The sequence below is a fragment of the Beta vulgaris genome, chromosome 3 (assembly GCF_026745355.1).
Source record: "Beta vulgaris subsp. vulgaris cultivar EL10 chromosome 3, EL10.2, whole genome shotgun sequence".
In the NCBI taxonomy this organism is placed as follows: Eukaryota; Viridiplantae; Streptophyta; class Magnoliopsida; order Caryophyllales; family Amaranthaceae; genus Beta; species Beta vulgaris.
In genome coordinates, this window is record NC_079204.1 from 26812199 (window position 1) to 26884287 (window position 72089).

The 72089-nt window shown below is 36.3% G+C and overlaps 3 protein-coding genes, 2 long non-coding RNA genes and 1 other non-coding gene across 12 annotated transcripts; 3 read left to right on the forward strand and 3 right to left on the reverse strand.

The window, feature by feature from the left end:
• Window positions 1-7935: 7935 nt before the first annotated feature.
• On the forward strand, window positions 7936-9249 carry LOC125495864 (uncharacterized). Its single transcript, XR_007272266.2, has 2 exons — window positions 7936-8448; window positions 8851-9249. It is a non-coding gene; the product is annotated as an uncharacterized LOC125495864 (long non-coding RNA).
• Window positions 9250-22089: 12840 nt separating this feature from the next.
• LOC125495574 (uncharacterized) lies at window positions 22090-22803 on the forward strand. The gene is made up of 2 exons (XM_048640333.1): window positions 22090-22267; window positions 22328-22803. Exons 1-2 carry the CDS (start codon window positions 22090-22092, stop codon window positions 22801-22803), a joined length of 654 nt encoding a protein of 217 aa, XP_048496290.1.
• A 1161-nt stretch (window positions 22804-23964) lies between these two features.
• On the reverse strand, window positions 23965-47648 carry LOC125496019 (uncharacterized). The gene is made up of 2 exons (XM_048641333.2): window positions 47073-47648; window positions 23965-24703 (listed from the first exon to the last, which is right to left on the reverse strand). Exons 1-2 carry the CDS (start codon window positions 47304-47306, stop codon window positions 24635-24637), a joined length of 303 nt encoding a protein of 100 aa, XP_048497290.1. The 5' UTR covers window positions 47307-47648; the 3' UTR covers window positions 23965-24634.
• Window positions 35761-35834, reverse strand: TRNAF-GAA (transfer RNA phenylalanine (anticodon GAA)). The gene has a single exon. It is a non-coding gene; the product is annotated as a tRNA-Phe (tRNA).
• Window positions 36428-37384, forward strand: LOC130590910 (uncharacterized). The gene is made up of 2 exons (XR_008968787.1): window positions 36428-36494; window positions 37241-37384. It is a non-coding gene; the product is annotated as an uncharacterized LOC130590910 (long non-coding RNA).
• A 14714-nt stretch (window positions 47649-62362) lies between the features above and the next one.
• LOC104907002 (uncharacterized) lies at window positions 62363-66916 on the reverse strand. Of its 7 annotated transcripts, none has more exons than XR_791973.4 (5): window positions 66416-66899; window positions 66088-66161; window positions 64779-64849; window positions 63516-63676; window positions 62363-62740 (listed from the first exon to the last, which is right to left on the reverse strand). XR_791973.4 is itself a non-coding variant. In XM_048641335.2 (3 exons), the coding sequence occupies exons 1-3, from the start codon at window positions 66089-66091 to the stop codon at window positions 62669-62671; spliced, it is 237 nt and encodes a 78-aa protein (XP_048497292.1). In that variant the 5' UTR covers window positions 66092-66903; the 3' UTR covers window positions 62363-62668. The 7 variants fall into 7 exon arrangements, 2 of the variants coding, with proteins under 2 accessions (XP_048497292.1, XP_048497291.1); XR_002041348.3 differs by having other exon boundaries at window positions 66327-66899; XR_791974.4 differs by having other exon boundaries at window positions 66723-66897.
• Between the last annotated feature and the right edge of the window lie 5173 nt (window positions 66917-72089).

Genomic DNA, 72089 nt, shown 5'->3' on the forward strand with positions numbered 1-72089 from the left:
TTACTCAATATATGATTTCGAAAATTTTATTTTTTAAAGGATAAAATTTTGGTTTGATAAAAAACGAGTTTCATAGAAAAATCTGATTTATTACTATTATATTTTACTTTTTCAGAATTTTATATTTATAAAATCTTATTATAACAAAATTAATTTCATAAAATAGTTATAAAAATTTGGAATATTACAACTGTGGTTAGGACCCTTGGAGAGTCCATGAGAGTTCCCGTATCCGGTTTGTATGGGACCATGATTGGGTTGACCGAGCACTCTCCCCAGCTCCTTCCCCCTGGTGAGCCCTCGTCATCTGGACTGACAAGAGTGTTGGAGGAGGGTGCATCAACTTCGTAGTTCGGGCTAATGAATGAGAAGGTGTCATCCCTTATGGGTTTTCGACCTAGCGGGCTTTGGTTTGTCTTTTGTGGCTTATTAGGATGCGATATGCATTAATTGAGCCAAGGTTTATTAGAGGTATGATTTGGCTTGTAAAGATTTTTGGTTGTTGTGGTCATGGCTGATTGGTTAAAGTTTTGGGATGAAGCTCAAAGGTTTTGAAGGAAACACATTTGACAAAGCTATTGATGGGCTTATTTGCAACACTTTTTCTTTTATGTATTTTCTATTACTTTTTGTTACTCGATATATATTTGCACTTCTTTTTATTCATATTTTTCTTTTGCTTCTTTTTTTTGTTTATTTTTTATATTACTTGCCTTTTACATCGAATTGTTGTCAAGTGTGCTTCCCATGAGGTAGGTTAAAGGGAGATGGGCGTTATTGAAGTGGATGGCAAGGATCGGGGAGATAGTTGTAGGGAAAGAGGAGGAATGCCTCTTTTATTATCCCAATTGCTCATTCCTTTATTAAAATAGTCATGAGAATTAGAAATTAATTTCCTTTAAGGTGACAATAGCGATTTCTATTTATACTCAGTAGTGCAAGGTTAGAAAAGAAATACTCATTTATTAATTGAAAATTATGAGTACATGTAATGAGAGGGAGAATCCTATATTAGACTAGGCAAAATAAGAGATATGAAATAGAAAATGAAATCCTAAGTTTAGACTCCTACATCATGTGACGAGACAGCTTCATTGTTTCGATCTTCATGAGGTCTCTTTCTAAATGAGAAGAAAAGAAGGGTATTTTTTTCGTGCTGACTGGACATAAGCGAGTCCGAATGTCTTAATGAACGATTCAGCTCGGAGTTGTGTCTACTTCTATGACATTGAGCTCATTATCTTCGGTAGCACTCATGATCGTCGGACGCATTTGCAGCAAAACCTCCACTTCTACCACCTTTATCACCAAAAGGAGCATGGCTATTATTGCTCCAAAGTGGGGTGCACCACTAGGGTCAGTGGGCTCGGGTACCTATGGTGTCTACCATGAAGGATGGTTGGCATCATGGGCAATGAGTCCCTACTAAAAATAATCATGATATATATGCGGTACATAGCACAGCGCATGTCGAATCACACGATTCTCAACAATGTATCCAAATAAGTCATATGCATCTGGATGGTAGCCTGACCAAAGCTCAGGGCATTCCATCAGAGAGGTAAGGGCATTCTCGCTTTGTTAAATATAGTAAAAATCTCGATTACAATAAGAAACGAGTGAGATATGACCTTTTAAAATGAGTTAACGCTCACGGCCACATGCAAGACGCTTTGTTAAATATAGTAACTTTTGATATATACTACTCCCTCTGTCCCATAAAATAGTGCTTGCATTCAATTTTGGGTGTCCCAAAATGTTGTGCCTTTTTTTTAATAATTAATTTGGACTAAATTCTCTTTCATTTGTTCATAAACTTTCCGAAAATACTCCTAACATTCTTTCAAAATATGTGCCCTTATTTATTGTTTTACATCATTCTAAGGAACATTTATTGTTTTTTTATGTTATTTTAAAGGAAAAAGAAAATAAAGAATTAGCTTGAACAAAAAAAGTACCGGACTAATTTATTTTTTGGGAAGTCCTTCTATTCTTTCCATTTTTCTGGATTCCCGTGAAAAAAGTCGTGAGCAATATAATATGGGGTGAAAGGAGTACAAAAAAAATACACAATCTCATTCTAATGGAATATAGATTGAGATTTTCATTCAAATAATAACCATTATTTAATAATATGATTATATTACAATAATATAATCATGATTTTTTATATTCCTCTACATGATATTAACTTCATAAAATTAGTGGTCGGCCATCCCCATATGTGTTTCCGACCCATATAAAAAGCCCACACGGACTCCTTTTTTCCTTCATGTTCAAAACCCCCTTTTTTATTTCCCTCCAAATGGAAGCCACTTTTGACTCTCTCTCACTCATCTGATCTGTAATAACGAAGAAAACACGATAGTACAAGTTACAAGACAATCTCACAAGTCACAATAATTTGTCGTATTTCATGATATCATAGTCATTGTGAAATATGATGTTTGTGTTGCCTCATAGTGAAATAACTATGAAGCGTAATTTGCCATTTTTCATGGATCTAATTCATCTTAGTGAATTCTTAAATATCCCATTTGGAGACTTGGTTTTCATTTCATATTTTGGCACTGGTTCCAAACAAGAAGAAATAGACATCATCTTCTTCGACCAAGATAACCCAGATGGAAATATTATCTTCGACCCCTGGAAAAATGGGAAACTTCCATCCCACCTCGCGCCATTAATAAGCTACCACTTGAGTTCGAAGATGAGATTACTCCATTGTTTGAAGATGAGGTTGCCATTTGAGTCCGAAGATGAGTCGCCATTAGAATCCCCATGCATATGGTTAGTGGTGTCAAGATGGGTTATCGAAAAAGGTTCTGGGTTGACACACGCCGAACCAGGTGAGACCCGAGACAAGTCAAGTTTATGGCAGCCAATGCCATGGGTCGGGATCAGTCAGTTTTGCTTCATCTAGGTCGGTCATATTCGAATCACCAAATGTTCGGGTGCCGAGTAGGTCTAGATCGGCTCATTTACAAGTCGATCCATTTCCGGGTTTCATCACATGTGAACAGGTTTTAGCCAGACTAGTGCAGGTCCTATTTGGATCAGGCCAAGTAATTCGCTCAGGTTGAATCGTTTATGACCTTGGTTCAATCATTGTGAAGCATCGAGTCCATTCGCTATTGAACGTCAATTCGGGTTCAGTTAAACTTTGGGTCAAGTTATTTTGATATCATGTTGTTAAATTCCTCATTAACTAGTTATCACTTATCAAATAGTTCAGGACCGAGTTACTATACATTGACTACTATAGAGGTATGATCAATTTCAATTTTGATTTTATAACGGAGTTTGTAAATGAATCAAATTATTAAAGTATTACGATCAACCATTAGTTTTAGTTTCGATTCAGTTAATTTTTGTTTCGGTTTATTTTCAGTTTATTAAATTGTTAAATTCCGATATATGCTTGTGTCTAATATCTAATCATGCCATCCATAGCAATTTCATACATATCGACAATTACTTTTGGTTTCGGTTCAGTTAGATACAATCACACATCAATATAATCAAAAAATTAATTGAGTAAGTAATAGTTGTATGAGTAAAATATTTCAAGAAGTATAGTTTCATAAGCATGACCATAGAACAATATAACTAGTATAACTATTTACCGATTTAACATTTCTACTCATTACCTTTAAAATATTCAGTATAAGTTTTCAAGTATATATTTATATGATTGATTTATCAATTTAATGATATGAATCTTTATTATTACATAATTAATTTACCGATAAATGAGACAATTATATATTAGACACAAGCATATATCGGTTAAAAATAAATGATATGAATAATGGAAATTTTAATTACTACTATAAATTATTATTATTATTTTTTAGGAAATGGGATTATAGGGTATGAGATTTGGGGTATAGATATTTGGAGCATGGGTTTTACTTGCTTTGGATAATAATTTGGCAGGATTATGTATTTTCTTAACGCAAAAATTAAAACCATCTAATAAGCAAAATATAAACCCTTAGCTCATCGCAATCAAGGGCACATAAGAAATCAACACAAAGCACACGAATCATAAATATTAACCATTAGATACAAGCCACAAAACAAATTGAACTGTTAGACCGTCCTTAGGGTGCGTTCTCTTCAACTTATTAGCCCTGAACTTATTGGACCTTATCTGAATTGAACTTATTGAACCTGAACTGAACTTATTGGAACTTATCAAACCCGATTGGACATGATTCAACTTATTGGACCTGATTGAACCTGATTGGAACTTATTGGACCTTATTGAAACTTATTGACCTTATTGAAACTTATTAGACCTTATTGGCCCTGATTGAAACTTATTAGACCTTATTGGACCTGATTGAAACTTATTAGACCTTAATGGACCTGATTGGAACTTATTTGATCTTATTAGACAAAAAAATTGACCATTAATAACATAAATATTACCCTTAACGTTAATACTACCCCTCAAAATTCATTATGAAGTAATAATTATAATAATTCGTCCTTTAAAATTATTATTATTATTATTAATTATCTCTTATGATAATTAATTTAACGAAAAAAATTTACTATTTATATAATTGCCTATACATAACTTTGACCACTTATATATCCTATACTCTTGTTTTGATTTTATAAAGCACTAGTGGAAAATCAAAAGCTGATTAACATTATTTATTGCTAACAAGTTAAAATTGGCACATATGAAAAATTCTCACCCCACTTTCATTTATGTGAAGGTAGTAGAATGCATTAACTCCTTATCTCTCACTCTACATTTAGGGTGCATTCTATTCAAATTATTGGCCCTAAACTTATTAGACCTTATCTGAACTGAACTTATTGGAACTTATTAAACCTGATTGGACCTGATTCAAATTATTGGACCTGATTAAAACCTGATTGGAATTTATTGGACCTTATTGGAACTTATTGACCTTATTGAAACTTATTAGACCTTATTGGCATTGATTGAAACTCATTAGACCTTATTGGACCTGATTGAAACTTATTAGACCTGATTGAAACTTATTTGACCTTATTAGACAAAAACATTGACCATGAATAACATAAATATTACCACTAACGTAAATACTACCCCTCAAAATTTTTTATGGAGTAATAATTATTATAATTCGTCCTTTAAAAAATAATAATTATCTTTTATGATAATTAATTTAACAAAAAAAAATTACTATTTATATATTTGCCTGTACATAACTTTCACCACTAATATATCTAATAGTCTTGTTTTGATTTTATAAAACACTAGTAAAAAATCAAAAATTAATTAACATTTATTGCTAACAAGTTAAAATTGGCACATATAAAAAATTCTCACTTCACTTTCATTAATGTGAAGGTAAGTAGATAGCATTAACTCCTTCCTTCATTTCTTCTCCTTTTCATTTATGTGAATGTACTAGAATATAAAAAGAAAACAAAAAGAAAGAGAAAAAAAATGCTCAAAATCACCGTAGCTTTGCGTGACATTGCTTCATTCATTTCTTCTCCTTTCTTCCTTCTGTTTTTTCTTTTTTTTTGCTTTTCTCCAATACTCCATTAGAGACACAAACACGAAGTCACCAATCATAATCACCCATCAATTTTCACTCATCCACCTTCATTGTTATTATTAGTAACGTAAACATGTTATGAATATTGTAATTATAATGATTATTATTGTTACCCTTAAGTATTTAACCATGTTATAATATTATTTAATAATAATATAATCACCTAATAGTATTATGAATAATCAAATAATAGACAACAATACAAGTATAATACTATACATTGTGGTACTTTAATAAAAAATTCTAATAATAACATAATCAACTAATAGTAATATGAATAATAAAATAATAGACAATAATACAAATATTTAATAAAATAATACACTAATACAAGTATATATAATATTATATAATCATTGTGGTACTTTAATTAAAATTCTAATAATAACATAATGGACAATAATACAAATGTTTATTGAACATTGACTATTTGGACCTTATTAGACCTTATTGGAACTTATTGGACCTTATGAGACCTGATTGGAACTTATTGCACCTGATTGGAACTTATTGGACCTCATTAGACCTGATTGGAACTTATTGCCCTTATTGTAACTTATCTGAACTTATTGGATCTGAAACTTAATTTTTTAAGTTAGTTGAGGAGAACGCACCCTTAATCTGTCACCTTTTTCCTCCTCCTCTCTCTCTCCTACAAACCCATATCCCCCCCCCCAGCCAAAAAACTCCCACTCTTTTCCTCTCTTCTCTTGCTGCTCCCGCCCTCCATCCTCCTTGCCGGAATTCAGCCCCCCACCACGCAGGCACGCCGCTAGCACGCATCCCTGCTTCCTTTCCTCCCATTATCGTTGTTCTCTTTATCTCTCCCCTCCACTACATCACACCACCACCACAGCCACTCATATAGCGCTCACACCCTGGAAACTTCGCTGGGAATAACGACATCATCGACGATGTCGCAAACTTCGTTGGGAATAGCGATCGGCGAATCACTGACAAGTACGTCTTCCTTCGTTTCAATGGGGTTGATGGAGATGAGAAATTCAGCCAACACTGATCTCCGTAAAAAAAAAAAAAACTTACAGTGGCGAGACTTATCTTGGGAATGATATTTATGTCATAATTTGTTTTAGAGAAACTTATGTTAAGATTCTAAGCTTAAACTGATTAGTAACCTCTTTATTTTGTTATATATGAGAGTATCCCCTTTGTTTATAAGAGTAACCCTCTTTTATTATTAAGAGTAACTCATCTCATTTTATTCATATAAGTAGGAGTAAAGTGATTAGTATCCTATTTTGATAGAAAAGTAAACCACGTTTGTTTTATAAGAGTAAGCTTAAGAATATTATTTGAGTAATCCCGTTTTGTCGTAAAAGTAATGTTGTTTAATGTATGAGTAATCTTGTTTAATCTTATGAGTAACCTCACTTATTCATACTCGTAGCCTCATTTATTTATATGAGTAACCTCATTTTAATCATACGAGTAACCTCAATTGTTCAAAAAGTAACCGCATTTATTCAAATGAGAATCTCATTCATTGATAAGAGTACATTGATTAGTTTCTGATTTTATTGTTTAGTCATACAAGTAACCTCGTTTCATCTCATGAGTAATTCCACTTATTCATACTAATAACCTCATTTATTTATACGAATAACCTAATTTTAATCATACGAAAAACCCTAATGGTTTACAAAAGTAACTGTAATTATTCAAACAAGTAACCACCCTCATTCATAATAGTAAACTGATTACTTTCTCATTTTATCGTTTGATTATACAAGTAATGTCATTTAATCTATTAGTAATCTCGTTTGAACTTATGAGTAACCCAATTTATTCATATTAGTAACCTCATTTATTTTTACGAGTAGACTCATTTAATCACACGAGTAACCTCATTTAGTCATACGAGTAGACCTAGAGGTTCACAAAAGTAATTACATTTATTCAAACGAGTATTTCCATTCATTCATAAGAGTAAACCGATCAATAACCCCATTTATTCAAACGAGTACCACATTCATTCACAAAAGTAACTCTATTTATTTATATGAGTAACCTCCACTACAACAAAATGCTTTATTGACGACCAAAAATTACGACCACACGCGTTTCTGGGCGTAAATAATGAGCAATAACGACCAGATCTGCTAACTGGTCGTAAATAGAATAAATTATCTACGACGAGGCGGAATTCTGGTCGTAAAAGCTAATACCTTGTCGCAAAAAACTGAACAATTACAACCACACGGATTTCTCGTCGTAAATAATAAGAAATAACAACCAGATTTGTTAAGTCGTCGTAATTATAACAAATTATTTGCGACGAGACGGGAATCTCGTCGTAAAAACAGAGAAACTTGAAAATTCGCTGAAAAACTTAAGCGGGATTTTTCCCGGGTTATACTTCAATTTTTCTATTTCTCTTATTCTCAAATTCACCAGCGACACTCATTTCTCTATTTCTTTTTTTTTCACCCAAAACAAAAACTACCTTATCTTTCTTTCTCCATCTGCACTCCCTATATTTTCACTTTATCCCTAATGTTCATCATCTTTCTCTCTCTTCTCATTCCTCTTCATTGTTCGTAGCATATTTCTTTGAAACCCAAAAATTTTCCCCAAATTTTCTATGCCTTTTTTTTCGTATCTCATTTGATTTTTTCTTCGAAAATTTCTTTTTTTTTTCTAGAATTTTGTGGGTTTGAATTTGAAATTGGACCCCTTATTTTTGGAATTCTTATTATGAATCTCAATGTTTTTAGTCGCAATTCAAAATTTTCAGGTTTAATCTCAAAGTTCCAAAACAAAAAAAATCGATTTTTGGGTTGGAAACTCAAGATTTGAAGATGTTGGTGTTCTTCCTTCAACAACGGCGATTTCCCTTTCAATCTTGCTTCACTTTGTTGTAAGTACTCCTTTCTCACTATTTTAATTTTGAGCGAATTTTTTTTTTTTTTTTCATTTTTTCATTTCTGGGTTTTTTTTGTTCAAGTTTTTCGTTTCATTTTTTTTCATTTCTGGGTAATTTTTGTTCGATTTCCTCTAATTCGGGTGAATTTCCGTTCGTTTTGGGTACAAATTTGTTCGATTTTTGGGTTTTTTGGGTCTGTTCTGGTTCTATTTTTGGGTCGATTTTGGGGTCGATTTGTGGGCTGATTTTGGGAGATTTGGGTCGATTTGTGGGTGATTTTTTTGTCATTTTTTTGGTGGATGTTGTGGTTTCTGAGAGATTTTGTTATCTTCCAGATTTTTTTTTTTTTTTTTCCAGATTTTGTTGTCCTAATTTTTCCTTTTTTTTAATTTGCAGATGAAGATGATAATGAAGTCGGAGACGAAGTTTGAACGATGAAGATGCTGATGATGAAGGCGAAGATGAGTGATGAGTGATGGAGATGTTGATGAACGATGATGATTGATGTTATTTTTTTGTAATTATTTACATATTATCAATAAATTTTTTTTGTTCTTTTTTTTTGTAATTATTTACCTATTATTAATAAAATTCAATTTTTTTATTAATTGGTAAAGTTGTGTAAGGATCTTTGTATATTTACTAAGTAAATGATTAAGGGATTTCCCTAATATATGGTCTCCTACAAATATTTGATGGTTTAAGTGTGAATTTTGGGTTTGAATTTAAGGGATTTGCCTTATTTTGACACAATAAAAACAGCAAGAAATCAAGTATTAAATCATCAATTTTTTTTTTTAAAAAAAACAATATTTACGACTAGAAATCTCGTAGTAAATCATCAATTTTTTTAAAAAAAAAACAATATTTACGACCACAAATCTAGTCGTAGATGATACCAATTGCGACGAGAAATAATCTGGTTGTAAAAGAGCAATTACGACGAGCCACTTAAACTGGTTGTAATATTATTTGCGACGAAGCCTTTTACGACGACTGACGACCATACACGTTTCTCGTCGTAAAAGGATTTTAACGACGAGAAGTGAACCTTTTACGACAAGAAATCCGGTCGTAAATGATAGTTTTTCTTGTAGTGCTCCTTCGTTCGTAAGAGTAATCTTATTTATTCATAATATGATGCTATTTAATCGTATGAGTAACCTCCATTATTCATAAGAGTAACCTCATTATTTCATATGAGTAACATCATCCGCTCATAAGCATAACCTCACCTAACTATTTCATAATACGAGTAACCCTATTTTTCACTAATTAAAGTAACATCCTTTTTTCATATGAGTAACATCACTTAATTGTACGATGACTTTATCTTATCATACTAGTATCCTCAATTGTTCACAAAAATAACTCATTTGTTCATACAAGTAACCTCATTAGTTTACAATAGTAATCTTTCGATGACCCTATATAGTCATATGAGTAACCCCAATTATTCACACAAGTAACCCCCTTTTCTTTATACGAGTAACCTCATTCGTTCATAAAATAACCAAATTTGTTTATAAGAGTACAACCTTTTATTGTTAAGCATATCCATATATTCATACAAGTAACTCCATTTGCTCATAAGAGTAACTCCATTTGTTCATAAGGGTTTATGCACAAGGGTCAACTTCAAAATGTTATATATCTCATATTACACTCAATATTTTTGAAAGATTCAAGTTGGACATGAAATTCGACTCCAGAGCTTTCTAACGACAGGTCAAATTTTTAATTCCGATGACAAACTAGTGAGATTTGACTATTTAAAAATGACCTGAGCCGAAAAAGTTCTCACGCGCGACCACACCTATATTTATAGGTGTGGCCGGCCGTATGCAATTAGACGCTTTTTTAAGAAACGAATTAGGGCACATAATGTGATGCTACATGCAAAATTGACAGTAAAAGGGCCATTATAATGGACAGAATTCATTTTTTTCATCTAATATCAAATTAACAATGCTTTTTATTCAATAGAAATAGGGGTAGAAAGTACATTTATAAAAACATATACTTCCTCCGTTTCTTAATAAGGGCAACATAGAGAAAGTGGGGGAATATCAAGGAATATAGAGAGAGAAAGTTGGGATCACGATAAAGCTGAGTAGTTCAAGTGATGAAACAAAATGGTTGTGTTCCCCTCTTGCTTTTTGGTGGCATATTTGAAATAAAATTGAACTTCGTATACCTTTTTTAGCTTTTTTTTTTTTGAAAATAACATTAATTCATTGATTCAAAGTCATACGACATCTACAATAGAAGTAGAAACTAAACAAATACATTTCAAAATGAAATAAATACAATTCTAATATGATAAAAACCATGATCGTTGAGTAGATCTAGCACTTCTGAACACCCTCGTCTTTTACATCGCTGTCTGATGCAGCCTTCTGCAAGGGGGTCTCTCGATCTTTTGTAGTTTCGAAGTAGAACTGGATTTAATTCAATTGATTGTAAATGAAGTCTTGACATCTGTTGCAACTCCGCACAAATTTCGATCAACAAATTAACATCTAAAATTACACAAAAACCCAAAAACAACGTCTCCAAACTCTCACATGGAGAGAGATAAAACCCAATATATGGGTAGATATAACCCAATATATGGGTAGAAAAACTCTCCATTAGAGAGAGACTAAAATTTATTAGAAACATAAACATAAAAAAACTAGTAACAAAAGGAGAAAGGGGGCTTACCACCGCCCAAAGGGTGATGGTAGCCCCTAGGTTGAAAATTAGGATTTTGTGGGAGAGGGGAGAGAAGAGAGGAACAAAGTTGAGGGAAGGCGGCAATGTTACCTTTTCTAGCTTAGTTGCACTTATCGTGACTATACCAAATAAGAAAAGTGTTGCACTTATTAAAAAAAACGGAGGTAAAATTACACAATAGATCAAAAAGAAGACATGTTGTTAGCGCAACTCCATCTGGCAACAGTGCCAAGAGTATGTTTGGCACTGAGTCAAGTTTTGTTTACCAAACGATAATTAATGATCACATGATTAGCTGGATGGCCCAATAAATTACATTCTCCTTTGTTTCTAATATACTCAATTATTTATTTTTATAGTATTTATAAAATTTATTTAATCATACTCTTTCCGTCCCAAAATATAGTTTACATTTCCCTTTTCTTACAGTAATTTATGCAAGTAGAATATAAGAGGGATAGTAAAGATTTTTTATTTATTTAAATAAATGTCGTATGGAAAAAGATGATTTTAGGAGAGAGAATGGAAAAAAAATTGGTGAAAGAACATTAATTGTAACTTTTTGGTTTAATAAACAAAAGAAAAAACAAAATTTAAGAAGTAAATAAATGATAGGACACAATTTTTTAGACAAATTATGGAAAAATGTGGAACTAAATTTGGAAATGTGAACTATATTTCGGGACACCCAAAATGAAAATGGGAACTATATTTTGAAACGGAGGGAGTATTTTTCTATATATATAAACCAATGTTAGCATTAAAAATATGATCGAATTTATGCTACATGTATATTGAAAATAACAAATTTTAAATGTTTTCTGTATAGGATAATTAGAGACATTAATTGGCAAAATTATGCATTAATAAATATACAAATTGAAATAGAGCATTTTTTTAAAATAACGGAAAAACATTAGTCTATAACTCTATTTATAAGCTCAAAGTCGTCGTTTACTCTATAAAAAAAAACCAACTTTTGTTTCTTTTAAAGATTTTTATTATTAAAAAAAGACCTAGAATACAACGACTTGAACTCCGGAACGCAAGACTGATGAAGGTCCAATCTCTATATAGGGAACTGTACTGTACTGCTTGTTGTGGATTCATTAAAAGCTTACCTTCCAAATTCGATTCAACAAAAAAAACAAAAAAGAGCTTACCTTCTAAAGAGTGAGGTGTATGTACGTTTCTAATGGTATTGGGAAAAACGTACCATGAAGACGATACAGAAAAGCGACCCTCGCAGAGCTACTGGGATGGGGCTAAGAAATATCTGAGCCGATCACTCACTTCATCTGCGATCGCAGGCGTAGGAGTTACCACGATGAACAGCATCTCAAAATCATTACAGTGAGATCGTAAAGGTAAATGCAAGCGAATGTAAAGGCAGAGACATAAAGTCTGGAAAATCACCAACGGCTTCTGATATCGAACCAAGAGTCGTCAGTGAGAGCGTCAACAGAGACTTCAAAAACACTGTTCACTCTCCAAGTCTCCACTCGATGGCTCTGCGATCACACTCTCTCCTGAAAAGAATGAAACAAAGAAAAATAGTAAATATAAAATCTTTTTTTGGAGAAAAGAGAGCAATTAATAAATGATATGGGATTTTTTTTTTCCTGTTTAATAATTGTCCTTAAGTTCTGTTGTTTTTGGACAGTTTAGTACCAAGTTTTTTTTTTTTTTGAAACGTACCAAGTTCTTATTTCATCGCACACAATTTGCAAAATCTACTTATTTCAGTTATTTGGTCTTACTTATCTGTTTTGTTCTTGATTTCAAGTTGTGCTTCTGTGAATAAAAGGATTATTCTTCCCATTTCTCTCGAAAAACTGATGCAACAATATATATGTTCACCATAAAAGAATTTATTTTACACTCTCGTAAGTGGTTCTCCACTATCTGATCTCCATACGTACTCTTGAGAATGTAAAAACAAAAAGAAAACATTTAAGTCAAATGAAAAAGAAACATCATAATCGCAATAGTGACATATTCAGAAATTGACCTATATCGATTCGACATTATTCGGAGACAAAAAAAAACAAGATGGGTTATTTAAAGTTGCAATAAACTAGTCTAAATTTGAAACTACAACCAAAAATTACATTTAAAAAGTAGTAAAATCAATTATGACTTATTAAAATTGTTAATCGTCCATCCGTTAAATGTTAAAAAAATTTCGCCAATTATTTAGTAATTAGTACTAACCCAACTTCTCAACTTTCAACCACTTTTTGAAATTAATATCAATTTTGTATTATTAAGGAACTTTCTCAACTTTTAGAGGGATTCCTCAAAATAATTCATGCCCTTACTTTATTTTCTTGCATCCGTTGACCATTTTGGATATGTTGTATATAGAAAAATAAAGGAGGAGTGACACGTTTCTACTATTATAAAGAAAGATATGAGGATATGAACCAAACAAACAGCCGCGCGGAACATAAATATAGTAATTTTGTTTTTCGGTCTTTCACCAGTTTTTCTCTTTTTTTCGGGATATTGGGTGGGTTTAGTTGAACCCAATGAACCCATGCTAGATCCGCCAATAGATCGCAGTACACGCAAAATGCTACTCCTATTTGTAGGAACATACGGATACATATATAGCGTAATTGCAGAAAACTATTTCCTAACATCTATTATAGGATCACCATATTAACATAAACATGATTCTCTCAATAGAGAATAGATAAATAACCTTTATAATGTGATTTCCTATTAGTATGCTAGATTGGAGATCCGACAGCATCAAACGTTTGTTCTCCATGTAGTCCACGAGCGTCCAATTGAACCTCACATCTATTAGAACGAAAGGAGATAAACTATTCACTCTCTTACTTTTAGGGGAAAGAGGCGCCGGTTAGGAAGGAGATTAGGGTTGAGTTTTCTCTCCTAAAGCCTTATATTATAGAAAAAAATATTTTTAATAAGTCAATATTTGGTTGATCTTCTCAAAATAAGTCAACCTTTTGGTTATCTTAGAATAAATTAACCTTGTATCTTCTTATGATGTAAATGAGTTAATGAGTTGAAATTATGATACGTGTCACATTTTAATAGGATGGCATTGTAATTTAAATCTTTTATAACAAAAGTAGATACAAAGTTAACTTGTTCATAGTTAATCAAAATGTTAACTTATGAAAAATAATTTTTCCTATATTATATCATTACTAGATTTCTAAGCACGTGATGTGTGCGAAGACAATTTTTTCATTGTGATATTTCATAATGTCGAGTAGCTAGTTCTACATGTGTGTAATACAATACAACGGCAACTCATTATAGTAGATAAGATGATAGTTTTTTCAATAAAGACTTTGTTTGTTCAGTTTATTAGAAGTTATTTTCAGTAAAATTAAATTCAACTCAATTTAGATAAGTTCATATAAACAAAAATAAGTTGAATAAAATAGAACAAAAAAAGTTAAAGAAAGCATGCACATCAAATTACATTTTAAATATAGTATTAAAAAAATTCCATAAGGGTATTGCATACTCATCTCTTTGTCAAGTTCATCTAATTTGATTAGCATATTAGTTCACAATTGCAAAGATATTTATCTTTATTTATCCGTGGAAATCAAATTAAAAGAAGAATTCTTTTTTTTATATTTTTTGCTTTTTCTAGTCTCAAATTTGATTCAAATTTATGTTCTCCATAATTGCAAAGATTACCTTCATATCTTTGGTTTTCTTTTGTCTTTTTTTTGAATTTTGATTTAGTTGTGAACTATTTTCCACTCTAAGTGTTATTTATCTATCATTATAGTATAAAGTTTCAAATGTAGTACATTGTCTTGATCTGACCTTGTTATGTTTTTGTAATTTACTTATACAAATTAAAATTATATATATAAACCTATTAAGATGACCATTTTTTTACATGACTATAATTTTTTTACATATTGTTTGATTTTTTATTTTGATAATTTTTTCTTTTGATGAAAAATTTTAAAATTTTTAAATGAATTTGTTATCTTTGTTTTTTTCAATTTTTTTTAGTATTGCCTTTTCTTTTTAAACCCAAAATTGTAAGTTATTCTAATTTTAGTTTTTTAAAATGGCAAATATTTTGATTGATTGATTTTCCATTATTATTTTAAAAAATTAAACAAAATTAATGTATTTAAAAAAAATAAGGGTATTATAGTCAATTAATAGGGAACACCATACCCCCCCCCCCCTTTCACTTATATAATAGAGATATTAAAATATAGAGATTTAGGATAATTAAGAGATGCAATTAACCTAAACTTCCTCTTCTTTGCCCGGCCAACATAGAGCCCTTATTGAGCTTGTTTTGCTTTCTTTATTTAGTAGTACAAAGTCTGATCTCATAGGATTTTCTTAGTTTAATTGTAGGCCCAATCAATATTGTCGCACTAACCGTCATTTGTTCTCTACCAAGTAAATGCGATTACAAACTAATGTGGTTAATTATCTCTATAATGTATTCCTAGTATTATTTAGTACTTGCCAGAAATGTCTAAACACATATTCCTTGAATTTCCCACTTTTTCGAAGACAAGAATGCGATGCTAATCTTCTTAAGTCTCTTAACGCCAATTTGATAACACAATGTTATTCTCAAATTTCGTTGCTTGATGTTCCAAAGTAATATTAGGCCCCTCATTCACCATTAAAGTACTAACATTAGGAGCAACCCGTAAAATTCAATAAAAGCATGCATCTTCAATACCTTTGTTATCATCCACCCATTACCCCGTAATATTTTGAATCTTATATATGTGATTATCGGTTCTTCTTCTCTTCAAACAGACATGAAAATAAACTGTATTTTTATCACCCCCTTTAATCCAATCAATCTAAACCTTTTGCTTCAGGTAAGTCATTCTAGCCCTACTCAAATCATCATACTTCCTTCTTGCTTCAACCTCCATATCGTGTAACTCTACATAATGTGGGTTCAAGTGAATTTTCTTCTAAACCTACACCAAAGCAACCCGAGTCTTATTAGCTTCATTCTGCACATTAGAGAATTCAGTTATATTAAGAGCTTCAAAGGAAGCTTCAATCTCTTCAACTTTGTAACCACCCTGATCATAGGTACCTTTGAATATTGTGCTGCCAAACACTCTGAACTATACTAAAAAACAGTCATCTTCCCCATACCACATATTGAAAAATCTAAAGGATTGCCTTAGCTTTCACTCTATCATCCAGGTTCATAACACAAGGAAAATGATATGAAACTTGCTCGAGAAGGAAGAAAGCACGATCAGGAGGAAACAAATCATGCCAACCATCATTGATCAGGACCCTATCAATTTAGAGAAAACTTTATTCTCTCCTTCTTGCTTATTGAACTAGGTATAAAAAGGACTAGAAGTACTATGCTCATGAAGTAACCACTCTCTGATACATTGGCTAAAATCTTCCTTGCACCTAAGGACTAATCTGAACCAACTCCTTCAATAGATTGTTTTTCCACTCCTTTACATCATTGGACCCATACACAAATGTAACCCAGAAGGACTTCCCAGTAGCCTTGTGAAGTACCTCACAATACATGAACTGAGCTCCATAATGACAAATATTAATCACCAACGCAATAGGCAACCATACCAACCAAATTCTTCCACCTCCATGGAATTGATAGTTTGTAACTTTACTTTGATTTTGGCATACTCTAGGGAAGACTTTACAGAAATTCACAGTTTTCACCCTAGTTTCTAGGAGCGCAAATAGTCCATGAGAGTAATGGTTCAAGAACCATTTGATAGCACCATGCATTTGTGGAATATTTAGACCCCTAATATTGCAAAATCCTATACTATCCATTATGTGGGACAGGAACCTCCACACCATGGATATGTACCTTCTCCACCTTCATGTTTCTCCATGATCCCCTCCAATTGGCAACTTGCACTCTCTACTTGCCTTTCCATACCATCCTCTATAGTAGGCACTTGTTGAGATACTTCCTCTCCTGAAACTCCTTTATCACATGAAGTAGGAACATTAATTGCCACTGGATTAGTTGGCTTGCAAACCTTAGGCACCCAAATATGCCTTGGCTAACTTTAATCGAAGGCACGTCATACTTCTTCATCCTACAATCCTCCAGAGTATATCACTAGTAGAGAAACAATAATTTGCGTCGGATCCCATAGGCCTATTTGCATCGGACTTAGGTGCGACGCTACAGCTCGCTATGCAAATTGACTAGGAGTAATATGCGTCGGAGCTAGATGCGATGCAAATTTCTTTCTATTTACGTCGGATGGTGTCTTCCATGCGACACAAAAGGGGTTGAATAAAGGGAATTGACTTGGGAAGGCTGATTTGTGTTGATTTGTAACATACATACAACGCAACTAGCTTTTCCAAAAATGAAAGAAAGTCGATCACCATACCATGGTGCTCAGTAGAGGTGATCATGGGCCGGGCCGGGCCGCGGCAAAAAAATTTGCCCATTGGTCGGGCCGGGCCGGGCCTAAATTCGGGCCGAATTTTTGTATCCAAAGCCCGCTATTTCAGGCCTAAATTAGCGGGCTTTTGCGGGCCAAAACGGGCCGGGCCAAAAAAATAGACTAAAAAGTCGTTTTTGACTTGCCCAGAGCCCGTCCAAAATCAAAAAAATATGGACGGACCGGGCCTACGGGCCGAAAAATTCTGCCCAAAAGCGGGTCGGCCGGACCAAAATGATCACCTCTAGTGCAGTCGATCACAGTAGCCAAAATTTGATGCTTGGTATAACAATCACTGAAATATAACATTCACAATTAAAACAATAAATTGAACATGATAAATGATTAATTTATTAAAAAAAAGTGCTTGTCACCATATGCTAACTTTCAATTAATGAAACTGAAGTAAAAAAAGAACGAATTGCTATCTAAAAATCAATAAAATGGACTTTCAATGGTTCATCTAGAAATAATAAAAAGAACTAATCCTATAAAGAAAATTATAATTACAATTGGTCTTTTAAAGAAGCAGGGCCCGAACAGGGGAAAGTAGAATAGGGGGTTTCGGCGGCAGGGTCAGCAGGCCGGGGTGGCGTGGTTGAGCAGAGGGCCGAGAGTTGAGCGGGAAATCGAGTAGAGGAGAGAGACTCAACTGGTTCATCTTCAGCTTTGACGATGACATCAACTTATCAATACCAAGAAATCTCAATACATATTTCGTTAACACACTTGAAACTCATTCAAAATTAACAAAACCTGCAATAAAAGGGTCAGCAGTACGCAACGTTTCGGCATCGAAAACAGAGAATCCATGACTAAACCTACGAATGGCAGCAAACAGAAGAATTCATTATGGGTAAGTTGAAGAATTCTAGTGGGTGCCGGTAAGTTTGTCTTCTAGTTTATTTCCCATTATTGCAGAAGTTCGGGTCTGTTTTGTTGAATTTTTATAGTATATATGGTTGTGAATTTGTGATGACTTTAGGTAAGTTGCGTTGTTTGCTAGTGGGGATGTGTTGTTGTGATTGCGCCAATCGTGTGGTGGCGCTGCTACTGTTGTCTGCCGGCAGCTGGTGCTGCATGTTGAGCGGTACTGCTGTATTGGAGGTGGTGCTGCACATGTTGGTATGAATCCAGTTTTCCCGTCATGAGTGTTAACGTGAGTCCGTTTTTGGAGAGACGGTATCACGTTAGTGTTAACGTGAGACCGCTAATGTCATACTGACATCACGTGCATGCATCAAACAAACAGTAAAATTAGTTAAGTGCTTGTACCTATTAGTTACTAGCCTTCATATGCACGCGATGCGTGCGTTAATTTTAAAATTTGTTATTCTATTAGATTCTCCATTCGTACTTTATTTATGATTAAACTTAAATGTGAAAAATTCAACAGTTAGATGAATTTAGATATATTAATTCGCTAATGTAAAAAAATAAAAAGGTTGTGAGTGATTGTTAACATTAATTTTTTGTGAATGAATATTGAACAGAAAGAACAAAAATAATGAGTTGGTTTAACTGAATTAAAGAGTATCAAAGATAGTGAATGTTCAGACTTTTCATGTACACGTTATGTATGCCATCTTTTTTTATAAGGTATAAATATTTTGTCCATTTAATTTTTGATTGAAGTATTTGATGCATATACCATTTTAAACTTGTGTTAAATAGCAAGTTGGAATGAGAATTTTTAAATGATTTGTTTTTGTAATTTTTTTAATTCCATTAATTAGATCATTAAGGGTATTTTAGTCACTTCAAAAAAGGACACCACACCTCCTCCCTTGGCTTATGTAATAGAGATAATAGCCTTAAATTGATTCTGGATTAATTAGTTAAGCATTGAAATATATTAGTTAGTCGTTGGAATATATTAGTTAGTCGCTGGAGTATATTAGTTAAACGCTGAAGTATATTAGTTAAGCGTTGAAGTATATTAGTTATATCATAAAAATCAACTTATAATGCATTTTATTGCCATAACTTCAATATCACGCATAAATAATTATGTCTTTCTAAAAAAAAACTAAAGCACTAATTCTATCATAAATCCTCCAAAACAAAACCATCATGCTCTTCTTTAATAAGTCGGACAACAAAGAATTGCAACAAACCAAACTAGGGCAAAAATCACCATTTTTAACACACAAAAACACATTAGCAACTTCAATAAAAAAAACTCTTTTTCTTAAAAACATTGATCACTATATCAAAGAAGAACAACCAAAATTGAGAAAGAAAACAAATAGTGATGAATGTGACCAGTTGAAGAAACCCAGAAGGATCGAAAAATTGATTATGATGAAGAACAAATTGAATAATATATGGGTTTAGCTATTTAATGATGTTTGAAGAACCCATTAAAATTTCCCGGTTGTTGTGTTTGAGAAGTGTTGAAATTTCTTCAACATTTTCGCAATTGGTCAAGGTGGTGAAATTGCAGGAGATAATCTGAGTTTTGTGTGTTTTTTGTGTAAAAAACAATAAAAACTAAATACCCAAATATCATACTATGTATCAGAAAATAGTAACTAATAGCCAGAATCACAATTATCAACCATAAAACCATAAATGAAGGCCGAGACTAAGAATTGGAGGTAAAACATACTCGTCCCACGTTAGTGTTAATGTAAGACGGTCTTTTATAAGACTTTACCTTCTAAAATTTGGTTTCATGTTTGTTTTGCTTTTGACGTGTACGAAAAATAAAATCTAGTATATGTACTACTGAAGATACAAAGCCAAATACATCTTTTTGTTTCTTTCGAATAAAAAGTAAAGTAAATACTCTGAATTTATAACTGTAACTTAGCTTGTTAGATTCAGATTTCAACACAAGAATTTGAGTACATGTTTTCAATTAGTTTTGTAATAGAATATTACTAAGTTTAGACTTTGGTTTATATTATACCTCATAATTCAGTTTATAAAAACATATTTCTATAAATATAATGAGATTGATTAAAGTATCATGTGAGATTAATAATATGATTTATATTATAAGGTTTTGTAGTTAGTTCATAATAGAGTTTAGAAGGTATGAGCAAGTCCATTTATCACTTTGATTTATAGTAGGGATGAATTTTAATTGTTGTCATTATTATTGTGAGGTGATTATTGGAGAATTGTTAAGGAGATATATATATGATTCAAAGCTAATATGAGATCAAGTTTGTGATTCTTGGATGTTGGTGATAAAGTATATGATATTAAAGGTGTATTAGTAAGAAATTGGTTTGTGTATGAGGTAACATTTATGTTCAGCAAAATGAATTTATATGCCAGTGTGTGTTGTAAGGTATTTTTGATATCATATACCGTTTATTGGCATGGTCATGGTTACAGATGCATCTTTATTTAGTGCGATTTGGCTAGCTGAATCGCCCAGCGAACAAATCGCCTCCTTGCTAAAAAGAAAAGCGGACCCGCAAAATAGCGTCTTCGATGTTGCATATAAAAAAGGGTTTCTTTTTCAACCAGGTATCTTTTTTTTTTCTTTTGGCTAAGAAGCCCGTAGGTTGTACGCCAGCCATACGTAGCTTGAACTGTGATGGCCACATGGCTTAGCTATTGTCGATCCTTAAAACGCAGTTGAATGTTCACACTTGATGCAGCGTCTGCAGGTCCTCCATTCACTCCCGGAAATTAAAACAGGAAAAGAGGAATTTGAACCCCTGGTCTGCTGTAGTCAGCCTTAACGATTTGCTTGAACGGCGAGTCTGTCGTCTCCGCATCTTTCCCTTTTGAGGGCGGCTCTTAAGCCTTTGAATGCCGATCTTCGCTTTGGCCGTCTCGTGAAGATCTTCGATCCGAACCTTCGCATGTACTATTTCTTAGAGGATAAACCATGCCTTCGCTATTGCAAGAATATAGCGATCGAAGAGCTATCGCTCAGCTGGTTCGCGTATTACGAAAGCCGTATTGCCCGAAGGGGGATGCTGAAAGAGCGTAGGTAAGTGGTAAGCGTAGGAGGCATGCCCGAAGGACAGCGGCAGCAGTGTGGTTCCAGGAGCTTCCGTTAGATTGAGATCTGCAGGGTGGCGGGGACTTCGGCTGCCTTGTTTCGGGTGAAGAGAAGAGGGTAGTAGGCTTAGTAGGGCTCGAACCTACAATATAACCGTTATGAGCGGTACGTTTCAACCAATTAAACTATAAGCCCTTACGGATCTTTACATGCAATTCTCTCACTTCGGGAAGAGCGGACGGAAAGAGAAGGCCTTTGCTCTATCTGCTTCTTCCGCTTCCCAGGAATGAACAATTGTAAAATCCATTTTTTTTTCCAATTGTTTATAATATATAAATAAATCTTATTTTTATAAAAAAGATTTATTTAGTAAATTAAGTAAGCGACTCAAACTGCCGGTACGCTTTCCGGCTCGCAACGACTTCAAACGGGCGGGGGCTCTCTATTTGCTTGCAATGCCGGCTGTTCGCCTTTAGTTAGAAGTGAAAGTAGAGAGCGTCGGCTGAAATGAAGACCCCTTACAAGAATAGGGAGAAGAGCAAGTACTTCCATTTTCACAAGGACTATGGTCATGAGACCAATGAATGTAAACACCTTAAGAGGGAATTAGAGGATTTAGCTCGAAAAAGAAAGATGAACTCATACTTAACCAAAGGGGGGAAGAAGTTTCATAAGAGAAAAGATAGTTAGAGCAAGCAAAAGGAAAGTGAGAGCACTGATGAAGATGTTGTTCTTGTCATCTTAGGAGGATATGCAGCTGGAGGACCAACTGATAGGTGGCACAAAAACTATTTTAGGGAGCTCGCCCAAATTTTGTTGACTGATCAGACAAAGGCCGATCCCTTCCCAAAAGTAGTAGCTAGTGAACAAGATCGGGGAAAGCTAAGAACCCCTCATGATGATCCCTTGGTTGTGGAGTTGAAGATAACAAGCTTGAGAGTAAGAAGGATTCTAATTGACATCGGAAGCTCGACAAACATCATTAGTGCAGATTGCTTGTCTAAGCTGAAGTTCGATGAGAAAAACTTGGTTCTTGTCCACCATCCAATCATTGGGTCTGGCTATGGAGACACGGCTTATAATGTCATTCTTAGACAACCAACTCTGAATCATGTTAAGGCTGTGATAGTAACTCACCTGTTGCTTATGAAGTTTGAATGTGATGGTGGGCAAATTAGCTCTTGTATGGAGACCAGCAAGCAGCTAGGGAATGTTACTTAACTACTTTGAAACCATCATCATGGAAAGCGAAGAAGCAAGACCAGACGAAGGTCGCTGGCGAATGGAAAATAGTCGATCGAGATTGTGAAAGACCAATCTATGTATATTTTAATATGTAATTCAACTTGGACCTTAATAGTACTCCACTAGGCACTAAAGCCCCATATTGGTTAAGAAAACAAGCATCAATCTTATTTTCTTTATAAATAGCTACTACTCCTTACATCAACTTAGAGTTTGATTTTGTACCTCCTTGGTTAGAAAACAAACTTTATACTCTATTTTCTTAACAAAAAGAAATGAACTATATATATTTTAAAATCTTTGATTATTTGATAATTAAACTATTTAACAATTTATTATTTAAATGCACTTACAGTCTTGTTGTTACAAGGTTGGAAGTCCTTTAACTAAAACATGAAGTCCCACATTGAAACTTTAGTGAAGTTAAGAGGGAAATCAAATTATAAAAGAATATGTAGGGTGAGTTTTTCTCTTAAACAAAACATGGAGTCCCACTTTAAATTTTAGCAATGCTAAGAGGGAAATTAAGTTATAAAAACATATGTAGGATGACTTAAACAAAACATGGAGACCCACATTGAAAACTTAGCAATGCTAAGAGGGAAACCATGTAATTAAAGTATGGGTAGGATGAGATTGGTTTTCCTTCAACGACCCATGGAGTCCCGCATTGAAATTTTAGCAATCCTAAGGGGGAAATCAAGTTATAAAAGCATATGGTGGGTGAGTGAACAAGCTCACCTACTTTCTTGGGCATACTTGGCCTATATGGTTGGGCTTACTGCCTAAGTGTAGCTTTAGTTGTTGACTTGGGCCTACGTGGTTGGGTCTAAGCCCAACATTTTCAAACTAAAATTCGAGTCAAGCCTCAAGCCGGGCTTGGACTTTGTCCTGTCAAGCTCGAGCCGAGTCCAAATATTGGAGGCTCGTCGAGCTTCGAGCTCGAGCTGAGTTTGACTTCCACTAGTTTCAAGCCGAACATGAACATGTTCGGTCTCGATTCAGCTTGTAACACCCCTAATCTAAGTCTTGTGTTATATAAAAATGAATCCAACAAGATAAAAACATAGCAATAAGCACTAGTGTTTAACATAAACGAAAGCATTAATAACACAGATATTTGAATGCACCTCCAACACAAAAGTTAGACGTGGAAATAGGAAGGAGGGGCCAATTACCTCATTACTCGAGGAGCTCTCAAATGTCCTGTCCTTGAGTACCAACAAGAGAATAATCATCTCATTTGTGTGACCACATACAATCATGAAAACATATACAAATAATTATAGCTATATTTGGAAAAAATATATACAAATCAATCACTAAAAACTCGAACAAGATAACAATTATTAGCTTTATTAGCTTAGGTTCGAAGAACAAAACTCCAATTCTTGCCATTTTGTCATATCAACGGATCAAGTCGATGGCGATCAACCCCCTTTATTCATGATTTCCTATCTTTTGCCCGAATTTAATATATAAGGACATCTACTTCATATGATCGAAAAATAACATACCAATGTGTTTCAAATAAGAATGCTGGAGCAACAAAAACCCGAAAACTACAATTCTAAGCAAATGTCTAAAATTTCCAAAAATATAAACGAAAACTGAGCATAAATGTGCAATAAAACAAATTAAAAATCCCCAACAACCATTTTTCATATCCTCTTAATTGGTTCTACATAACCTAACTTACAAGTTTTAAATTCCATTGCACTAATGAGAAACAATTAGATTGAAAGATTTGGATGTACCCAAATGTTTGTCTATTGCTGATAGATGGACGCTCCACTTCGATAACCTTCTAGACAAGCCTCTCAGCATTAAAGACAGGAGCAGGCATAGAGCTGACCTTATTATCAAAGAATCTTATCTGCACTCAATAGCAAAAAAATTCAGCACTCACCCCCACTCTTAATATATAAATGCATGTTTTATGTCTCATGATATATCCAATGTATTTTATTTTACATATTTATACAGATTATATAAATAGATGTTATTATGTACTACCTCCGTCCCATAATATAATGCTTACATTTCATTTTGAGTGTCCCAAAATATTAGACCTAGTTCATTTTATATTAATTTGTTTTGATTAAATTATCCTCAATTTTTACACAAGCAAACTTCCAAAAATATTCTTACCTTTCTCTCAAAAGGTGTGCTTAAAAATGAAAGATCAAATACATGTTTATCAGAAGATAAATTATAAATTCTATAATATGAAATGTCGTAATTAGAAAGTGAGAGATATAAACATAAAAGTAAACTAGAATTCTTATCAATAAAATGCAAAAAATGAAATAAGCGAATTAAATTATAAAGAATGAAAAGCGGAAATAAAATTATTAAATCTAAAAAGCTAAAATAATATAATTCTTACTTCCTTCGTATTCTTTTATGTTTTTCACTTGAAATCTTGACATTGTTTATAATTTTAGAAAATCTTCTAATTTTTTCTTAATATTTAAGTTAAAAAAATAGTCATGTAAAGTGTTATTTGATTCGTCTCGATGAGTATTTTATTGATATTGAATCATTATAATTTTTACTAATATATGAAGAAATATATTTAAGGTCAAAAAAGTAGATTGGTAGATGAAGAAGGTTAAAAATAGCAAAGATAACAAAATACATGGGGAGTATATATGAAGAGAATAAAGTAAAAAGGTGAAAGAAACTAAATATTATAAAAAAATAAAAATACATGCAAAACATTAAATTTAAGAAGGATATAAAAGAAAAGAATTCTTATAACACATAGAGAAAATAATAAAAAAAGTATTGAAAGAAATGGCCTAATAATATGAAAAGACTTGCATAAACATCAAGTTTAAGAAATTGAAAGAGGAGAAACCCAAAGTTCACTATTAAGGCTCCGTTTGGTAGGGCGTAATATATTTTCAGTGTAAAATGATTTTCATGGAAAACAATTTACAATGGAAAATACAATTCCAAAATTAGTTTTCCGTTGTTTGGTTCGATGTAAAAAAAATGATGAAATGAAAGGAAAATGAAAGGGAAAGTAAGGAGGTAGTGAGAGGAGTGTACAAGAGAGAGAAGGAAAATAGTTTTCCCTTCATTTTGAAAGGAAAATGGTTTTCCATCCTTGGGAGAGTAATTTTACCCCAAGGGAAAATGCTTTTACACTCTTTTGCCAACCAAACAATGTAAAACTAAAAATAGAGTAAAATAGTTTTCTGGGAAAACGTTTTACGCCCTACCAAATAGAGCCTAAGTGTCCATCTTTAAGTGATAAACATATGGATCGGAATTCTTACTGTGATACTGTCATCAGGGAGGAAGCCGGATTAGGTTTAGGTGGAGGGCAAGGTATACCTTACTATTTTTATTATTACATTGTGAGGGGTCATTTTACTAAAATTTCTAATTTTCATATATTTGGATCGCTTATATATTATAAGTACGGTCGGGTTAGCAGGAGTCATGGTCCTTTTAGGAGAAAGGCTTGGTAACCAACGGTTTGAGTCCAAAAAAGACTCAAACACCCAAAATAAAACACAATGGTACCATTATAACCTGACATTGGTATCAAATTGTTATCAGGACTGGTACCAAGGTATCAATATTTTTGGAGAATGGTACCATTATAACCTAGCATTGATACCAAGCAAATGTCAGCCACACGCGCGTGAAATCTTCCAACACATAAAATGACCAAATTACCCCCATTTGAGTCCCCTAAGAGACTCAAACGATTGGTTGCCAAGACAAGCTCTTCCTTTTAGACCCACTAAAACCCTCGCCCCTGACTGTTACACGGTACTGTACAAGCTATATGCAAAAAATGTAGATTTGCCATTAATGCAACTTGCTTAGCTACTTGTCAATTTCCCTAGCTACCAGTACCACTATTGAAGATGCTATGAGTAAAATACAATTGATAGTGAAAAATGTTTCCGAAACGAAACATGATGACATGATTAGCTCTACAGCCTAATAAACATAAAATACTTCAACTAGAAAGACTAGAGAAGACTAAAGCCGCCATTCACTGTAGCTAGCTATAATAGTTTACATTTTGTAGCACCAAAAAAGTAAATATCATATTGTTTAAGTCACTCTACGACCATTTAGTCCATCACACATTCACACCTCAAAGCAAGACTCATCAAGTTTGAGTCAGTCTATATATAATAATAACTACTGGCATGCATTCACCAAAAACACATTCACCAAAAACACATTCACCTTGTGCCTCGAATGGCTACTAAAAAGCAGAAGGCCTCTACCTAGATGCATTAAATAAGAGAGAATTCATAGATCAGTTTGCCCAACCCGGCTTAAAGTCAGTGCAAATTGTATCAAGGCAAGGCTTTATGGCCCGTGCAACAGAATGGTTTGGGATTCGAAACACCCGAAATGCATTTAGAGATCGGTTAGGTCCAAGGAATAACCAAAATCCCAAAAAAAAAATCAACTTTGGTTTCCATAGAAACTTCAAGGCAACCCGATTCCGTAACGGAATTGAAATTGGTCCGGATGGTAATCCTTACGTAGGACAACATATGAGACCACCAGAAGCCCGTGTCAAAAAATTAAAGTCGGCACAAATTGTATCAAGACAAGGCTTTATGGCCCGCGCAGCAGAGTGGTTTGGGATTCGAAACACCCAAAATGCATCCAGAGATCGATTAGGCCCAAGGAATAACCGAAATCCCAAAAAAAAAATTAACTTTGGTTTCCATAGAAACTTCAAGTCAACGAGATTCCATGACGGAATTGAAATTGGTCCCGATGGTAATCCTTACGTGGGACAACATATGAGAGCACCAGAAGCCCGTGTCAAAAAATTAAAGTCAGCGCAAATTCCATCAAGACAAGGCTTTATGGAACGCACAGCAGAATGGTTTGGGATTCGAAACACCCAAAATGCATTTAGAGATCGGTTAGGTCCAAGGAATAACCAAAATCCCAAAAAAAAAATCAACTTTGGTTTCCATAGAAACTTCAAGGCAACCAGATTCCGTAACGGAATTGAAATTGGTCCGGATGGTAATCCTTACGTAGGATTACATATGAGAGCACCGGAAGCCCGTGTCAATAAATTAAAGTCGGCGCAAATTGTATCAAGACAAGGCTTTATGGCCCGTGCAGCAGAGTGGTTTGGGATTTGAAACACCCAAAATGCATCCAGAGATCGGCTAGGCCCAAGGAATAACCAAAATCCCAAAAAAAAAACTAACTTTTGTTTTTATAGAAACCTCAAGGCAACTAGATTCCATGACGGGATTGAAATTGGTGCTGATGGTAATCCTTACGTAGGCCTAGATTTGAGAGCACCATAAGCCAATGTCAAACAATCATCTTTTACAGAGAAGTTATGGTAGTTCTTCTGGAGGTGAAATGAACTATATCTTCTAGTTCTCTTTTTAGTATTGTTGTGACAGTTCTTATCATATGACCCATCACGAATTTCCTTGAAATATTTTTGTTTTACATAACCAATTTCTTTATGTTAATCTGGATTTTTTAAAAATTGGATAATCTCGTTGAAGATTCTTAGTGATTTCTATCTGAGTTTTTTGTGTATTATTTGAAGAATGTGAATTCTTCTTACTTTTGTTGAGTTAGAGAATTTTTTTACATTTTTTTTAGTGATTTATATATGGATTCTGTGTGATTGAATATGATTTCTGTTATTTTGGGGGAGTTTGTTGGAGAATATATTGTTATATGCATTCTAATTTTTTTGAAAGAATCGTGCCTTTGAATTATTTTGAAACAATTTAGAAACCAATAAGACAGATTTTATAGGGGCCTATTTTTAGCCATCAACATAGGGCCTCAATATGATTTGGGTCGGGGTTGGTAAGTAGTAAGAGAAAAGGAGGGACAGAGAAATAGGTTAGAAGCGTAAAAAAGTTCACAGCTCTAATAGAAAAACATGAGGTGAGAGAAAGAAAGTAGCAGTGCAATATATTACTTAAATAGGTCAGAAGTGTAAAAAAGTTCACAGCTCTAAGAGAAAAACATAAGGTGAGAGAAAGAAAGTAGCGGTGGAGTACTTTCATACTTTGCACTAAGATGTATATCAGTACATTGTACTAAGAGTCTATCACTCTATCAGTATGTTGCATTAGCTTGTAATTTCTATTTTTTTAAAATTAGGGTCCCCTCCAAATAGAGTCCCATTTTGGACTTGTTTGGTCCTGATCCAAGGAATAACCTAAATCCCAACAAAAAAGTTGACTTTGGTTTTCATAGAAACCTCAAGGCAACCAGATTCAGTGACGGAATTAAAATTAATCTGGATGGTAATACTTATGTAGGCCTAAAGATGAGAGCACCAGAAGCCAGTGAAAAAAAATATCTTTTACAGACTTCCAGTTCTTCTAGAAGTGAAATGAATTATATCTTCTAATTCGCTTTTTAGTATCATTGCATGATTTTATCTTTACCTCTAAAGTTTTGGATTTGCACACATCTTGTTTAAGACTTTTATTTAGGGGCCATTTTGGCATTTTGTAGTAATTTTCATTGAGTAGTATAGGTTTTCGATTATTGTCCAATCTGTTGTTGCGTGATCCAATAGTTATGTAAGTTTTAATATTGAAAGGAAACTATTAGATTGAAGTAAATGTGTTGTGACCTTAATGCTCACCTGAATGGCTACGAGAAAGAATGTGAACACTACGTAGAAACATATAGATGCATATATATAGCGGTATTTTAGGAAACAATTTCCTAACTTTTATCATAGGATCGCAAACATAATCAAACACGTGAATCATTCATAGGATTAGATTTAAAACATTTGTAGCGTGATTTCCTATTGTATACAAACTTCGAAAATTTGAGAGCCCAAATGTTGCTCCTCTAATCAGTCCACGAGCACCAGTTGAACACCAATGTCTGCTAGAACAAAAGAGAAAAGATCCCTTGCTTTTGGTGGTATAAGCACCGATCTTAGGGAATGTATTTAGGATTTCTCAAGCACTCTTTTGTGAAAAAAACTGCTTAAATGATGCCTAAACCCTAATAATATATCCTATACATAATAGAAGAATCCTAGGAAAGTTAGGAGAACTAATTCTCCTCATATTTCCCTTATGACCGGCCATCCCTAATCCTAAATGGATTCGAATTGCTTTTTTCAACTTGTGCTATAATGTGTGACCTTATAGTATTAATGTATTTTAGTTGTAGGTCAAATCAATATTGTCCTACTAATCATATTTATTCTCTAGCAAGAAAATACAATTACTAAAATAATTAACTTTATTATCTTCATAATTTAATTCCTATTTATATTTACTAATTGTCGAGATGTCTAATGGTGCGTTCTCTTCACCTTAATAAATTAAATTTCAGTTCAGATAAGTTCAGATAAGTTTCAATCAGCTCCAATAAGAGCAATAAGCTCAAATCAAGTCTAATAAGGTCTAATAAATTCCAATCAGGTGCAATAAATTCCAATCAGGTCCAATAAGTTTCAATAAGGTCCGAATAGCTAGTCAATGGTCAATAAATATTTGTATTATTGTCCATTATTTTATTATTGATATCACTATTAGTTGATTCTGTTATTATTAGAATTTTAATTAAAGTACAACAATGATTATATCATATTATACTTATATTATTGTCTATTATTTTATTAAATATTTGTATTATTGTCAAGTATTTTATTATTCATATTACTATTAGCTCATTATGTTATTATTAAAATTTTTGAATTAAAATAGCACAATGTATAGTATTATATTTGAATTATTATCTATTATTTTATTATTCATATTACTATTATATTAACAAGACTATTAGATATATTAGTAGTGAGAGTTTAGATAGGCAAGTATATAAATAGTATTTTTTTTGTTAAATTGTTTATCGTAAGAGATAATTAAGAGCTTGTTTGGTTAACCTTCAAATACATGGAAAATTAGAATTCCTAGGAAGTAGGTATATGTGTTGTTGTTTAGTTGGCAAAAACATGGAAAGTAGAACTTCCTAGGAAACTCTATTTCCTAACAAATGGAGGAAATAACTTATCTAGGCCCCCCTAGGTAAGTGAAAATTCCCAAGGGAAATAGAGTCTCTCATGTTCAGCCAAACAAAAAAAATGTACTTCCTAGGAAATGAAATTTCATGGGCAATGCAAATTCAAGAGAAGCTATACTTCCCAACTTCAACCAAGCGACCCCTAATAATAAATATTATTTTAAAGAATAAATTCTAATAATAATTATTTCATAATAAATTTTGAAGGGTAGTACGTTAGGGGTAATATTTATTTTATAACTATATACACAAATTTCGAGTCAAAATAAATAACACAGGAGACAAAGTAACAAAGAAATTATATTTCAATAAATGTATTAAGTACAATCTCTGCAAACAGTTTATAATAAAAATAAACTGAGTCCTCTGATTCTGTTTCGTAGCTTGAGAGTTACACGTGTTGGTGTCGACGTGGAGTTGAATGTAGACTGACCTGTTGTCAACGTCAACCTGAGTTTGAGTGTGGGATGACGTTTTGTCAACGTCGACCTGAGTTTGAGTTTTGATTGGGTATATTCGAATGAGGCTTGACAAAGCTTCAATCTCAGTCGAATATATTTGAGTGTATCTAAACAGTCGACACAGGTTTGATGTGCTTAATGATTAATTGCAAAGAGAATTCTAAGAGAATTAGCTTTTGAGAATTATGATTTTTCCCTCCTTCAACTGAAGGAGGTGAGGTCTGTTTATAGGGATCGAGAACCCTTCATGGACTTGGTAAGTTATGGGTTTGGATCCGTTTATGACTTGAAAGTCTTTTTTACCTTTGCCATTTGACCATTCTATTTGGACTAATGATATGGACTGGCCCAAATATTATAGAACCCAAATTGTATTTGTTTAATTTGGATATGTTATTTAAGTAGGCTAAATTAATTAAAATGGGCTAATCATATTCATTTTAGCTCAATAATAATTAATTTATTTTAATTGTAAAACACTAATAAATTTTTAGTGTCTACAAATTACCCCCTCGAGACCATGTGATGTACACGACTTGTGTTTTGGTATGATGAGGTCTCGACAAATTTGAGTTTTGACTTGAAAGTCCCTTTTTTTTTCATGCAGATCCGAGTAATATCCTACCCAAACAAGAAATTGAGTAAAAGTTTTATACATCTACTACTTGTGAAATCTAATCCTTTTAGGATTTGATATACTTGTTCCCCAAGGATTTTATGTTTTGGGAGAGTACTATCAATGAACACCTATTTAAGCGAGTCAATGGTTGACAATCTCTCGTATATACTCCATACCAAGCGAGTCTGGCTCGACATCATCGTTGACAATCAAAGTAAGCAATTTGACTCTTCTTTTTATTGTCGCACTATTTTTTTTACAGAGTACTGAACTGACTTCTCTTTTGTTATTCAACACAATGGCCCTGTTTGGCAAACAGAGTTTAGAGTTTAGCTTTTAGAGTTTAGAGTTTGTTGTTAGAGTTTTAACTTTTTATTTAGGGGATTTGACTACGGATTTGACTGTTGTTTATATAAATGTGTTTGGTAACACTTAGCTGTTTGATAAAAAAAGATAAATATTTTACGATGTGAAATGACAAAAATACCCTTACTAAATATATAAACTATGCTTTAATTAAAACTAATACTATTAATCTAACCCACACAACCACACTCTCTCCTCACTCCTCCATCACTTCCCACCTACCACACCCCCTCATTCTATTATCCTACCCACACAACCACACTCTCTCCTCTCTCCTCACTCCTCCATCACTATTCTCTTTCTTACTATCAAGGCACACAAATGATCAAGGCCATATAACCAAGATCAAGTCTACACAATCTCGATCAAGGACACGCAATCACCATCAAGGCCACACAACATCTTTATCCTACTGTCTCTCCTCCATCATTTTGGTAATTCGGGTTGTGGGTTTTTGATTTTGGGTGGTTTGAGTTGTAAGTTTTCGTTTTTGGGTGGTTGTGGGTTGTTGGTTTTCGAATCTTGATTGTGGGTTTTCGATTTGGGTGGTTGTTGTTTGTGGGTTTTCAGTTTTGGGTGGTTGTGGTTTGTGGTTGATTGTGGATTGTTCTCGGTGGTGGGGTATTAGTGAGGTTGGTGGGGTGGTGATGTGCTATCGGCAAGTGGGTGGTGGCGGCGCTCGGTGGTCGAAACACAGGTGGGGGTCATTGTTCTTTTTGGTGTTGTGGTGGGTTAATAATTCATTAATGATAATTTAAACAAAATTTATTAAAAGAGACAGTCTAATTTTAATATAAAAGTAGACGTAGTCACTCAATGGATTAAACTAGTTGCAGAAAGAAATTAACCTAATCACTATTAGGCTAATTATGTTTTAAATATTGGACTTACCATTGCCTAATTTTAATTTAAAAATAGACGGTCTCTTACAAGACAAACTCTAATTTAAAATGAGTGAAATAGTCTATAAAAAAATTTGGCTGAAACTCTTAAAAAAACGTTGCCTGAGGGAGCGTTTTCATTTTTAGAATTTTTATATCAAAACTCTATGGAAACCTCTGTTTTACCAAACATGCTCTTTAGAGTTTTGACCCAGGCAAAACTCTAAATGGGGTTAAAAACTCTCTTTTGGGTGCAAAACGCTATTCACCAAACAGGGCCAATAACTTACATTCACCAGGAAACAAAATTCTGCAAGTGGAGGCTTGTAGCATAGCGAATTTGTATTATGTGAAAGAACTAGGTAAGTGCTTTTCATTTTTTTTTTTACTTCTTTGATTTTCGGTTGAATGACAAACAATAATCACCTTATGATCAATTTAATCTACAGTGCTAAAATTCTTCGTCAATCTAACGTGGGCATCATGGCCTCACTACAAAAAATAATCTCAAAGAGGGCAATTAAAATTGCCCTCTTTGATCCAATTTTTGCCTCCTTAGGCTATGAGGGAAATTTTTATATTGCCCTTCCGTTGCCCTCGTAACCTCGTTGTATTAAGTTTCAAGGGCAAATCTGAAAGTTTTGCCCTATTTGTGTTGATCCAAATAAGACAAAGAAAATTGTCCTCCAAATTCATCTATCAAAAAAGACAATAATTTTTGCCCTCCTTGATCATCAAGAAGGATAAAAAATTTTACCCTCCTTGATCATCATGAAGGAGAATATGTTTTGCCGTCTTTGATCATCAAGAAAGACAATAAGTTTTGCCATATTTGATCATCAAGGAGGACAATAAGTTTTCCCTATTTGATCATCAAGGAGGACAATTAACATTGCCCCTATTTGATCATCAAGGAGGACGATTGATTTTGACCTATTTGATCAATGTTAGAATATTTAATATATTTGTATATATTAGCATATATTTGAATTAGTCAAGTGTAATATCCCGAAAATTTAAGCTTGTTTAAATTTAATAAAAAGCTAAGTAATTTGTTTAAAACTTATTTTTAAGATATAGTATGAATTATTTACTCCTTTTATTTGTTTAATCTAAGTTAATTTAGTTATAGATTAAAAAAAAAAGTAGGAAATTACTATTTTAGTACTAGTAAAAGAATTAGAAAATTTCCCAAAAAAAAGGAAATTCACCATCCACACAACCCATCTTCTTCTAAAGCTCCATGACTTGCTCCCAAGGCTCTAGAACTCCTTGCTCCACAGTATACTTCACCATTAATCCACCATTATTTTAATTGAGCCTTGTTCCTAAACTTTCTATAATGGTGTGCTGATTTCACTATTCATCCCCACCCAAAAATCAGAAAACTTTCAACACTTCCACCCAAACCTTCCTGTTTTCCGGCAACCACCACCCGCCTACCCCCTCGCCGGCGCCGACCAGACGCGCGCCACCATCCTCCTTCCTCCTCCACGGCCTGCGCGACACCCCCTCTTCCTCTCCCTCACCTTTTCGCTGCCTCTCCCCTCCCTGTTCGAACTGGGCTGCAGCCTCCCTGCTGCCGCGCCGCACCTGCCGCCAGCCACGTCCGCGCCGCCTTCCTGCCATCCGTCTCGCTGCTGCACCGCCACCTTCTCGCCGGAGCTCCGACCCCACTGCACTGCCTCTCTCCTTGTTAGTTTCACTTAGTGAAGGTATATTACATACCTTTCCCTCCTTTCATAAATTTGAAAAACTTGAGTTATGTTAGTTGGGCTTAGTGATTAATTAACATAACCCATATAGTAAGTTGGACTAATTAATTAAACTACCTTGAATTACTATCTTGTTTTGTTTATGCATAAGTGTACTTCTAACCTTTCAAGTTAAAATATAGAAACTTAGTATAGTTAATAAATCAAGTTGATTGGACTTAGTTAATTAACTTAATATTATAAATTCCACTTATGAAATAATTATACAACCTAATTATAGTATAATATAAATCACGGCATAATCACTAATATTACATCTTTAATATATAATGGTATCTTTGGTTAATTAAGTTATAGTTTCATGTTCACATAGATATAACTTAAGTTTATGTATTATAAAGTAATACTAATCAAGTACACTTGGATCTTTAAGTATAATGTTGTATGCTTAATCTATAATTAATTAATTATAATCCACTTGTAGCTTGAGTAAATGACTATCACTTTTTACTTTGTAAATTAAGCAAGTCACTTATACAAGGACACTAATTAGTATGAAATATCACTATACAAAGCTAGAGCTTAACAATGAGTTAGATATCACCTTATTATTAAAAGTCTAACTAAAGTATGAAAGTTCTATAATTATACCTTCAAGTCATTAAACATGAATTTCCATGAATCTTATAAGACAACCCATCACATCAAGGTGACAGGATTCGAACCTATGGCCCTCTGTACCCAAAACAGATGCGCTGACCAGACTGCGCTACACCTCGTTTCACCCTCCGAAGCATATAGATCTACCCGATCGATCAAGACTCGAACCGAACTCGCTCATCCTTTTTGGACCCTTCGCCCGCTTAGAAGTGGATTCGAACCACTGACACAAGGATTTTCAGTCCTTTGCTCTAACCAGCTGAGCTACCTGAACCACTTTCCTAAAGTCTGTTTTCTTCATCGAATAGCGCCCTACACTTTCTTCTTAAGTCAGAATAAAGAGAAAATGGAAGTTTCAGTTAAGGGCCCTTTTCGCTTAGTGGCTGTTACTAAATAAATAGTTTTACTTTTACATAAGTTAGTGACCAAGTTAGTAAAGTCAAGATTATAGTTTAGGTAATAAATGATGGGGTTACATAATTAACTTCATGAACTCACTATTAAGTTATACTACCTCTGTTTTTTTTTAGTTGCAACATTTGCTTTTTCACATTTGCCGAGACGATTCTTTGAACATTAATATCTCTAATTGGGTGTAAGTAAAAATTATAAAAATTTGATATTTGGAGTTGTCGCATTGAGACGAATCTAACAAGACCCCACTTGACTATGTTTTTTCTTATATAATAATGCGAGATAGTTCATCAAAGTTGGTTGATGAATAGTGCCACAAACCAAATGTTGCAACTAAAAAAATACGGAGGTAGTATTAAAGTACTTCCTATAATGGGCACATGATGGAAATGGATCGTAAAGTTTAAATCTAGATTAAAATATTAATAAGTCGTCTTTTATTAATCTTTGAATAGATTAGAAAGGAAAAGGGATATTACAAGCCTCCCCCGGCTATCAAGTATAATAATCGCGACTCGAGGTAACGTCTACTGCTAACACCCGCACTCCCCTTCCAACTATGTTTTATGACGCTTTTACATAATGTTTTGATGTATGTGTTTATGGATTGCGGGATATGAAATGTTTTGCTAACTGATGTTTACGATGATGTTATGATATAAACTATTTTTCATGATGCCTAAAAGATGTTTTATGACGTAAATATAAAAATGACGAAACATGATAAATGAAAGTGAAAGATGCTTTATGGCAGTATTATGTTCTTTGGGTCGTGCACGTGTCATTATGTTATACGGCGGCAACGCCACCTTCTGATGGGGGACAACGTCCTCGGTGGTACCCGCATTATGTTTGGCATTATATGCCACCTTCTGATGGGGGACAAATGTCCTCGGTGGCTTTGCCTTATGTTATTATGTTTGGCATTATATGACACCTTCTGATGGGGGACAAAGGTCCTCGGTGGCTTTGCCTTATGTTATGATGTATGGCTTTATGCCACCTTCTGATCGGGGACATATGTCCTCGATGGCTTAGCCTTCTGTTGTACTCGCCGAATAACCAAAAGAAGATTTCTGATAATTAATATTATATAATGATGAATTACAATACGTATCTTTCTTTTAAATTCCTGATATGAATTACGAAATGGTTTAACCATATTCTCCCCTCTCTGTTTGCAATAAAATGATTTGAAATGAATTTACGCTGTTAGAGTAGTATGTTACTGGGCCTCGGCTCATGACATTTTGTTTTCTGTTTTAGGTACCGATGGGGATGACGGAATGGCTTAGCAGTGAGGAATTGATATTAGAATGACTCAAACACTTATAGTTTTTGTAACCTAAGTAGTTAGTTAGTTAATTAACATTAACGTTTTTCTACTTTAATATAACATAGTACGTTTAAGTTTCCATGTTATTATATGTTTATGTAAGTATGTTGCCTTGTATTTTCCTAATGGAAAGTACGGCAGTAACGCACCGACCAAAAGCTAGGACTTCCGCTGCTAATAATCAAGATTAATTAACCTAATAAAGATGCTTAGAGGTCGGGGAGTTACAGAGTGGTATCAGAGCAAAAGGTTCTGAGGACCGTAAAATAAACCCAGGAACAAGATCCAACGGGTTTTAGGACTAAAACGAGCAAAAAGAGAGTAGGTTAAGTAAGAAAATATGTTAAGTTTGAAAATATTAAAACAAGTTCGGTAAAATTTGATGATGAAAATTAGTAGTAAATCGGTTATCAAGTTAATGTAAATATGAATGTATATGAGTAGTAATAAAAAGGGAAGATGAATAAGTAATGAAAAACTAATGTAATAAAATATGAGCGTGAGTGTTAGGATCGGGACGGGATCATTTTACACTATTTATTAACGACTAAATATAGTTACAAAAACGTAACTCCGTCAAGCATCTTGTATTTTAGAGGATGGCATCAAGCGAAAGCGAACGTACGAAAGAGGGAAACGCAAACAACGCTGATTTGGAGGAAATGAGAGCAAGACTCGACACACTTCGAAACGACCCTATTTTCAAGGACTCCTCCGGAGAAACAGATGGGAATCAATTGAACTTGATGGGACTCATGATGATGGAGATTCTGCAAGGGAACGGGGAACGACCGAAAACTGAGCAAGAGGAATGCTCTAACATGTTCAAGAAGTTCTGCACTCATAATCCGCCAACCTATGACGGCAAGCCAGACCCCACGGAGTTCGAAGAATGGCTCAACAGCATGGAGAAGCTGTTTGATGCTACTCAATGCCCAGACAAGTGGAAGGTCAACTTTGCAGTCTTTTATCTGAAAGGACAAGCTGATCTGTGGTGGAAAACTGCAAAGGAGATGCAAGATCAACCGATTTTTGGTTGGGAAAAGTTAAAAGAAGCTATGAGAAGACAATTCTATCCCCCGTCTCTACAGCTGCAAATGGAGTTTGAATTTATTCATCTGAAGCAGAGGAACATGTCTGTATTAGAGTATGCAGTGAAGTTTAATGAGCTCGCACGATTCGCTCCCGACTTAGTAACCACTAACCGACAGAGAATGAACCGCTTTGAAGGAGGCCTGAACCTTGACATCCAAGTAAAATTGGCAGCGCACATGAGTAACTCCTACCAAGAACTATATGATAGAGCCATCAATGTCGAGCGGAAAATGAAACTCCATGAAGAGGTGTACGAGAATGGAAAAGAAAAGATAAACCCCAGAATAGTCAATTGAGCAATGGCTTCAACAAGAGGCTAAACATGGGGTACTCAGAGGCTAATCGTTATCAAAGACAATTCCTACAATGTAACAAGTGTGGTAAGCAAGGACACCTAGAAAAGGATTGTCGCCATGGAACGGGTCAATGTTTTCGATGTGGTAAGCGAGATCACCTAGTCAGGGATTGTCCCATACCAGACACTCGAGGCCAAATCCGGGAGAATTTCGGCCACGAAAGAATTCAAGGGAATGATCGAAATTTTAAATATAATGGTAATACAAGTAACAATAACAAGAATCCCACACGAGGAGCTTCACAAATTGGAAGAGTATACACGATGCGACAGACTGAAGGTGACGATGTTGCCAATGGTACTCACTCAAATTCTAATATCGATGCTTAAATAATATCGTTGGCATGCATTGACAGCTAGCTAGAATACCATTTAACTACTGCTTAGGTATACCTGTAAGAAACGATCTTTTTTTAACTCAAAGCATGCGTATCAAACAAGTTTTATGAAGCGCAATTTTAAAGTTCCAAGTTTCGAGGACGAAACTTTTTATAAGGGGTGAGGATGTAATATCCCGAAAATTTAAGCTTGTTTAAATTTAATAAAAAGCTAAGTAATTTGTTTAAAACTTATTTTTAAGATATAGTATGAATTATTTACTCCTTTTATTTGTTTAATCTAAGTTAATTTAGTTATAGATTAAAAAAAAAAGTAGGAAAAGTTAATATTTTAGTACTAGTAAAAGAATTAGAAAATTTCCAAAAAAAAAGGACATTCACCATCCACACAACCCATCTTCTTCCTCAAGCTCCATGACCTTGCTCCCCAAGGCTTCTAGAACTCCTTGCTCCCCAAGTTTACTTCATCATTAATCCACCATTATTTTAATTGAGCCTTGTTCCTAAACTTTCTATAAATGGTGTGCTGATTTCACTAGTCATCCCCACCCAAAAATCAGAAAACTTTCAACACTTCCACCCAAACCTTCCTGTTTTCCGGCAACCACCACCCGCCTGCCCCTCGCCGGCGCCGACCAGACGCGCGCCACCATCCCCCTTCCTCCTCCACGGCCTGCGCGACACCCCCTCTTCCTCTCCCTCACCTTTTCGCTGCCTCTCCCCTCCCTGTTCGAACTGGGCTGCAGCCTCCCTGCTGCCGCACCGCACCTGCCGCCAGCCACGTCCGCGCCGCCTTCCTGCCGTCCGTCTCGCTGCTGCACCGCCACCTTCTCGCCGGAGCTCCGACCCCCACTACACTGCCCCGTCTTCTCCTTGTTAGTTCACTTAGTGAAGGTATATTACATACCTTTCCCTCCTTTTATAAATTTGAAAAACTTGAGTTATGTTAGTTGGGCTTAGTGATTAATTAACATAACCCATATAGTAAGTTGGACTAATTAACTAAACTACCTTGAATTACTATCTTGTTTTGTTTATGCATAAGTGTACTTCTAACCTTTCAAGTTAAAATATAGAAACTTAGTATAGTTAATAAATCAACTTGATTGGACTGAGTTAATTAACTTAATATTATAAATTCCACTTTATGAAATAAATATACAACCTAATTATAGTATAATATAAATCACGGCATAATCATTAATATTACATCTTTAATATATAATGGGTATCTTTGGTTAATTAAGTTATAGTTTCATGTTCACATAGATATAACTTAAGTTTATGTATTATAAAGTAATACTAATCAAGTACACTTGGATCTTTAAGTATAATGTTAGTATGCTTAATCTATAATTAATTAATTATAATCCCACTTGTAGCTTGAGTAAATGACTATCACTTTTCTTTTGTAAATTAAGCAAGTCACTTATACAAGGACACTAATTAGTATGAAATATCACTAGTACAAGCTAGAGCTTAACAATGAGTTAGATATCACCTTATTATTAAAAGTCTAACTAAAGTATGAAAGTTCTATAATTATACCTTCAAGTCATTAAACATGAATTTCCATGAATCTTATAAGTAGTGGCTGTTACTAAATAAATAGTTTTACTTTTACATAAGTTAGTGACCAAGTTAGTAAAGTCAAGAATTATAGTTTAGGTAATAAATGATGGGTTACATAATTAACTTCATGAACTCACTATTAAGTTATATTAAAGTACTTCCTATAATGGGCACATGATGGAAATGGATCGTAAAGTTTAAATCTAGATTAAAATATTAATAAGTCGTCTTTTATTAATCTTTGAATAGATTAGAAAGGAAAAGAGATATTACAAGCCTCCCCCGGCTATCAAGTATAATAATCACGACTCGAGGTAACGTCTACTGCTAACACCCGCACTCCCCTTCCAACTATGTTTTATGACGCTTTTACATAATGTTTTGATGTATGTGTTTATGGATTGCGGGATATGAAATGTTTTGCTAACTGATGTTTACGATGATGTTATGATATAAACTTTTTTCATGATGCTTAAAAGATGTTTTATGACGTAAATATAAAAATGACGAAACATGATAAATGAAAGTGAAAGATGGTTTATGGCAGTATATGTTCTCTGGGCGTGCACGTGTTTTATGTTATAGGCGGCAACGCCACCTTCTGATGGGGGAAACGTCCTCGGTGGTACCCGCATTATGTTTGGCATTATATGCCACCTTCTGATGGGGGACAAAGGTCCTCGGTGGCTTTGCCTTATGTTATTATGTTTGGCATTATATGCCACCTTCTGATGGGGGACAAAGGTCCTCGGTGGCTTTGCCTTATGTTATGATGTATGGCTTTATGCCACCTTCTGATGGGGGACATATGTCCTCGGTGGCTTAGCCTTCTGTTGTACTCGCCGAATAACCAAAAGAAGATTTCTGATAATTAATATTATATAATGATGAATTACAATACGTATCTTTCTTTTAAATTCCTGATATGAATTACGAAATGGTTTAACCATATTCTCCCCTCTCTGTTTGCAAATAAAATGATTTGAAATGAATTTACGCTGTTAGAGTGGTATGTTACTGGGCCTCGGCTCATGACGTTTTGTTTTCTGTTTTAGGTACCGATGGGGATGACGGAATGGCTTAGCAGTGAGGAATTGATATTAGAATGACTCAAACACTTATAGTTTTTGTAACCTAAGTAGTTAGTTAGTTAATTAACATTAACGTTGTTCTACTTTAATATAACATAGTACGTTTAAGTTTCCATGTTATTATATGTTTATGTAAGTATGTTGCCTTGTATTTTCCTAATGGAAAGTACAGCAGTAACGCACCGACCAAAGGCTAGGACTTCCGCTGCTAATAATCAAGATTAATTAACCTAATAAAGATGCTTAGAGGTCGGGGCGTTACATCAAGTGTATATTAGTTTCCTGATTTGTAACCTAGAATAGTGCTTAGTTTGTATGGTATATAAACTGATTTGGTTAATGAAGATAATCAAGGGATTATTCTCTTTCATGGTATCAACCAACCCTAGATTCTAATTCCTCTCTTCCGCCTTTTCTCTTTCTCTATCCCCTATCCCGTCCTGTTATCCGGCAGCCACCATGGTTACCACCAAAGGCTCCACATTTCACCCTGCCCTCACCGTCTCCAATATCAAGAACAATATCCCTATTACTCTTGACCTGGAGCATATACAATACGGGACATGGGCTGAACTTTTTAAGGTTCATGCGAGATCTCATCGGGTCTTGCACCACATTATTTCTCCTGATGATGCGTCGGCTTCCACGCCCACCACTGATGCCGAGAAGGAATTATGGATAACGCTCGATGCTACTGTGCTACAATGGTTATATTCAACGATCTCCACTGACCTCTTGCAAACAATTATCGAACCGGATATGACTGCCATGGCTGCGTGGAATAGATTGCGTGACATTTTTCAAGACAACAAGAACTCCCGGGTTGATGTACTTGAACAAGAATTTTCACATCTTGACATGGCAGATTTTCCGACGGCTTCGGCTTACTGCCAACGCCTTAAAGAGTTGTTTGATCAACTCAAACAAGTGGGCACTCCTATTTCGAATGATCGGTTTGTTTTACAGCTTGTTTCGGGTCTCACGTCGGCTTACAAGACGGTTGTCACATTTATCCGGCAAACTACTCCTCTTCCTCCATTCTATCAGGCCAGATCCATGCTCACGCTAGAGGAAGCGGGGCTTCCAAACAAGCCACCGCCGGTGCCACCTCTGCCATGGTGGCAGCCTCGTCCTTCGATGCCGAGGACACTTCTCATGACTCTGCCCCTCTCCATCATCATCAAGGTGGGAAAAAGGCTCCCGCTCGAAATTCCTGCAAACGTCCTAGCGGCGGTCGGGGTGGCGGCAAACCGGGTGGCCGCGGTGGGGGTGGTGGCAGACGTGGCAGGGGACAGCAGCAGCCGCCGTGGTTCCAGCAACAGTGGGCGAGTGGTGGGAGTTTGTGGCCTTGGCAGTGGCCTTGGACTCCTCTCCCATGTCCGTATCCCGCAGTAGGCCAGCCATATTGGGCCAGGCCCAGTTTCTCTTCGAGGCCTCCTCAACCAGGGCCTGGTGTGTTAGGCCAACGCCCACAGGCCTATTCTGCTACTACTGGGCCAGCTCCTACGCCTACCAACATTGAAGCTGCAATGTACACACTTGGGCTCTCTTCTCCGGATTTCAACTGGTATATGGACATTGGAGCGACATCTCATATGACTTCCGGGCAAGGTAATCTCTCGTCTTATTTTAATTTAAGCACCAATCATGGCATTCAAGTTGGTAATGATAGTACTATTCCTATTTCTGGTTATGGTCATACAACCTTGCCTTCCCCACACCCTCCCCTCACTCTAAAAAATGTCCTTCATGCACCTAACTTGATTAAAAACTTAGGTTCCGTTCGAAAATTTAACACTGATAACTCTGTTACTGTTGAATTTGATCCTTTTGGATTTTCTGTGAATGACCTTCAGACGGGGATATGTCTCATGAAATGCCATAGTAAGGGTGAGCTTTATCCCATCACCAACACCATCACTTCTGCTCAACCATCATCTTTTGCAGCTTTAGCTATCTCTGTGTGGCATGAGAGGCTTGGACATCCGGGGCCCTCTATTCTTCGAACTCTCCAACAAAATAAACTTATTGATTGTAGTGGTTCTAGTAGTTCTCATTTCTGTAACTCTTGTCCTCTTGGAAAACATATCAAATTGCCATTTCTAGTATCTTCTTCTACTACCATGTTGCCATTTGATATTATTCATAGTGATTTATGGACTTCTCCTATTTTGACATTTGCGGGTCACCGTTATTATATGTTATGCTTGGATGATTATTCTAATTATTTGTGGACCTTCCCCCTATCAAAAAAATCTGATGCCTATGCAATTTTTGTTTCATTCCATGCTTGGATTCGAACCCAATTCGGACGAGACATCAAAAACATACAATGTGATAATGGGAAAGAATTTGATAATGGGCCTTTTCGGGATTTTTGTAAGCTTAATGGTATTGACCTTCGTTTATCTTGTCCTTATACATCATCACAAAATGGTAAAGCTAACCGAAAGATAAGAACCATTAACAATATTATTCGAACCCTTTAGCTCATGCCTCATTACCTTCTTCCTTTTGGCACCATGCTTTATCTATGGCCACATATCTCCTCAATATACTTCCAAGCAAACTCTTGGATTATCACTCTCCACTCAAAATTCTATATCAACGGGATCCCCTTTACTCTCATCTCCGGGTTTTTTGGGTGTTTATGCTACCCTCTCTATCCCTCCACTACTATTCATAAACTTCAACCTCGTTCTACTCCATGTGTCTTTTTGGGATATCCTACTAATCACCGAGGTTACAAGTGCTATGATATATCGTCTCGAAAAATAATTGTGAGCCGCCATGTGATTTTTTGATGAAACTCAATTTCCAATTGCAAAAACTCACAATCCATCCCCTTCTTCCTATTCCTTTTTAGATGAGGGCCTTTCCCCTTATGTAGCTCATCATCTGGCCCACACGGCCCCTCCTCCGTCCAGCCCTTCTCCTAGCCCATCCTCGTCTACTGGGCCTTCTTCGTCCACTGGACCTCCACGATCGCGCCTCACAGCAGGCCCCCCTACTCACCTGCAGACTAGTTCTCCTCCGTGTGAACCCCACCCGCATACTTCACCTGTTCTTGGGCCTGCCCATCAGCAGCCCATGTCCTCCCCAGGCCCCCTGCCACATTCTCCCTCTCCAACTTCATCTCCTGCCATGCCAGCCATTACCTCCACACGCCCAGGCCCGGTTACTAGAAGCCAAAGAAGGGTTGTTAAACCCAAAAACATTTTTTTCCCTCCACACCTCCACTATAAAATCTCCCTTACGCCATACCCCGGTTGAGGCTTTGCGTGACCATAATTGGAAACTGGCTATGGATGCTGAGCATGATGCTCTCATTAAAAATGAGACGTGGGAGTTAGTGCCCCGTCCCTCGGGAGTTAATGTGATTCGTTCTATGTGGATTTTTGCTCATAAACATAACTCTGACGGTTCTTTTGAGCGACATAAAGCTCGTCTTGTAGGTGATGGTAAAACACGGCAGGTTGGTGTCGATTGTGGGGAAACTTTCAGTCCAGTGGTCAAACCGACCACCATTCGCACCGTTCTCAGCCTGGTCTATCTAAGGGTTGGCCTATTCATCAGTTGGATGTGAAGAATGCTTTTTTGCATGGCACTCTTAGTGAGACAGTTTACATGCATCAGCCTATGGGCTACAGAGACCCTACTCATCCAGATCATGTTTGTATGTTGAAGAAGTCATTATATGGCCTGAAACAAGCCCCTCGGGCTTGGTATCAGCGGTTTGCTGACTATGTCTCTACTATTGGTTTTTCTCACAGCACTTCTGATCATTCTCTCTTTATTTATCGCCACAGCGATTCTATGGCTTATTTATTGTGGTATGTCGATGACATTATTTTGACAGCATCATCTGAGACATTGCTCAGGTCCATCATCTCTCGCCTTAGTTCTGAGTTTGCTATGAAGGACTTGGGTGCTTTGAGTTATTTTTTGGGCATTGCTGTTACTCGTCATGCAGGTGGTATGTTCCTGTCTCAGCGCTAGTATGCTACTAAGATTATTGATCGTGCTGGGATGTCTACTTGCAAGCCCTCTCCCACTCCTGTTGACACTAAACCCAAGTTGGGTGCTACTTCTAGTGAACCGTATGCAAATCCATCTCATTATAGGAGCCTAGCTGGGGCTCTTCAGTGTCTCACTTTTACTCGCCCTGATATTTCTTATGCAGTGCAACAGGTGTGTCTCTATATGCATGATCCTTATGAGGCTCATATGCTGGCTCTTAAACGTATTGTTCGATACCTCCAGGGCACTTTGGATCATGGTTTGCATCTTTACCCCTCATCCATCTCCACTTTTATTTCATATACTGATGCTGATTGGGGTGGATGTCCGGATACCCGGCGCTCCACATCTGGGTAATGTGTGTTTCTTGGTGACAATCTCCTGTCTTGGTCGCCTAAACGCCAACCTACTCTCTCCCGGTCTAGTGCAGAGTCCGAATATCGGGGTGTTGCCAATGTTGTTTCGGAGTCTTGTTGGCTCCGTAACCTGTTATTGGAACTTCATTGTCCTATTCTCAAGGCTACTATGGTTTACTGTGATAATGTTAGTGCGATCTATCTCTCTGGGAATCCTGTTCAACATCAGCGCACTAAACATATTGAGATGGATATTCACTTTGTTCGTGAAAAGGTTGCTCGCGGTCAAGTGCGAGTTATGCATGTTCCTTCTCGCTATCAGATTGCCGGCATATTTACTAAGGGTCTTCCTTTGGTTTTATTTGAGGATTTCAGGAACAGTCTCAGTATCCGTGAACCTCCCCCTTCGACTGCGGGGGTGTGTTAGAATATGTAATATATTTGTATATATTAGCATATATTTGAATTAGTCAAGTGTATATTAGTTTCCTGATTTGTAGCCTAGAATAGTGCTTAGTTTGTATGGTATATAAACTGATTTGGTTAATGAAGATAATCAAGGAATTATTCTCTTAGAAAGACAATTAGTTTTGCCCTCTTCGATTATTGTCAATAATGACAATTCCTTTTGCCCCCTTTGATTTATTCATAGCCTCCTTTGCTATTTTTCTTTTACAATAAAGTGAATTAAAAAAAGTGAATAGAGTAAGAAAAAACTACAAATTGGTGGCTTAGCTGATGGGATTCATCTAATGAAACTTATTAGAGTGTTTCACACACTTAAGCCATAGACAACTGAGGTTCTTATCACAAACTTGGCGGCGTTATAGGATTATAGCCATGAAGTCAATAGTAGATTACACCAACACATTGGAAAAGAGAATATAATTAACATCATCAAAATGAAAGTCTAGTGTTTTAAACTTAAAACATACCTCTTCACCGAAAGCCCAATATTCATGGTCATTTGTACTCATCTCAGAATGCCCACGGCAAAATGGAAACATTGCACCAACACCCATCCACCTTCCAAATAACATTGGTGTTGCATTATCAGCAAATCCACTAATATCTGGGCCAGAAAGAGGTTGTCTATTAAGGCTTTGTGCCCCCCTAAAGTCATGGTAGAAAGTTAAAAAGAAAGTACAAGCATTTCTTTTTGAGTTCATTACTTAGCACAAGAACATTTCAAATATAAAGGACGAGCACAATTTTACTTCCAAACTACTGCATTACAATAGGAAAGGTACAAATAAACAACAGATATATAGTTATTTCTATAGAACAGCAGAATTCTGACACTTACATCAATTGCCAAAAAATAATCGTATGACGAACCCTAACCTTTGAGACAAAAAAACGCAAGTGTCGGCACATAATACCTGCATAATATTGAGAAGAATCGAGAAATTGAGCGTAAGAAACCTTTAAATTGAGCGAGCAAGTTATACTGAGTAAGAAAAAAAAAAGATATTAAAAAGGCATATGAATCACGGAACTTCTGCATTAACTTTGCAATACAAGTCAAATTTTAACTAAAAGAAAACACAAATTGTTCGACAAAAAAATATTCAATTAAGAATCCACAAGGCAAAATGCACCAAAATTATACCTATTTTATCTCAATTAAAGCTGAAATTGATCCATTTAATCGATCAACAAGTCACCAAAAGCTAGTAAAAAAGAGAGGAAGAATTGCATCAACTAACGTTAAATCCTTATCCATTATAACCAAACAAATAAGTTGCTATAGATTAAGAACTAACCTCCAAAACAATGCAGCACTAAATCGTCATAAATCATGAAAATCCTGCAAATTATAACATGAAACATCAATTAATTGCAGAAACTTAGCAATACTATTCTACAAACGCAAAATCATAGTTTACATTGTCCGATTAAACAAAATCGTATTAGATAAAATACGAATTGTGTTAGAAATTGCGAAAACAACGAATTCTATTATCAACTATGCTTTGCGAAAATCACGAATAGTGTAAGCAATCGCTAGAATCATGAATTTACGTCAACAACTTTTGCTAAGAGATTGAAAGAAATTGAATGAATCTAGAAGAAATGGAAAGAATTTTAAAGAAATTGAATGAATATGGATGGAATTCGACGGAGAGATTGTTCAATCGCATAAACAAATTGCAGAAACAAGAATCTATAACAAGTCGAAGATGTTCAATCGCATACAGTAGAGAACTCTAAAAAACAAAATTGATATGAATATTGAAATAACGAATAATTGAAAACGAAAAATTCACCTCAGATGTACGAACTGATGAAATGGATTGAAGCCAACTCGATCGACTGCAGTTGGATTGAACAAAAGTTGATTGAGAGATTGAAAAGAGAGAGAAATTGAATTAAAAGTGGATTGAGAGATTGAAGAGAGAGAGAAATCTGAAATTGGAAGTACGTAGAGTAGAAATCTCAAACTCTCAAGCTATTGGGAAAATATTACCGTATTTAAGTAAGTAATTTGGAGTTCTGGTAAAGCTCTCACATGGCCCTTTTCTTTTTTTCTTTTTTTTTTTCTTCTTTACCAAGGAGGACAAATTCATTATTTTGCCCTCTTAACTAATTTTCAAATAGGGCAAAGTTAGATAAATTGCTTTTTTAAATATTTTTCAAAGAGGGCAAAATTTTTTAATTGTCTTTTAAATGTTTTCTAAGATAATTAAACAAATAAATTGTCTTATTAGGTGTCTTTAAAAGGGCAAACTTATGGAGTTGTTTTATTAAGTATGATCATACCTCAACAAGTAAATGTTTTACGCTTCTTAGACAAATGATGATGGTTGATCTTTCTTCTTGTCTAATAGATCTTAGACTTTGAATGTTCGTATAAGACTATGCTTTGCACCCATATTTGTTTCTTGCTTCTTGTTATACCGAAGTATCGACGCTCATATGCTTGTTTTCCTTTCAATCTTTTTTTTTATTTGTCCTATATATATGAATAGCACCCAGCACTGCAGTATTGCAGTAGCACTGTTTTGACTTCGTTAATCGTCATGAACAAAAATTCATTCAAGAATTTCTTTTTGGTTGACCTTGGCTTTGAGACTTTAGTTTTATCTTATGCCACGCAATCCCCATGATGCACCTCTTGTTTTCTCTTTCTTTATTTTTTTTCCTTAATGATGATAGTTGATACATGTGTTAATGACGTTTGTTTTGTTTTTGTTTTTTTTTGTTTTTTTTTGTTTTTCTTTCATCAATCATGATGTGTGGTAACTGGACAATATATCCCGTTGTAGGATGCTTTTACCATACCCCCTCTTTCTTTTTTTTAAGAGTTATGAGATTGTTATTGCAATATATCTTTGATTCAGGAACTTGGTCAAATAATATGAGTATGCTGGATTTGTCATCCTCGAGCATTACGATAAATAGAACCTTGACGCAAATCATACAATAATGTGTGTCACACTATTTTTTTATATAATCAATTATGATCATAATTTTTCGTCACCAATAATGGAGTGCTTCTCTTTTTTTGTTTTTTTCTTCAAGTTTTTTTTCGTTTGTTTTCATGGATATTTTTTGTTCCTATGACATCATAATCGTGAACATCCTCATGCGTGTTCGTGAAATTAACGTATTAAGAATTGCTTTTGTGATTTTGATTTTTTTTTTCAACAGTTTGGATTTTGTTTGACTTGTTGTACATCAAATTTTCAAGATATCGAACTTACGTTTTTGTCTTTAGAGAAATACCAGAAAATCTAGACCAATAATGTGATGATTTTTTTGTTAACACCTTCTAGTCTAAAATATCTTATCGATCTGTATATCACTTTATTTATTTTTTTACATATGTATCCATTCTTTTTTTGGTACTATATGACAGGTTCACATGAAAACGGGGATTTCGTCGCGACGAGCCACATGTCTTTAGCACTGTGAGCCTGTCAGGGGTGTTACTCATATGTCTTTAGCACTGCGACAATGACACATCCAGACAGTCCCATGAAGACAAAAACGAAGAAAGGGATTTCGTCGCGATGGGCCACATGTCTTTAGCACTGTGAGCCTGTCAAGGGTGTCATTCATATGTCTTTAGCACTGTGACAATGACACCTTCAGACAGTCCCTTGAAGACGAAGACGAGGATTTCATCGCGATGGGCCACATGTCTTTAGCACTGTGATCCTGTTAGGGGTGTTACTCACATATCTTTAGCACTGGGACAATGACACCTCCAGACAGTCCCTTGAAGATGAAGACGGAGATTTCGTCGTGATAGGCCACATGTCTTTAGCACTGTGAGCCTATCAGGGGTGTTACTCATATGTCTTTAACATTGCGTCAATCACACCTCCAGACAGTCCCTTCAAGACGAAGACAAAGATGGGGATTTGGTCGCGATAGACCACATGTCTTTAGCACTGTGAGCCTGTGTTACTCACATGTATTTAGCACTGCGACAATGACACCTACAGACAGTCCATTGAAGACGAAGATGGGGATTTTGTCGCGATAGGCCACATGTCTTTAGCAATGTGAGCCTGTCAGGGGTGTTACTCACATGTCTTTAGCACTCCGAGAATGACACCTCCAAACAGTCCCTTTAAGACGAAGACGGGGATTTCGTCGTGATGGGCCACATGTCTTTAGCCTGTGAGCCTGACATGGGTGTTACTCACATGTCTTTAGCACTTCGATAATGACACCTCCAGACAGTCCCTTGAAGACGAAGACGGGGATTTCGTAGTGATGGGCCACATGTCTTTAGCATTGTGAGTCTGTCACGGGTGTTACTCATATGTATTTAGTACTGCGATAATGACACCTCCAAAAAGTCCCTTCAAGACGAAGACAAAGATGGGGATTTCGTCGTGATGGGCCACATGTCTTTAGCACTGTGAGCCTGTCAGGGAGTTGCTCATATTTCTTTACCATTGCGTCAATGACACCTGCAAACAGTCCCTTGAAAACGAAGACGAGGATTTCGTCGCGATGAGCCACATGTCTTTAGAACTGTGAGCCTGTCAGGGAGTTGCTCATATTTCTTTACCATTGCGACAATGACACCTGCAAACAGTCCCTTGAAAACGAAGACGAGGATTTCGTCGCGATGAGCCACATGTCTTTAGAACCGTGAGCCTGTCAGAAGTGTTACTCACATGTCTTTAGCACTGCGACAATGACACCTCCACACAGTCCCTTGAAGATGAAGACAAAGACGGGGATTTGGTCGCGATGGGCCACATATCTTTAGCATTGTGAGCCCGTCAGGGGTGTTACCCACAGGTCTTTCGCACTGCGATAATGACACCTCCAAACAATCCCTTGATGACGAAGACGGGAATTTCGTCGTGATGGGCCACATGTCTTTAGCACTGTGAGCCTTTCAAGGGTGTTACTCATATTTCTTTACCACTGCAACAATGACACCTCCAGACAGTCCCTTCAACACAATCAATCTCACACTCAAGGTATGTTGTCTAACCCATGATTTTTTCTCTTGTCAAATGATTGTTCATTAACCCAAGAATCACTTTTGTTTTGATTTCGTCTTCACTATTTGCATTCTTGTAGGCTAGGAGTTAGAACTTTTTTTTTTGTTTCGTCGTTTACAGTTCAGACTCTTGTGGGTCAGGAGTATTACAATGATAGATTTTTTTTTGTTTTGTTTCGCCTTTCACAGTTTATACTCTAGCGGGCAGGAGTATTACACTTCTTTTTGTTTTTGTTTCGCCATTCACAGTTTATACTCTTGCGGGCCAAGAGTATTATAATTTTTTTTACTTTTGTTTCACCGTTCACAGTTTATACTTTTGCGGGTCAGAAGTATTGCAATTTTTTTGTTTTTGTTTCCCCGTTCACAGTTTGTACTCTTGCTGGCCGGGAGTATTACAATGATAGAATTTTTATTTTTGTTTCGCCATTCACAGTTTATACTCTTGCGGGCCAGGAGTATTACAATAATAGAATTTTTAATTTTATTTCGACGTTCATAGTTTATACTATTGCGGGCCAGGAGTATTACAATTTTTTTGGTGTGGCTGCACTCGAGTAATTTTTTATGTTACCCTAGCTGCCTACGTACTTGCAAAATATCAACAAATTGCTTTTACAAGATCAAGCCAACGTAGTTCAAATGGCACGTATATTTCTTTCAACATATGTAGTTTATCCTCTTGCTTAGGAGTTGACAATGCTCTTACTTTTCATGAGTAGTAGTGCTTCAGAAACTTGCCGTTGATAAGCCCCACTCGTAATCCATCGGTGTCAACAATTTTATAGGCGTCATTAGTGTATACCTCTTTGACAATGTATGGACCATCCCATTTAGAACTGAATTTACTTCTCGTCTTACGAGAAACAATGATGGGCCTTTTAATTGCTAGGACCATGTCTCCAACTTGAAAGGAGCGAGGTCAAACTTTCTTATTGAAAGCGCGTGACAGACAAGCTTGGTAGCACTCAGATTTTTGTTGTACTTGGAGTCGTTTTTCGTCAAGCGCCTCCAACTCAGCAAGTCAGAGTTTATCATTTTCATCAGAAGTCAAGCCTTCTTGTATGGCAATTCGCAATGATGGAATTTGAAGTTCCAAGGGGAGAACGGCCTCAACGCCATACACCAACGAGTATGGGGTTGATTGTGTTGCTGATTTATATGTCGTTCAATATGCCCATAGAACTTCCCCTATTCTTTCATGCCAATCATGTTTGGACTTCACAACCACTTTGCTCAATGAACTACAAAGTGTCTTGTTAAACGCTTCAGCTAAACCATTCGCAGGTGCATTGTACATTGATGATCTATGTTGTGTGAATTTAAACGTCTCACATAAGTTTTTCATCAACTTATTGTAAAATAGTGTTCCATTGTCAGTGACAATTCGTTAGGGTACACCATATCTATAGATGATGTGAGTACGAATAAAGTCCACATCTTTAAGAGTCTTTGGATTGCTTCTTTGGACTGACACCCTTTATGATGGATAAACGATGGACATCGACTTTTGGGTCGAGTCTTAGCATCTCCTTATAGCTTCATGCAAATACGTCTTTGTAGTCAGAGATTAACTTGTAATATATTTGTTCTTCATGTTGGGTAAGAAAAGCGCTGACGTAGACAAAGTGTGGCTCTCCTTGAGTTCCAAGGTTTAACTCTTTTAACTCATCAACGGTGGCTTGCCCCCCATCTTTAAAAATTTTAGGAGCCTCATCTGTTTCCATCTCCTCGTCACTTTCAGGAGCTTCATGCTACGTGATATGGTTTGAAGAAACAAATTCAACATAATTTTCTTTTTCTTGATTAGGCGAACTCCTTTGCTTTGTTAACACTATGACACGGCATTTGGTTTTAAAAGGTGTATGTTCAATGATGTCGGCCCCCTGTGTACGCCTCATGCGAGATGGAATAACACTTGAGGTGCGTCCTCGCCTTTGACTTCATCTTTCCCTCTTGTGATGCGACTTAGTACCGACCGTCTTCGTTGTTTATCACTTGAGGTTGATGCGCTAAGACATTTAAAGACAGATGCTTTCTTAGAGAAATGAGAATTTTGCAAGGGTGTTTGTGTTTTTGGTGGCACACCTTCATTTAGCTCGTTTCCACCAAGTCTGTCAAAAACCGGTATATGGTTCTTTACGACAGGCGACTGTAGTCGATCAAAGACGATATTTTTTGCTGGTCGCACTTTCTTCACCCTCATTTTCTTCGACTTCCTCCGCAGTAATATATTGTGAAGAAGAGGTCATCCATCTACACCGTGCGGAAATTTTGATTGGTGTTGGAGCTTCAAATCCCAATCCAACTTTAGTCGGACGTACCTCAACGCCATACTCTTGTAATTTCTTTTGTGTGTCATTAATTCCATGAGGCTCAACCATAATAACATTTCCCATGGACGCTGGATTTTCGAAGTCATAACTAGACTTCGCCACGAGCTTAGAAGCATTTGGGTCAAACTTACCCTTGTTAAACCATTTTCTCCTAGATTGATCAACAGATTCCGATGTCGAAGGCTCAGCAATTTGATTGTGGTTGACTCTAGGCAAAGGAACAACCACTTCTTGCTTTAAACATTGAAGAGTAGTTTCATCTACTCCCTTTTCTTCCTTTGTATCTACATGACCTGACACCCTGCAAAAGGTGACTCCCCTTCCTTATGACGTGATTTAGGAATGTATCGCAAAACTGGAGTCATTAGTGCACTCTTCATTGCTCTTAGGGGTTGAGCAACAACTTCTTGTTTTATCTTTTCCTTGCATTTTTGTTGTTGCATCTCAGTGGTGGTTGACTCGCTAGAACTTGAAAACGATGGAATGTCACCATTTTTATTTGTACCCCTTTTCCCCGTTGAAGGAATTTTAGGTGACAACATTTCACTCGAGGGTTCTACATCTCCATTTACGAATAAGTCATCGGCAAAGTACGAACCTGTCATGCTAAAGGGTGTTACATCTCCATTTATTTTCTTCTCTCCTCGATAAAATTTCAAACATTGATGGAGGGTTGATGCGACTACCCCATTTTCGTGTAATCAAGGTCGTCCTAGCAACATTTTATACGATGTCTGTGTATCTATGACATGGAAGAGAGTAGATGATGTTAACTTTCCCATCACAAGGTTAAGACGTATTATGTCCATGGCATGCTGACTGTTCAAATTGAACCCGTGAATTATTAGACGACTATCAAAAAGATCTTTCATCGTGATCCCTAAATTAGTCGTGGTGGACTTTGGCATGATGTTGACAGTTGAACCCCCATCCACTAAGATACGATTCACTCTCTGGCCGAAAATATAACCAGAAACGAACAAGGGTCGGTTGTGAGGTTTTGAACCCAACAATAAGTCTTCATCAGTGAAGGCCAAGCCACAATTACATGACGTGCATTTTGCCGAATTTTCTATTATCTCTCCAACATCCTTCACTTTGTCAAAGTATAGTTCTGGAAGTGCAAGAGCCACATCTCGACACATTTCTCGAGGCAAATGAAAGATCTGCCTCCATCCCGTGCGTGTAAGAAGAGCTTCCAAGATAGATAATATCTTCGGATCTATCTCTGACCCTGAATGTTGAATAGTCACTTATTAACATTTTCTTGATCCACCTCTTCTTCTTTTTCTTCTTTATCCTCAACGAATAAGATCGCATTAGCAGTAACCGTAGTGAAGTAATCTTCAAGAAAGAATTTCTAAGGTTACAGGGGTAAGTGGATCTTGTTCAAGTAAGTCAATTGGCAATACTTATTATTTAATATGCTTTTTTGACTTTTTCTTTCCTTTCGAGCGTCTTGAGCTTTTTGGTTCTTCTTCTTACGACAAACAACATTTGGTTGAGGCTTCGACTGTCGTCTAGGCCTCCTTCTAGTGACCAACGTCCCCCCTTCGTCATCCTCTTCATGTTGGTTGTTAGTTGGGATACCGTGCTCAATAAATGGCACCTCATCAACACGAAGAACTGGTTGAACACATGTACAATTACTGGCTTCAGACTCCCAAACTGCAGAGTTTGAGCCTCCTAATAAGAATCTAACATGCAAAGGCGTATTAGCTTCGACAACTTCATCAAAATCCAATACAATCTTCCCATCCTTTGCAAGTTGCATGATTCTCTTCTTGAGTGTTATACACTTTTCTATAGGATAACTAATCAGCCTATGATATCGACAGTAGTTAGGATCATAAGTCATACCGACCTCTGCAGAACGCTTAGCTTCGGGCAATTTAATGACTTTGTTTTCAAGCAAATCATCTAACATCCCCGATAAATCAGAGTCTGGAAATGGATATTTCTTTGTTTGGCCTATTTTTCCTAGGTTCTTTGGAAGGTGAACCTTTATTATTTTCAGTGCCAGCCTTGCTAGAGATCTTGCAGGCAGAGAGGTAGTCGTGATCGACATTGACTCCTTAGTCGAATTTTTGGCAATCTTGTTAGTTTTCTTAAAATCTTTCTTCTCTTTCTTGTACTCTGAAGAAGTGTCACTTTTGCCTCTGTTGTTGGCAATGGTAAGCTCCATGTCATGAGCTCGCGTAGCCAATTCTTGAAAAGTTCTAGGCTTTATAGCTTACAAGATGTAAAGCAAGTCCCAATCCATTCCTTGAATGCACATCTCAACAGCAGAGACTTCAGTTAGACAATCTTTACACTCTAGACTGGATGCGCGCCAACGATTGATGTAATCGATGACTGGCTCATCCTTCCACTGGTGAGTCTTAGTTAGTTCAGTCATACTAACAATACGTCGAGTGCCATAGAACCTGTTAAGGAATTCCTCCTCCATTTGATCGCAACTGTCGATGGATTGTGAGGGTAAATCTGTGTACCAGTCAAAGGTCATGCCTTTAAGAGAACGAACAAATTGTTTGACGAGAAAATCATCTGTGGTACCTGCATTATTGCTTGTCTCCACAAAGTGAGCAATGTGTTGCGTAGGATTTCCTTTCCCATCAAATTGCTAGAATTTGGGGGGCTGATAACCAAGTGGCATCTGCAGCTTGTCGGTTTTTTGGTATAAGGCTTTACATAGCGATGACTGCCTTGAGAACTTTCCTCGAGTTGATTTTTGACAGCATGAGCTCCCACTAACTCAAGTTGTCGAGCTGTAGGTGGGCGGCGAGCACTTCACCACTATCGCCTTCGCTTTCACCCCATCCAGTCTTGATACTGCGCCACCCCCTCAAGTTTCTTGTTGAGGGCAGCGATTTGCTCATTTTGGAGTCGAATTTGAGCATCTTTTTCTTCTCCATCTTTCATTAATTTGTGGAGTAGGCTACTCGTTTCAGCACGTTGTTCCTCAACTTTCTTAGCCGAGTTCACCATAACAGCAGCAGTGTTTGACTAAGAAAAGAGCAAGGGTTCCTCTAAGTCGAGAATCTTTAGAGGTGATGAGTCAACAATGTCATCACTTGTTTCATTATCACTCCCCATATCGAGTGGGTCAAAGAGAGGGCTAGTGTGCACGATCAGCCTGTCTGACTTATCAAATGAGAGTTGCTTCCATAATTGAGAAGAAATGAATGATGGCTCACGTTCACCCAAAGCGGTTGAGCCAAACACAAAGGTTTCATTGTCCTTGTATGAATCATGCGTGACAGATGATTTAGTAGCAGCAGGCTTATAGAGCTTTCTCTGCCTGGTAGGAACATTGCAGTTCGGAGCTTTGCAGCAGCGACAGCAATAGCAGCCTTTTTCATTCCTCTGGTGCGAAAACCAAGAGTCATATCATCCATAAAGTCACCCAATGTTACAGATTTTCGTGGGGTGTCAGCAGAGTTTTCAAAAGATTGAGAGATGTTCTTGCTTGAGGTCATTTCTCAGATTTGTTGTTGATGACGAAACAGAGATGAGAGGCAGAGATAGTCCCACCGAGCGTGCCAAAATCTGTATATACAAATTTCGAGTCAAAATAAATAAGACAGGAAACAAAGTAACAAAGAAATTATATTTCAATAAATGTATTGAGTACAATCACTGTAAACAACTTATAATAAAAATAAACCAAGTCCTCTAATTCTGTTTCATAGCTTGAGATTGACACGTGTCGGTGTCGACGTGGAGTTGAATGTAGACTGACCTGTTGTCAACGTTAACCTGAGTTTGAGTGTGGGGTGACGTTTTGTCAACGTCAACCTGAGTTTAAGTTTTGTTTGGGTATAGTTGTAATATCCCGAAAATTTAAACTTCCTTAAATTATATAATAATAATTAGTGGCTAATTTTTTCATTTAATAATAAGTTATAATCGAAATTTCGTTATTTTATGTCCAAGTAATGGATAATTAGTTTGTTAGAAGATATATATTTATTATGTACGGCAAGAGTTGCAATTAATAACAAGTTATGATTTCATTAATTAAAGTAAGAAAACAAAATGATAAACAAATTAGATATTAGAACTACTTCTAATCCAATAATAGAACAAATTAGTGGTATTAGGAATAGAAAGGAAAAGAAAAAGAGAAAAGAAAAGAAAAAGGAAAAGAAAAAGAAAATGGAGAAATTGAAAAACAGAAACAGTAAGTTATTTTCTCCTTAGCTCCATCTCAGTTTCTTTCACAAACAAAAACCCACCCATGGATTTCTTCCTCACAAAAGATCCAATAAAGGATTATAAACTCAATATGGATTTTCTTGCACAACAAAAATCCAACTTCAAATAAAAATTCTTTTCTCAACCTAAATCACCCAATAACCCATTTTTGTAATTCAATTTCATCAATTCAATCTGGGCACAATTGGAGCACAACCATGGCTATAAATAGCCATGTTTACTTCCCTCAAAACCGCACCACCATTCCTCACTCAGTCATCACTAACAAATACACTCAATCCTCCTGAGTTACCACCGGAAAACGCCACCCAAATCACCCTCAAATTCCCCTGTTTTTCGCAACTCTCTCTCTCCTCTGTTTTCGTTCAACCACCGTAGACCCTCCACCGAATACCACCTTGCGCCAACCACCACACCTTCGCCTACCCAACCGCCCTTTTCCGTCGCCCTCATCTCTCTCTCGCTCAGCTTCTCTCTTCCTCGTCCAATTCGTTCTCTCTCTCTCCTCTGCCTGGTCTGCTGGGAGCACCGCCAGACCACCGCCGTGCCACCAGTACCTCCCTGCTGCCTCGCCTCGCCTTCAGTCGCCGGAGCTCCAACCCTCCTCGCTGTAGTCTCTGTCGTGCTTCAATCAATGGGGTAAGATAAACATAACAGACATCACCCTTCCCTTTATAGTTTAAATGTTTTGTTTTATTTAGTTTGGGCTTAGACCTTATATCTTATTATTTGGACTGATTTTATTAAATCAGTAAATGGAACGCTGGGTGAGATGGTTAGCTAATAACACAAACATAAATAAGAACTCACTAGATATAATAATGTGATTTGATTATATGAACTTAACTATGACTAATAAATGATGATTTGTTTTAATAATATATTTCATATAACTCTAACTAATATATCAACTAACGAGTAATAGTAAATAAGTATAGTTTACTGGTTAAATTTGTATATGTTAAGATAGCAGATGATTATATACTAATTAAACGACGAGAATGAAAGAGTTCTATTACGAGTTTTATAATCACAAATTACTAAGTATAATCATGAAATATAAGATTAATGGCCAATGTTTTAGATTTACAAAATGACGAATATGTTTAAAGGGGATCTTATGACTAATAAATGAATATTAGTAATTTATGATTAGTTAGGCTACGATAACTTAAATTATTATAAAACTTGTTGAAGCTAATTAAATTACTTATAGTACAAATATGTGACGAGTAAAATTATAATTCTATTAATTATAGTAACGTAAGCAAAGATGATCATAAAGGCTTAATAATGAATCTTTGTAACGTCACCAACGATACTCCATAATAAAAGTAAAAATAATAACCAAAGGACAATTGTTAAAACAAATCGAATATTTACAATTTTGTTGCGTCATTTCATGGTTAGATTAAACGGAAAGGATATTACAGCCTCCCCCGACTTTCAAGGTTATTAAGCAGGAATCCAGGTAACATCTATTGCTAACACCCACGATCCCTTTTGAAATGTGGTTATGAAATGATGTTTATAATTATGTCAAGGATTTTGCGATGTGATTCTTATATGGATTGTGGGATTAAATTGTTTTCGAATGAGTTTCGTAAATGATGATCTTGTGAGTTATTGATGCTCAAGTATGATTGAAAGATCTATGGCTTATGCCGATGAATGCTAAACGAACGAAATATGATAAATAAAAGTGAAAGAGGCTCTGGCAGTATAATGTTACGCTTATCTACTTTATGGTCGTGCACGTACCTTCGCACCCGCCGCACACCCGAAAAGGGAGTTGGGCTCCTTGAGTGGTACCGCATGCTATTTTGGTGCGAGCGGTGTATTCAAAAAGGGAGCGGGGCTCCTTGAGGATCATCGCATGGTGATGTATCCAAAAAAGGGAGCTGGGCGCCTTGAGGATCATCACATGGTGGTGTACCCAAAAAGGGAGCTGGGCTCCTTGAGGGTCATCACATGTCTATACTCGCCAGTTACCAAGCTAAAAGATGAAAAGATAATGGGAACTTATGAAGTATCAAGATGCTATTTATAATTGTTTACTTTGCTATTATGTCATTACGAATTTGAAATATGTTTTACAATATTCTCTTCTCCCTGTTTGCAAATAAAATGAATTGAAATGAATTTACGATGTTAGGGTAGTATGTTACTGAGCTTCGGCTCATGATGTTTTGTTTTCTGTTTTAGGTATGAACATAGCCATTGCAAGTGCGCTGTTAATAAGGAACATGTTCAAGGGAAAGTGTGCGGTATCTGGTGTTAGAGATATAATTATTATTATTTGAGTCGAGTATTTATGTATAATTATCAGGGACTATTTGAGGTTGCATTGTATTAGTGGGACATATCCCACAGGCTTAAGTTCCATTTCCGCTGCAAGTATGAGAAATTGTGTTTAATTAAGGTTATGAATTTTCGAGGCGTTACAATAGTCGAATGAGGGTTGACAAAGCTTGAATATCTCAGTCGAATATGTTTGAATGTATCTAAACAGTCGGCACAGGTTTGATGTGCTTGTTGACTAATTGCAGAGAGAATTCTGAGAGAATTTTATAAGCTCTTGAGAATAATGATTTTTCGCTTTTTCAAATGAAGGAGGTGAAGTCTATTTATAGGGATGGAGAACCATTCATGAACTTGATAAGTTATGGGTTTGGGGTCCGTTTATTACTTGAAAGCCTTTTTTACCTTTGCCATTTGACCATTCTATTTGGACTAATGATATGGACTGGCCCAAATATTATAGAACTCAAATTGTATTTGTTTAATTTGGATATGTTATTTGAGTGGGCTAAATTAATTAAAATGGGCTAATCATATTCATTTTAGCTCAATAATAATTAATTTATTTTAATTGTAAAACACTATAAAATTTTTAATGTCTATAATAACTCATCAATAATTTTGTCTAATAAGGTCAAATAAGTTCCAATTAGGTCCAATAAGATCTAATAAGTTTTAATCAGGTCCAATGATTTCCAATAAGGTTCAATCAGGTCTAATAAGTTGAATTAGATCTAATAAGTTTAGTTAAGATCAAATAAGTTCAGTTTAGGTCAAATAAGTTCAGTTCAGATAAGTCCAGACCCAATAAGATGAAAAGAACACACCCTAAGTACACATTCCTTCAATCTTCCACTAGTCCAAATACAAGTGCGCAATGTTAAATTCCTTAAAGTCACGTGATGCTAAATTTGATAACACCATGTTATTCTCAATTTTTTTTGTTCCTTGATTACTGAGTTCGAACAATTTAAATAATGATTAACTATTTATTCCTATTCCACATGGCCATGCAATATTTCAATTTTCACTCATTAAGAGGCCCAAACACCATTCTTATTTAATAGGACTTATCCACTCTTGTATGACCCAAACTCCCACTCAATTCTTAGCCCACTTGATTACTGCCTTCACAACCTCCTTTTTACGGTGTAGCGTCTAACAATGGCAAGGTTAAATTAATCATATTGTGGTTATAAAGATATACTTATGTCTAAGGAATCCACTAAATATTGTACTTAACTACTTTTAAAATCTATTTATGTCAAGTCTCAATGTATTAAATATAATTCCATATAATCAATTAGACATCTCTATGTCTCCATAGTCCATGAAATTGTGCTATCAATTAATTATATATCACTAGTACATAATTCATGATTTGCATCGGATGCGAGACCTTATTTTGCGCAGGATATGGGGTCCGACACCACAGGCCTTAACGCAACGCAAATTTACCAGAGAGGATCTGTGTCTGACTAAGACACAACGCAATTTGTAAGCTATTTGCGTCGCATCTAATGGCACATGCGACGCAAAAGGATCTGCACCACACCAAACTTCTCTAGCACTACCTGCGTCGAATGTAGTCGTATGTCTGACACAAATAAGGTTCTTACCAAAAAAAAAGGTCATTTGCTATGGTTGTTGTCAACCGAACAAATGACTGATTTTTACAAAGTTCTTTGCGACGGCTGTTGTCAACGATTGAAGCAAATGGCTGTTTTTTTACTACAAAAAACGTCATTTGAGTCGCACTTTTGTGCAACACAAATGACTCATTTCTCATAAAAATAATAATATTGGAATTATTCAAAATCTGTTAAAATTCTAACAATACCGCTTAAACCCAAAAGTTTTTCTCACAAGAATGGCAAGAATCAATTATATCAATATATAATAAGAAAGATAACAGTATATTGAATAAGTGATGCTTGATAGTCTATCCCAACAGCAACCCAACAAACTAGAAACAAAATCTCATCTAATACAAAAACACTAGTAGAAAAACCTCTAACACTCATTACAGGACATTACAAATAAGAAGATAAATTGCAAATACGATAAGACTTTGACATCACAAAACTAATTTTTCAACTAGAACTAATTTAGCACTAAATCATAAAGAAACTAGAGAGAAGTATAGTGTTCCAAAAGCCTGAATCACTCTAGTTAATTAATTGACAAACAATGAGCTCAAATTTCAAACAAAAAGTTCAGAGATGGCAGCATCCCTTATCACAAAATGTGGCTCAGGGAGGGATGTATTATACACCTGTTTAGAGCATTGTCAGCAAAAGTTGTTTTTCCTCGATATAACGTGACCAATCATGCAGTATGTTGAATGTCATTGCACTATATCATTGCACTGATTGATGCTATTTAACATAACATTAAACTTTTCACATGTATACTATTCAAAGACTTAAACATAATATGGTATACTAATTATAGTCACCCTCTAAAGTTATCACTAATCAAGTCTAAGAGTTCCAATATTGTATTGTATTAAATTTAGTTTAGACAAGTTCCAATAAGTTACTATATAATAAGTTGATATAAGCTCAAATAAATCTTGTTCACCCTAAGGTGTTAATTAAGACGATACACCAATGGAGTTTTTGTAAATCACATATATAATTCAAAACTTTTTATGTCCAAGAAAAGATTCTATTTATCCCACTGCAAAAAAGTGAAGGTTCCTTCTTTCTCCATTCAATGCATCAGGTTACCAAGGTAGGGACATCACACATGACCCTTTTTCTTGTTCAATTGATCAACTTTATGATGGAACTAACATAGGAAGGTACACCCAAACTTGAGATTACTAATAAATCTAAATGTGGATTAATATGGAAATGCATCCCAAACTTGGGATTTACAGTGTTATTTTTTACTAAAGATTGCGACAGATCAGCACGACAAACATCAGCATGGAAAGGAGGATATTCATTCACCAACTTGCAAGCATATCGATAACATACAAGAAACCACATAATGCTCATTCTAAAGACACATATATATCTTGCACCTTCAGAGAGAGACATAACCTGAATGCAAACTTCAGACTTGGAATAGATACTCAATTGTCTTCCGATTGCTTGTGATATAAAGGCCTCTTCAGTGAAGACATACTCGATAGAGTCAACACATCCGTTAACAAGATTGCGAATAAAACGGATAGCTTGATCCTGGACAGCTGGATCATGATCTGGAGGCAAATGCAACGGGGACAATCATAACTTTGACATAGTAAGTTAGTAAATATTATATAATCCTATAATTATGTTCTACAGCTTCAACCCTCTCCACCGCTAGAAAATGAAAATGGTTCAAAATGTTATCTTTATGGCTGTCATAACCAGGGAAAAAAAACACGGTCGCGGTCGCGTTCGCGGGAGTAGTCACGTTGTCGCAGGAACGGCTTGTAACGGGCAAATAGAACGTTTCGCGGCCGACGCGGCGTGAATTTTTTTAAAAAACTCACATAAATATGTTTCAACTTTATTTGCATTTTTTTAGTTTATGAAGCATTATTACAACATAATATAATCAAATCTAATAGAATATCATGTATCATCAACTATATAATTAAATCATAGAAAGAATTTGGCCAATGTTTGAAAAAAAACGGATGTAACATGGATAAAAGCGTTCTAATGCGGCGAGTTCGCGTTACGGAACGGACAACGCGGCGAGAAGTATGTGAATTTTATTACAGCGTTCCGTAACGGGATTTCGCGGAACGGCAAATCCAAAATCCGTTACAGAACGGCCGTTCTGTAATGGAACGGGAGAGTTTTAATTCCCTGGTCATAACTAAAGCTATAACTACTCAATCAGATAACTTCTCTGACCTGGTAAATCTTGGAAGTCTGCATATCTGCCTCATTGAAACAGTTACAGTATTACACTCATAATTCAAACATAATATCTTTATAGAAATAGGAAATAGGGTCTGAATTACGTAGGGAATAGGTATCAAGATCATTTGACAATTACACGTTTATCATAAAGCACGTGTTATCTGAAAGTACGATATAGGAAATAGTGCAAAAACTGGTGTAGCTTTAAGCTATGTTAATTTTTGTTCATTACACTAATATTTGTGAGGCCAACTCACACAAAAAGAGTATGGTAATCTATAAGATTCTTTAAGTTCTCTAAGATAATGGGATCCTCCTTAATTTGACTGCCAGACGTGTTCGAAAAAGATATAATATCAATATAAATGACTGATCCATAAAAGTACATAACACTGAAACCAACTTACAAAATAGGAGAAACAATCAAACAAACAAGGAAACACCAACCTCAAGAGACTTTGTACACTCCATCACCGTGCCGAGTCTTTCTTTTTTGCAGTTTATTAGCATGTTCACATCTGAGCAGTTGTAGCATATTTAATTTACATAGACAAAAATCCACATATGAGCAGTTGTAGCATATGCATATATACTTTTTGCAAATTAATGATCTAGTGACCAACTCCACATAGAAAAATTGAACACCATATGCATATAACTAGGAGACCATAACTAACACATATGAGCAGTAGTAGCATATGCATATATAACTAGGAGACCATAACTAACACATATGAGCAGTTGTAGCATATGCATATATACTTTTTGCAAATTAATGATCTAGTGACCAACTCCACATAGAAAAATTGAACACCAATTATCAACATGGTCAAATATAACTAGGAGACCATAACTAACACAATTAAGAATCTAAAGGTACTAAAGACTAGTTAGAAAAGGTGCATAATGATTTCTTTTCTTTCTTTAATCCTCCTTTATACCATAGGAGTATAACTCCTAATCCCTCAACTAAAATGTGATAACAGGGTAACACCAGTCTAATGAAACAGAAAAATAGACTGTAAATATGGACAATTTTCGTCTTATAACGGACAAGTTCCATAAAGTGAATGAGAAGGTTTTTGTAACTAGTTAGAACTTAGAATTCACAAGTTCAGTTTTAGTTTTAGTTTTAGTCCGCAGCTTCTTGGGAAGTCGGTGCTAATGCCATCCCATATTTGTAGCATAACTAAAGCCGGAAAAAATAACGGCAAGGAAAATGCACATTTTTGTTGTTAAAACACAGACTACTAAAGTCTACAAAAATCGATAATCACACTTCTTGTCACTATCAATTCAAATCCACATCATTAGAAACGAAATCACTTCTGACATTACAAAGTCAAATTTAGCTAAAATAACTTGTCACAGAGCACAGTAAAACTCAGATGCCTAAAATTAGCAACATTAGAGTAATTATAATGACTATAGCTTGTAAAAAAGCTAAAATTTTGAGGATAGAGTAACATATATAGTCAGTCAATGCTCTATTCATGCAATTGATGTAATCAGTAGCTTACGTTTTATGAATAGCTGAAAAACTTTGTAATAACCATCGTTCTATTAACAATAGACCTTTTTGTTCTCTAAATTATGATTTACTCTTTCTCTTTCTTATGCTCTCACTTATTCTCTCCCTTTTTCTCTTTCTTTTCTCTCTATAATCTACAACCAACAGTATTGAAATAAATTTCGAATTTCTCCAGTAAAAATAATTGTAAAACAAAGATAGAATAGCAAGACAAATAAATCTTACTCATGAACTCTATGCAGATGCTGATCCAAAACTTTATCCAGAACGAGTCTTCTGCAGTGGAGGATTCACCATGTCTGATGAAAAACAATCAAAGAAAGCAAATAAATCTAAAAAACATTAAAGAATAGACGCTATTACCTCCAAAAAAATCGATCAAAATTTGCATAAATTAAGCTTTGAAAAAAAAATATATCGTCGCAAATAAATGATCAAAGAATTGATCTTTGAACGAGATCTACTTATAACTGGAGAAGAACTTTGAAATGAATCATGATATTTGGAAAGATCTACTAGCGAAGAAGCCATGATAGAAAGAGGAACGCTCAACCTCGGCTGCTGCTGCTTGAGTTTATGAGGATGACGAAAACCTTATTCAATCTCCGCACCCAAACCAATTTTGGCTCAAAGAAAACACTCAAGCAATTTTCAAAAAGATTAAAGACGAAATCCAAGAGCAATGAAACCCTAGCATGGTGCGCCGGAGGTTTAAGAGTTTGAGGCGTTCATTCGGCGTCTGCGAGTGAGAAAGGTGGGAGATGGATGTTCTCTGGTGAGCGTGATAAAGGTTAGAGATTTTGTGAGGATGACCCACGAACCCTTGACATATTAACACAAAATTTAACCCACTGCACTACCTTAACTGCGGCCCACTTGCGGCGACAGAGAGAGAGGTTAGCTTTCGTAGTGAGGGGATTAGCCGGAGAACTCGACGGTGTTCGGAGTGAGGGATTCGTCAGAGAGAGAGAGAGTAGTGAGAGTGAGCGAATGAGTAAGAGCAACTCCAATGATAGAGCAAAATGGAAATTAGCTTAGGTTGCCCCATAGATTTTTCTAACTAATTCAACTTTAAGCCAAAACTCTCATAGATGGTGGTATGAGGTGTAGGATGAGCATCATACATCAGCTCCAAAACGCAAGGCATGAAGAATGAAACACACCATTCAACATGCAAATAATAATTGATTTGACAGCCAATGTACATTTCCATTACATCCAGTATACATGTAGAAAATTCAAAAAGTAACTGATTTGATGTCAACCGCCATCATTTCCCCCCATATATTGTTCACCACTTCTCTCTTTCCACCACTCAACCTCCTTGTACATTCTTGGCTTCATGATTGTTCATTAACAAAATCAAAATGTGCAATGACAACCCTCCAGCTAAAAGTAACCCAATTCATGAAGCTGATGTCAAGTGAGTAATTTTCAATCTTTGTACACTAATGTATTGATGTTTGTTCACTAATGAAATTCAATATGTACAATTACAGTCTCATACCAAAATTCAATAAATCACAATGTACACTGATGGTCATTACTATTGTACACCAAACCATATGCATTTGTACATTAAAAAAATTATTTCAGCAAATAAATTAGAGAGAAAGATAGTGAATGAGTGATGAGAGAGAAGAGAGAAAGAGTTGGCCCACTTTCAAAAATACTGCCAAAAGCCAGCTAAATGGGCAAGGTGTAGGATGATCATCCTACACGGTACACCACGGTGTAGGATCTAATTTGCGATAATGATTAGCCAATATACTTGTTGCTTGACTAGGTCCCACTTGAAATAAGATATTTTTTTTATAGAGAATAATATAGAATTTTTTTACAAAAATTCCCACATGGGACCACATCTTTAGCTCAAGCAAATTGGCTGAGTTAAGCTAGATTGACTAGCAAATGAAATTTTAGCTACTCACTCCAATGGTTGGGCTAATTACTTAACTATTTTTTTATTTGCTAGAAAGTCCCTAGGGCTTGAGAGGTGAAAAGGAAAGGGGATAGGCATCGTGTCTGCTTGAAAAGTGAATAAGTGGGCACGAAATCTGCGTCGGAGGGGTTGTGAGTCTGACTCCCAGGATCCAAAAATCCAAATTCTTAACTCATCTGCGTCTGATGAGCCTTAACGTCCGACGCAAATCGCCTGATATAAGGATTTGCATCGCACCGAAGGCACGTTCGACACGCATGCAACACAAATAAGCAGACGCAAAACATTGATTTTGTACTAGTGTACTAATCTTTAAATAAATCACTTATATCCAATTGTCTAACACCCCGACTCTTCTGGAGTCGAGTCTATTGTCCCCAATGCACATTCAAGGCCAACAATCGTCCTCAATAACCAATACACGTTCTTCCGTCACATTTTGAGCTCACCATGCGCACCCTTAGAAACTTGCCACGAGGTCACCCATCCCTGGACTACTCCCACCCAAGCGTGCTTAAATGTGGAGTAATTAAGGAAATTTGCTCTCTCAAATAAAGATGCATCTTGTTGGAATGAGGAGTCTACTAAATCCTTTTAAAGCAATCATGAAGGGTATTATATACACCCCCACTTGAAAACAGCAACGCCCTCGTTGCGCCCATTAAATTCCCTCAAGAGTCTTATGCCATGTGGCACTGCCACCTAAGCTCCGTGGGTCCCACCTGCTACACCATGGCTAGCAAGTATTGTGAGATTCAAGGGTCCCACATAAATCATTCTGGGAAAGGTATTTCCACCAATCCCTAGGTGAGCTGTCCCATCCAACACACCATTTCCTAGGAGTTCTGACCACTATAAATACCCCTTGTCACATCAATGCAAATGTATTGAATTCTCACATAACTAACCTGAGTTTCTCACTCTAGACTCTCTCTCTACCTCAATCATCAACTGACTTGAGCGTCGCAGGGGCGATCCCGGAACAACCCCTGGGGTAGTTTTCTGTGTTTTGCAGGATTCCGGTGAACAGTTAACCAGCTCTACTCAGACTCAAGGATTTGCTCAGCACAGACCATTAACCTTAATTTCTAGACAGAAACAGTTTGGCGCCGTCTGTGGGGACAGTACAAAAAGTTACTTCGCCACCACTCAACGAAAGTTCATTTGCTACTCAGCAGGACTTAACCTAGTGTTATTCAGCTATGGCACCATCCAAAAACGCCCGTAACAAACAATCTACTCAACCCCAAAGGTCCGAGAGGGAACCTTCACCACAATATAGGAGGTCAGCACCAACCCGATCTCCCTCAGTTCATACATTGGACCCTAACCTGGAACTATCCCAAGAGCATCAGCCATCCCCCTCTCGGGAAATACAGCATGTTGACCCCAACCCTTGTTCACGACCGATATAGCACTCATAGCAGCTCAGCTGCAGCAGACCCTACAACAAAGCATTATGCAAATGCTGACTACCCTTCAGCAGGGACAAGGTCAGAATCAGCTCAACCTCCAGCAACGGCACGATGTCTTGAGAGTCCCAGAGGGAAGAACACGACCCCCACTCTGCTCGTGGCCAGCCTAACCAGCAAAGGTTAGCAACCAAGGAACCCGTTCGGTCACAAAGAGAACCATCAAGGCAGGATGATCGGCAACCTAGAGAGAGGTCAGCCCGCCGTGAATCCGCCCTCAGGCAGGAGGAAACTCACGTCTCTAAGTCGCCGAGGGGTAACCCTCGTCGCAAGCCAGAGGACGCTCGGAACTTCCTCAATGAGAAGCGCCGTAGTCAGGGGTATGATGCCCGCCAGCTCCTAGATCGAAAAGCAGCTCAACGAGAAGGACATGGCGACTCGGCACAATCCAAACCTCCAAAGCTGGGCAATGGAAGCTTAAAGTTCATGACCCCATTCAGTCGAGAGATTATTAACACTCTTACCCAAGGAAAAGTCAAAACACCCCTGATTGAGCAATTTGCGGGTCTAACCGACCTAGAAGATCATATGGCCACCTACAAGGCCCAGATGAGTGTGCAGACCAGCTGCGAGGCCACTTGGTGCCGGTTCTTCCCCACCACACTGAAGGGGCTCGCGCTAAATTGGTTTCAAGAGCTGCCGGCCGGAATCGTCACTAATTTCGCGGTACTCGAAGATATGTTTACCCATCTGTTCGTGGCCGGAAAGAGGCAAAAGAAGACAAGCTTGCACCTCATGGGGATCAAATAAGAAAAGAATGAAAGTCTAGCCGACTACATAAAAAGATTCAATGAAGAATCTCTGAAGGTTTCCGACCTGCAGGATGCAGTAGCGTGCGCTGCCCTCATGTCCGGGCTGCAGCCTGGTCGGCTTAGATGGACATTAGCTGAAAGCGAGGTCAAAACCTTTTCCGAGGCCATGGCAAAGGCCTAGAGATTTATCCAAGCAGTGGACAACTGTCTTCCCTCGGAAGAGGAAAGTAAGAAGAGAAAAGAAGAGGGCAGTCATAGAGATCAGCCCAAGCAACAGAAAACGGGTGGTAGGTCGGACAGATTTACAGACCATGGGAACGACCCTCGTTTCAACAAGAATCGGAGAGAAATCTACTTGGACATCAAAAACAAGTCTATGTTACCTCATCCCCCACCTATCCGGACCTCGGCCTATCGGCACGATAAGAGCCAGTGGTGCGAATACCCACCGAGAATGTGGTCATACCACAAAAGATTGCAGAGAGCTGAAAAAAGGACTGGATAACCTGGCTGACCAGGGGAAGCTGAACCGCTACCTCAAGCACACCAGCGAAGCGAAGGGGAAGCAGAAGGTCGGTCAGTCTAATAGCAGGGATACAGAAGGTTTCATCGGGGTCATAGCAGGTGGCTTCGCCTCGGGAGGCCTAACCGGCCGAGCTAGGAAAGCCCACCTCCAAAACCTCAAGCATCAAGTGTTGGAAGTCAAGCCGAACCAGTCGGACTGCCCCATAATGACGCTCGGGGAGTCCAGCCGGTCGGTAAGTGTACCCCACGATGACCCCCTGGTCATCGAGCTCAAAGTGGCCAATTCCCGGGTGAAGCGCGTGTTGGTTGATAGTGGGTCATTAGCTGACATTATCACTCTGGAATGCTTGAAGAAGCTGAAGTATAGTGAGAAGGATGTCACACCCCTCGACCAGCCGCCATAGGCTTCGGGGGGTAACTTTGTGCATCATGTCGGATCGATAAAGCTCCCCACTCGGATGGGCGAGAAAGGCAAAGCAACACTACTACATTTTTAATCAAACGCAATGGTTAAAATAAGCTAATGCAACGGTTATTTTTTATACTGTTGCAGTAGGATCATCTATTGCAACGACCCATTTCAATTTAGGTTCGTAGATTAAGCTATTGCAACAACTTTATAGTAACCGTTGCATTAGATATATCTATTGCAACGACTTGGTGATGGTCGTTGCGTTAGATATATTATCTATTGCAACGACTTGGGATGGTCGTTACATTAGATATATTAGCTTATTGTTGCATTGCCACGTATCCATCCACGCACAAAATAACGCGCAACAATTTATTTCACGAAAGTTCAAAACTTCTCAAAGTTTCATCAGCTAGCGCCTTATCTCCCTAAAAACAAGGAAACCCATTGCTCATGATCAGGTAACTGAAATCACGAACTGAATTTTACCCTATCAATTGCATGTTTGCTAACAAATTTCAATCTCCCATCCCAAATCTCTCCTATGAACTGAAATCACGAACTGAATTTTACCCTATCAATGTTTGCCAACAAATTTCAATCTCCCATCCCAAATCTCTCCTATGAACTGAAATCACGAACTGAATTTTACCCAATTATATACTAAGAGGAAGAGGGAAGAGGCGAAATTCACGAACACTACTTAATTCACAGAGGCGAAATTCAAAGAAAAACAAGCAAAGAGGCGAAATTTCGAACTTCAAAGGTGCGTTCTTCTGTTTTGGGAATTCTGGAAATCTTTCAAAAGCCACAAAATCCAATCGAGCTCCAAAGTTAAGGTAGTTTCTTGAATTTTGTGAATTATGGAAATTTTCAAATTTAAGGTAGTTTCTTCTGTTTTGGTTACATCACGTTACAATTTTTCATAAAAATTGACGAGTTTTTACCCGAAATCTCTGATTTTCATCTTCACTTCACCTTGATTTAAGAAGAACGAGCAAAAAGGATTGCCGGGAAATTAACTTTTACGACGAGATTGTATCCTCGGATCTTCCTTTCAAGGTCTGTTTCAGATTAACAACTTTAATCTTCAACCAATTTGAGGGATTATTTAGGATTTTCTA

Bases quoted from the DNA above. Each gene is read 5' to 3' on its own strand.
- LOC125496019 (XM_048641333.2), bottom strand. From the start codon at position 47,306: ATGAACTCAAAAAGAAATGCTTGTACTTTCTTTTTAACTTTCTACCAT. The intron at 24,704-47,072 runs GTATGTTTTAAG...TATTGAGTGCAG, and splicing joins ATTGGGCTTTCGGTGAAGAG to ATAAGATTCTTTGATAATAA.
- LOC125495574 (XM_048640333.1), top strand. From the start codon at position 22,090: ATGAAGACCCCTTACAAGAATAGGGAGAAGAGCAAGTACTTCCATTTT. The intron at 22,268-22,327 runs GTTAGAGCAAGC...TTGTCATCTTAG, and splicing joins GTTTCATAAGAGAAAAGATA to GAGGATATGCAGCTGGAGGA.